The sequence below is a fragment of the Perognathus longimembris genome, chromosome 5 (genome assembly GCF_023159225.1).
Source record: "Perognathus longimembris pacificus isolate PPM17 chromosome 5, ASM2315922v1, whole genome shotgun sequence".
NCBI classification, from domain to species: domain Eukaryota; kingdom Metazoa; phylum Chordata; class Mammalia; order Rodentia; family Heteromyidae; genus Perognathus; species Perognathus longimembris.
Genome location: NC_063165.1, coordinates 45,553,416 through 45,625,504, shown reverse-complemented (window position 1 = coordinate 45,625,504; position 72,089 = coordinate 45,553,416). Strand labels below are relative to the sequence as shown.

The following is a 72,089-nucleotide window of genomic DNA, read 5'->3' as shown; positions in this document are numbered from 1 at the left end:
TGTTATTCAGTTTTAAATATTTCAATTATGCTTCTCCATTGGTATGGAAAATTGAGAGTTGGCTATAAAATGCTTATAAAAATAACCATACTTGGAGCAGTTTAATTACTTTAATGAAATGGAGACAAATATTTGTAAGTGAAGAGCATGCTCATAGATAATGCAAGGAGAACGCATGCATTATTCAGCAAATGACTTAATTAGTTTTTAATTAGTAGAAATTACAATAATTTTTCAGCATATCTTTTATTGGAGTGGTTTTTAATAATAAGAAGCAAGTGGGTATCCTTTGTAGAGAGCCATTTACTGTAAAGCGGATAACAGATTTGTTGTTTCAACTAGAAAAATTTCAGTTCTATTATAAGCTAATTATAGTTCAACTTATCTTAGCAATGTTCAGTGCAGTGGTCCCATGCTTCATCGTAGGATGCATGCAGCTATGTATGTGAAACAACTGGAAGGTGATTTGAGCCTGAATACTGTTACCCTTAAATATCTATACATTTCTATCCATCCACCCACCCATCCATGCATCCATCTATCCATTCATCTTCCTGGCTATCCATCATTCTTGCATGCATGCATCCATCCATCCACCCACCGGCCTGGCCATCCATTCATCCACCCACCTGTCCTCCTTTCTATCCACTTACCACACATTCAAGCAAACACTGAATATTTCTTTCCTGCCAGGAACAGTAGCAGGTATTAGAAACTTGAAGGTTTTTAAGATCTAGGGTCTTAGAAAAGTTCAAAATCCTATAGAAGAGTTAGACACAGAAATGAATAATTACAATTAATTTTGTCCTAAATCCAAGTTTCAAATGGGCTTAGAGCAACAGCAATGAAACAACCAATTCCTACTTGGGGCTTCAGAGAAGACTGCCTAGAATAACTGACTTTGCAGCTCTTATAAGATTGTGTCAGCATTTGGAACATTTGGAATAAAACGTTGGCTGTGTGGAAATTAAGGTTTGATATGTTTAGGAAACAGAGCTGTAAGGTAGTAGCTGGAATAGAGTTTTCAATACCATACTATGGGATATACCTTGGTTAATATTTCCCTGATTATTAAAGTAATATGTACTCATTAAGGAGAGACTGGATGAATAAAGTAAAAATTGCTTGAAACTGTATCTATTTTTTGTGTCTTGTTACTTTTCTTTGCTGCATACAAACTCACTAGAAGTAAAAAATTGATGAGGCATACTGCATAAACAGCTTATGTCCTGAATTTTTTCACTTAGTGCGTTACAAGCATTTTCATTGTATCATTCACAATTCCTGCTAAGTGTAATTCTAATGTCTATGTAATAGTCCACAATATGCATATATTTATGGCCTGTAATTTGTTAGAGTAGTCCTTTGTCATCAGACATTTTTATTATTTCCATTTATTATAATAATAAATAATTCCATCATGAACATATTTGCACATAATTTGCCCACAGTTTTGATGATTTCCTCAGGATAATTATCTAGAGTTGAAATTACAAGGTCATATAAAAATTACCAGGGGTGTAAAAATTTTAAGATTTTGGATGCACATTTTCATAGTATTTTCACAATGGGGAATATTAAATGAGATAAAGATATAAACATTACTGGACAACAGGGAATATTTACCATGTTTTCATCTTTTTATTGTTTGTCAGCTTACTGAGAAAAAAATCATACCTGTTGCTGGTGTAGATTAATTTCTTTAGATATAATGTTTATTTAACCGGTCACAGTTTAATTTATTTTTCTTGGAATTGCCTGTGTGCTTATCCTACTTTCCCATTGTGTTTTAGTATTTTCATTATTGTTTATTATTTTATTGACAGCTAAAATACAATCAAACATACCAAAAACTTCCCTGTGAGATTCCTTCCCTTCCTTAATGTTTCTGATGTCATTTGACCTAGTGTTCTCAAGATCGCTCAGGAAATCCTGCTGCTAGGTCTATATTACTCCACAGAGCGAGGCAACACACGCACACACACACACACATGCGTGCTTGCACGCACATGCATGTGTGGGCACACACACCCGCCAAAGGAAAAATGAAGGCGTTCTATAGCTACTCATTAAATTCACATTGTCAACAAGATGTTTACGTATTTGGCACTTGGTAGTATCTTTGTATGGAGGAAGCCTACTTCTTGAAAGTTCATGCGAATGAAGGAATTAGATGTGATGGCTGTGAATGAGTTGGAGAATAGCAGAAGTTGTGACTTGTTGCAGGACATATAGAGGGACCAAATCAGGCCCTAGGCATTTGACTGTGGTCATATGTGAGCCATGTGCTATGTATGTCCACACATGTGTGCATATTGTGTTTATACTCTCATGGTTCTCCTATTTCACTCAGGCCTTTGAAACAGTTCAACGATAAGTGAGACCTGATGATTTCTTTATGCTATCTTAAGTGGAAAATAAAGGGATTTGGATGGGCAAAAACGTCTGATTGATATCTAGGCCTTTCACTCACTGCCTTTAAAAAGAACCTATTAATTAATTTGGGGCCAAAGAAAGAGAAACACATATTGATCTTTAGCTAGAAATTCTCCGGAATGTGCCTATTCTAGTAGTCTATGTAATATAACCTCATCCTCAAAAATTAAAACGTGAATAATAAAGAAATATACTTGAAATAACCATAGAATATTCTGAAGAGAAAAGGCCCTGTTCTTTTAAGGGAATTAAAACAGATTCTTCTATGTTAACTTTTCCAAATAGGATTTTCATATCTCAACATGCTCTAGGATTTCCCCTTTCAAATTATATCTGATAGAAAATAGTTAGAAGTGAAAAGATAAATATAGAGTTATTGATAGTGTGTTTATTTACAGGATTGAGGCATTAGCATTAGAGATCAATAGATTAATACTGAACCAACCTTCAAATGTCTCATGGTATGTAAAATTGGGAGTCTTCCAGTTGGATAGGTGAGCACTCATCCTTGATACAGGTGCTACACAAAGCTTAGTCTGAGAAAATTGGGTCATAGTCCTAATAGGAAGATGACAAGTAGGATTATTGTCTGACAAATGGGGCTCCTTGGCTTGGTTATGTCCTTGGGGTATGTGAACAGGAGACAGCCTAAGAAACAACAGACTTTGAACCTGGAGGACAAGGAAACCTGTCCAGTTAGGGCAGTGTCATTGCTTCAACTGTGCTGTGGGAAGACCAGCCTTACATAAGCATTCTTTCCCTTATGAACCTCAGTCATGTGGCCTGGTGCTGCCCAGTGTCCTGATTAGCCTGGCTGCCTGTTTCAGTCATTCATTCTTGTGGTTCTTTTTAAACTTGTGGAAGGTACCTTGTTGCTGAAAAATCAACTTGTTGGAAGTCATTTCAGTGTCTGAAACATTATTAGACTAACTACTGATCTTCATTCTGGGGCTTTAAAAAGACAGTTCTCATCTTGTCAATATTTTTACAGTACCTGACAAGGCTTACAAATGTCTTGGCTATCTCTGGAAGCTTCACAATGAACTTGGCAACCAACATAAACAAGCCTCACTGTGCTTGTCCTATAAAATGGAACAACAGTGTGTGCTTAACTCACAATATGAACTAAGAGAACAAGAAAAAATATGAGCGTGAAAGTGGTACACACGTGAGAGATTACTATCCCAATAGCATGCTTGGTCACACATCAATAAAGATACTATAGTTTTTTTGGTGTTTTTTTTTTTTTTTTTTTTTTTGCCAGTCCTGGGCCTTGGACTCGGGGCCTGAGCACTGTCCCTGGCTTCTTTTTGCTCAAGGCTAGCACTCTGCCACTTGAGCCACAGAGCCACTTCTGGCCATTTTCTATATATGTGGTGCTGGGGAGTCAAACCCTAGGCTCCGTGTATACAAGGTGAGCACTCTTGCCACTAGGCCATATTCCTGCCCAAGATACTATAGATTTTTATACAAGGATATCAATCTGACTTCCTTCTGCATTTTATACTCTGTTGGATAAATTAAGCTCTTCCCAAATCAGGATATTTGGTCAAAATATCTATTGTTACTTAATGGAAATTGTAGAGCTGGGAGATTTTCTCTTTAGGCCAGCAGGCTTTAGGAATACCCAGAAATGGGAAACCTTATGAATTACTTCTCCTTACCACAAGGTGGTGCTAGTATACCCAGTAAGACACCACTCAGCCAGGCAATCACAAATACTCTTCAACCTTAATTTATGAACAGGATTTACAACGCAGTGTCATAACTTTACCTTTCCTAAGCCATCAATTCTCTGTTTCTTCTTTTTTAAAAAAATTCTCTTCCTACAAAATTACTTTTTCTTTAAGATTAAGTTTGCTTTGTGACAAATCCACACTTTGTGAATTAATGACTTTGGACTTCCTTGGGGGTCAGTGCTGGCCTTGCTTCAGTGGAATTCTTTCAGAGTTGCTTTTAGCCTCATTTGCAGCAGAACACTGTTAGGTCTGATTTCAAAGGTGCTTTGTTGAATGGCCAAGTGGGAAGAGGGTATGAAAGCATTTTCTGCATTGATAAAATATTGCATTGTGGAATGAGCTTTGGGCTTCAGGTGTGACCATGGGCAAACATCCTGGATCTCTGAGCCTCAGTTTATAATCTTTTATGCAGTAGTAATGATAAGAGCAATCTCTTTGGATTATTACCAAAATTAAAGGCTGATAACAATGTAGTTGGTGTTTTTTAAATTTAAATTTTATTGTAAAGGTGATTGATGTACAGAGGGATTACAGTTACAAAAGTAAGGTAATGAGTACATTTCTTTAAAAAGTTTTATTGTAAAGGAGATGAACAGAGGGCTACATAAGTAAGGTAATGAGTACATTTCTTTATAATCACGGTTACCCCCCTCCCTAATTTTCTCCTGTACATTTCTTTTTGAATAGTTACTCCCTCCCTTATTTTCTCCAACTCCCCCTGCCCCAATTCCCCTATCTTCAAGTTGTAAAGTTCATTTCCAACATAATGTCTAGTGTGTATCACTGTTGAATTGGTTCACCCTTTGTTTCACCATTTCTGTGACCCCCCCTCCCCCAATTAGGCTTGTTCATGTGCCAGTACCAAGCTGTTTTTATAACTACAGCTTTATAATAGAGTTTCGTGTTTGGTATTGATATTCCTTCAGCACTGTTTTTTTCTGCTATGCATTGTTTTTGCTACTTGGGGTCTTCTATTATTCCTTATGAATTTTTGAATTGCTTTGTCTGTAATCACTGAAGAGTGCTATTGGGATTTTGATGGGTATTGCATTGAATTTGTAGACAGTTTGGGGCAGTGTTGACATTTTCACAACGTACAAGGCAAGCACTCTTGCCACTAGGCTATATCCCCAGCCCGATATTTTCGCAATGTTAATTCTCCAATTCGGGAGAATGGGAGGGTTTTTATACTTCTTTAAATCTGCGTTAATTTCCTTTTTCAGTTTTTGCCAGTCCTGGGTCTTGAACTTAGGGCCTGAGTACTGTTCCTGGCTTACTTTAATGCTCAAGGCTAGCACTCTACCACTTGAGCCACAGCTCCACTTCTGGCTTTTCTGTTTATGTGGTGCTGAGGAATTGAACCCAGGGCTTCATGCATGCTAGGCAAGCACTCTACCGCTAAGCCACAATCCAGATTCCCCTTTTTCAGGTTTTTAAAGTTTCATCATAGCTGTCCTTCATATCTTTGGTTTATTCCTAGGTATTTTATTTTATTTTTTGAGGATATTACAAAAGGAGTAGCTTTCCTGATTTTAACTTCACTCTTCTCATTTTAGGCATATAGAAACTCTATTGATTTTTGTAGTTAATTTTATACCATGCTAATTTGCCAGTGTTGGATCAGCTCAATAACTTGGGAGAGGAATCTATGGGATTCTGTAAATACAGGATCGTGTCATCTGCAAAGAGGGAGAGTTTTACTTCTTTCCCTTTTTGGATCCCCTTTATGTTTGTCTCTTGCCTTACTGCTCTCGCTTAAGAATGTAGTAGTTTTGGGGCTGGGGATATAGCCTAGTGGCAAGAGTGCCTGCCTCGGATACACGAGGGCCTAGGTTCGATTCCCCAGCACCACATATACAGAAAACGGCCAGAAGTGGCGCTGTGGCTCAAGTGGCGGAGCGCTAGCCTTGAGCGGGAAGAAGCCAGGGACAGTGCTCAGGCCCGGAGTCCAAGGCCCAGGACTGGCCAAAAAAAAAAATAAATAAATAAATAAATAAGAATGTAGTAGTTTTGACTTCTTGGTAAAATAGAATGATAGTAATAGTTATCTGTTAAGGTTATAGGCTAGGTAAACAGGAGAAAACATATGCAACCTGCAAATATAATATTTGATACCTAGAGAATTCTCAGTAAGTACTACATTACTTATTATCTTTAGGGAGTCTCTGCCTGTCACCCCCTCAGGATCATGAGGCCCTGCTCTTAGATTCTTGGTATTCTATGATGAAAGATGATCTTCCCTTCCTTAGGCACAAAGCTGTTTGTAGAATTGCATTCAAAGTTGTAGGAGGCTTAGTCCCTTTCTCCCTGTTTCTTTTTTTCTCTTTTCACTTAATGGAAAAATATAAATTATTTCCATTTAATCTTTTCCTCTTTTTCATTATACAGATTCCTCTTTCTGTAAAAACATTTGAGTAAGACTATGGGAGGGAGGGGGGGCTAGTTTTCCTTCCTAGCAACACTGTCAAGGAGCCTGGTGAAGCTGGAGAGAGCTGGCTCAGAAACTAGCCCACTCCACATCTAGAGGCTTGGAAATAAAATTCCTTATAAATTTAATGACTGACATTTTCTCATTTGATGGTTCTTTAAATTTTTAATGGTAATTTTTTTCTTCCTCTCTGACCAGGTTGTTATAAAGGTTAAAATGAACATATAAGATGTGAATGATAATAGAGGCACCAGATGCCAGTATTACAAATACTAAGTATTTGATTGTGTGTGTGTGTGCGTGTGTGTGTGTGTGTGTTTGAGAGAGAGAGAGAGAGAGAGAGAGAGAGAGAGAGAGAGAGAGAGAGAGGTCATACTATGAAAATGCTGAATTCAATGAAATATGATTGATCTACAAATTTCAACTGTAAAATGAGGAAGCAAGGCTATTATATTCTCTCTCTTTTCCTTCCCTCCTTCCCTTTGTCCCTTCCTTCCTACCTTCTTTCCTTCCTGTGTCTGTCTCTCTGTCTCTTTCTCTTTCTGCCTTTCTCTGTCCCCCACCCTTCATACTCTGATTCCAGTTTAAAATATAGGACAATTATTTGTCCCAATAGAGTAAAAAATGGAACAAACAGTAAAATATGGGTCATTCCTAACTGTGTTTGGGGTACTTAGCAATTTTGCCCTCAGGGGAAAATGAACCTTATTTTCAGCTCTTTGCCTCTCCTGAAGAAACCTAGTGCTACAAAACTCTCCTAGACACGAATGGGCACATGGCACAGGGCAGGGAGTGGAGGAAAGAGCAGATCATAGAAGAGGGGAGGATGCAGGAATAAGGCAAGAGGAGGAAGGCCGACAAAGAAGATAAGAAGAGTTGTGCATTGGTGGAGCAAAGACAAATATTGGCTGTGTGTTCAGATGTGGGTAGAGGCAGGGTGGGAAGTATGGGAGTCAGGAAAATCAGAAGAGCTGGAACTGCAAGTGTGTGGCCTGCTGACCTGAGAAAACTTGTGCAACCACATTTATTCTCACTTTTCCTTAATTCTGAAGTGGGGTTCATAATAAATATCTTCACAGTGTTATAGTTACATTAGCAGGACAGTCTCCATGAGTGTGTGTGTGTGTGTGTGTGTGTGTGTGTGTGTGTGTGTGTGTGTGTGTGTATTGTGTTTTTACTCAGAGACTTAGAAGGTTAGGCTGACCAAGCTGGAGGCATGTGCCTGTGCTGCCTAACCAACATCTTCGATTGATGCTTCTCTGAACTGTTCTGTGTAATTGTCATATGCAAAGACTGCCCTTGAGAGCCTCTGACCTTGTTCAAATGTACGGCAGGGCTCTGAGGACATTCTCTGCACACTTTCTCAGATAACTTTCAACATAAACCAATTCAGCCTGGGGACAGTCTGTCAGAGCTGTGACTATATCTAATCATATTGTTAGTCCCATGCTTCCATCTTAGCATAAGGGTATAGTGGAGGAAATGTTATATGTTTTGCTGAAATCAAACATACCATATTTGCAACATCCCTAAAGTATCCAACCTCATAAGTACTTGAATGAATAAATTCCATTGTAAATAGTTTGAAATCATTCCTTACATTTCCCAGTTTCCTGTGTATTAATAAGTACTGCATTGCTATGCAGTTTTCCCTGGGACCATTTCTTTTTTCTTTCAAAAAACATAGGAATTATGCTGAGTGGCTGATGCTTGTAATCCTAACTACTCGGGAGGTTGTGTTCTAAGGATTATGTTGAATGTCAACTTGGACAGTAAAGTCCATGAGACTCTTATCTCTGATGAACCAGCTAAAAGCTAGAAGTAGAGGTGTGGCACAAGTGGTAGAGCACAAGCCTTGAACAAAAAAAGCTAAGGGACAGTGCCCAGGACTTAAGTTCAAGCCTCAGTGCCAACATAAACACAAAAAGAATCATTCAGCTTTCAGGCTTAGGTATTTTTCTTTGCTTGTTGATTATATCATGTGAACATGGCACATGAACATGTAAATATGGAACTCTGAAGTACAGTTGCCAGGGCTCCTTTGACATCTGGAACATAATTTGACTGGATTTGGTTACAGGTTTTCTTTCTTTCTTTCTTTTCTTTTTTTCTTTTTTTTTTTTTTTTTGCCAGTCCTGGGCCTTAGACTCAGGGCCTGAGCACTGTCCCTGGCTTCTTTTTGCTCAAGGCTACCACTCTGCCACTTGAGCCACAGCGCCACTTCTGGCCGTTTTCTATATATGTGGTGCTCGGGAATCGAACCCAGGGCTTCATGTATATGATGCAAGCACTCTTGCCACTAGGCCATATTCCCAGCCCCAGGTTTTCTTTCTTAGAAATATTGATTTCTTTTTTTTAACACTGGGAACCAGTGACACACCTGCAATCCTGGCTGCCCAGGAGGTTGAGATTAGAGAATTGAAGTTTAAAGCCAGCCCTGGCAGAAACGTCTCTGAGACTCCATCTTCAGTTAAGCAGAAAACTTCAGACTAGAAGGATGGCTCTAGTGGTAGAGTCAGAGTGAGCATGTGAGCTCAAGCCCCACGAACCAGCTATAATATTGATTCCTTTTAGCGCTACTGGGAATCTGAAGTCAGGGCCTTGAGCTTTTGAGACAACCAAATTACTGCTAACCCCAACTTCCAACCCTTTTCTCTGTTGATTGTTTTTGAGAGAGGGCTGTGTTCTCTACCAATGCATGTGTCTGGACCCTTCATTTAAGCTTTCCATGATGACTGTAATGACCAAACTCATGATACTGCTCACTTTTATCTGCCTGGGCTGACCTTGAGGCATGATCCTCTTAATCTTAGCCTCCCAGGTAGCTAGGGTTATAGGTTTGAGCTGCCAGCAACTGGGTAAAATAGTGATTCTTTATTAGAACAGAAATAACAATGACCAATTGAGATTTTTGTCTTAAAACATTGAAAGTACTTCCACATACTCTACCCTGTTGGATCCTTCCTGCCTTTGATGGGGTTTAAACACTAGTGTTGTCATTCACAGGCTGAATGTTTCTGTGGACCAGAAGGGTTATGGATTTAGGACCTTTCAGGATTTTGTAATAGTTACATATTCAGAATGAGATATTTTGGGGAAAAGGACTCAGATGTAAATTATGTGTCCCATATACCCTAAACATAGAGCTGGGAGGAGGTAATTTTATACATATTTAAATTAATTTCTGGGAGTTTTCTGCCTGTGGTTCTCGAAAGGTTTTGGGTTTTGGAGCACTTCAGATTTGTTTTTTTTGGATGGGTGATACCTATGCTGCATTTCCATTTGAAAGACAAAGAAGCAGCCTTGGGAATTAAGTAGCACACAGTTCTACTGACAGTTGTTGGTAGTTAATTTTACAAAGTGTGGTTCTTTCACTTGATTTTTGAATTTCTTGTTATGATGTGTTATTTTTGGACAAAAGTAAGTTGCAAACAGGTAAGAGTACACACACACATACACACAGGAAGTGCTGTCTAACAGAACACTCTGCAATGATGGAAACATTGTAGGCATATGGAAGATTCAGTTGTGGTAGCCATTAGCTACATGTGGTGACAGAACACAGGAAATGTAGCTGGTGTGACAGAAGAAGTGGATTCTTATCCATTCCATTCAATAGAAATAACTGTATATCAAGAAGGCCATTGCTCAGGAGTGAATGGGACAGGACTCCTTATCTGAAAATTCCTTGCCAAGAGTTAAGACAGCAGATAAATTCAGGCCCTGGGAGGGCTGCAGGACAAAAATACAGGGGAGATTATTGCAGGCCCTGAGCATTTACCAAAAGTGACTGTGTTTTAAGTTGTAAGTGATTACTGAGTGTTTTTGTGGGGGAGAGAGATGAAAATGAGGAATCATGAACATGAGGGAATTAAGCTCCATTTCTGCACAACTTAGTCATCATGTATCAATTTTAAATTCACTCCATGAACAAACCTCAGGCCCTTTGAGGCTTTTCCCCTGCTGAATTATTCTTCAAGGGTCACACGGTCCTGTGTATGCGTCTTTGGTTATGTGCTCAGCTTTCTGATTGTGCATGTTTCAAAGAGTGGATCTCATCAGGGAGTTCTCTTATAGGTAATTGGTTTTGTCAGATCTTGCTTAAGAAAGAACAAGATGCTTCCTGATCCCCTCCTGTACAATCTTGCAACCAAAGGCTCCTCAGAGGCACTGAGGCCGGGTATAGACTTACTTCGGATCTGGGCTCCATGACCTTCGGCCAGCCTGCAAGTGCGCTGGGCCTACTTTTTTCTCAGCTTTGATATGGACACTATGCTAGTATTTCTGATCTCATAAGGTCGGTGAGAAGATTAAATGAATATTTTAACAGTGCTTATCATGCTTATTGTTGATTTCACAGGCTCAGCCCCTCGCTGGTCTCTAGGGCTGATTGTATTTCTAAGGGGCAAAGGAGGACTCTAGCTTTCCTTTGGTAGCTGGGCAGAAAGAGCTTTATTACTCACTCTCATCTAAATAACCAGTTCCTTCAGGTGAGCTCTGGCCCCATACAGAGAGCTCACAAGTTCCAGCTTCACTGGGGCTTTTCCAGGCCTGCCTTCATCTGCCAGACTTTTACTAACAATGCTCAAACGTACCTGCCTACATTTCTCCTCTGGAATTCCAGGAACGTCACAGTCTACCTGTCCATTATGATGGCTTGGTTCATTTTTCAGGTTCTTGCCCATTTTGTTGACTGAATATTTGGCCTTCTACTAGATTTCCTTTTTATTTCCAAAAGGGCATAATTTTGAAGTCAAATTAGACTTAAAACTTTTTTTGGAGGGAGGAGGGCTGAGAGAGTAGTCTAATGTATTATTTCTTTTCTTTTTTTTTTTTTTTTTGGCCAGTCCTGGGGCTTGGACTCAGGGCCTGAGCACTGTCCCTGGCTTCTTTTTGCTCAAGGCTAGCACTCTGCCACTTGAGCCACAGCACCACTTCTGGCCGTTTTCTGTATATGTGGTGCTGGGGAATTGAACCCAGGGCCTCATGTATACGAGGCAGGCACTCTTGCCACTAGGCCATATCCCCAGCTCTAATGTATTATTTCTTATGAATTGTATACCTTTTGGTGATATGATCAAAAGATACCCATTTCTTCTATTTTTGCCATCTGTTGATGTAAACTCTAATATTATTTCTGTTTTTTGATACTCTATGCCAAATCATTCATTTGACAAACTAGGTTTACCAAGTGTCTACAGTGCCATAGGCAATATAGCAGGTGGTGAAGAGGCAACGTGTCTTGTTGGGATGTCTCACAAATTCTTGCTGAATTATATTTTAAGTTTGAGTGTTACTACTACAACCATGGATAGCCACTTTACTTAGAGAAACACACCTCAGTACCCACAGGTGTGTGTGTGGGGAGGAGGGCTGAAATGAAAAGAGCTGAAGAAAACAATGGAACCATCACCAGGTCTTCTGCTCCTTAATTTGCTGTTGTCTATCCCCCTGGCTCTTTCCCATTGTCCATTTTAAAGGATGCTGTGGGGTGGAGGAGGGATGAATGGAATAGTGCTCTATGTAAAGCAATCTCCCAGTGATCTGGAACAAAGGGAGGGCTAGACATATCAGGAGTCTCCATTTTGAAGATGCATATATAACAACTAATTGAACGTACACTCCTAATCTTGTTTCATACTGAAGACTTAGCTTGTCCTTGGCTTAATCAATCATTCAGTAGGAACTTACAGAGCAAAGCACTGAGACATGTACACAACAAGCATGCCTTTTTAGTTTATTTGTTTTTCAAACACAAGCAGTTTAACCAGGGCTCTATTTACCAGGTATTGTCTTAGAGGAAAGAGATGTAAGTGCTGATATCAAGTTCATTGCCTCAAGAAGTCCAGTCCCTGCTGGAAGCACCTGGGAGGGGTCCCCTAGCAGTGGCCTCCATATTGAAAGGTGATGGATGGTAGGTGAAGGGAAAGGGCTTGATATAATTCTACTCAGACATGCTCAGTGCTTAGAACAAGGAACAGAAAGCAGGAAAAGAATGAAAACCCCCTGCTTGTTAACATGTATATTTCACATGGCATTTTTGAGATGGAGCTGCTATGTATACTATTTTAGTATTTTTTACTCCAAGTTGGTGAGTTTTATAAGAAGCCAAGGGGAGTTGTTCCAGTTTGAACAGGCTGAAAATGTCTAAAGGTGACAGAATAATGAGAATTTTTTTCTTTGTTTAATATTTTTGATCCAGATCAAGGAATTGGAGTTTCTGTAATTTCCCCTTTGTGTTTGGGGGATAATGTTTGTTTTAATTATTGGAAGGTTTAAAATGTGTTATACATACACACATACACATATATAATATGAACATACATTTATAAAACAAGCCCAAAGAAAAGTAATAATTTCAAATTATTAACAAATTTTTGAATTCCCTTCCCCCTCCTCCCCAGTTTTGGACTGCTATAGGTTCACCTCCTCAGCTTTTTAAGAAATGGTATGCTTATGTTGACTAGAATTAAAGGTAGTCATGAGTTTGATATTTTATATATTGATGATGGCAAAGGAGCAATTGCATTTCTCTAAAATATTGCCAGAGTCAAAGGATGCTGCCCTTACTGGTGTTGCCCTCAGCCCTTAGTGGACCTTGACAGAAGTGAGAAGCTCTCACAATCACCCCCAATGTGCCAGTGCCTAAATAAAAGCTCAAACAAGAAGCACCTTTAATTCTATATGTGCCAACTTGGCTAGTGTTTGAAATGTCTCTGGATAGTGAGGTGTCTCAAGGAATAAAGGCACCAACTCAAAAGGAACTCAGCAGGGCCAAATTACTTCTGCACAGGGAATGCTACTGGTGGGCAGCCATAGAAGCAGGTGCTTGGTTGGGTAGTCCACCCTGGTTTTATCCTTAATGCATTACTGTTCTTTGTTCTGATTGGTCAGAACCTAGGTGCGGAATCTCCCTGTGATTGGCTAGTTTGAAAGGGATTAAAAGGTTATTTAAGGTATCAAGCAAAGCCTGGACAGCTGGCCCACTTGTCAGAAAAACAATTCCTAGTTAGCTGGAGCTCTACCACTTGAGCCATGCCTTCAGCCCATAGAAAAACAATGCTTTTTATTTTTTTAAATGTACTTTATTGTTGTTTTAGAGGTGACATACAGCAGGGTTACCTTTAGGTATGTCAGTTAATAAGCACATTTTTTCACATAGTGCCCCATTTCCTCTAATTCTCTCCCAATTCCCTCTTTCTCATCTCTACCCATGAGTTGCATAGCTCACTTTTATCAACGTCCAGTGTAAGTGCTCCACAGTTGCATTTTTTCACTTTTCCATCTGATTCTGTGCCCTCCCCACTCTCCCACAAATGTGCACATGAATACACCATGTACAAGGTAAAGAATACAGAGTCATCAGAAAAAGAAAAAGAATTAAGAAAAAGTCCTTTGTTTCCATATCTTTGGACTTCATTTCAGTGTGTCTATTTTATATATATATATATACATATATGTATATATATATATATAGAGAGAGAGAGAGAGAGAGAGAGGTGCTTGGGTATTGTGCCTTTGTGACTTTCTCCTCTAACCATCTTCTTTTGGTCTCACTGTATGTGAGTATCTAGAATTCTGTGTAATTTATCATATCCCAGTTCTGGGGTAAGAAGGTATCACAGGATTGTTTTGATTTGCATTTCCTTTATGACTAGGGATTATCATTATGTTCTCATGTGATTTTTTTTCATTCTTACCCCAAACAATTCTTTTAACAGATGAGGTTTAACCTATGTATGTAATATCTTCTTGTAAGATGGTGGCTATCCTTAAAATGATGGTACTTATGTCAAGCTGCCACTTTGACATAAAAGATTCTAACACCTACATTATGAAGAAAGAAAAGCTAGGAGACAATGCTAACTCCAGAGGGAATTTTATTACCATTTTGTAAAAGTTCTGAAGAACAGAGCTGCATTTTTCACCTAGAGTTTAACAGAAAGAATGAACAATAAACCTTCCAGCAGTTATATATGTGTAAATTTGGCACTGAAATTCTATATAAAATTCCCACAATACTTCTTTGAGGTTACAATTTTGATTTAGATTTTTGTCACTCATTCTCTACTTCTCCTTTTTTTGTTTGGGAGAAAGTAGGAAAGCTTTATTATTTTTTAAGTGTTTGCTTTACAGGTTTTTACAATTTTTTCCTTGAATGAATTTCTGTAGTATAATCTTATGTCATCAAGTATATGAATTGGTGGACAGCTCACTTCCTTTTATTGAATAATGGTTTTTGAGAGAATTCCAAGAATAAAGGTTAAGGAGGGAAAATTCCAACCCCGTGAATAAATACATGGAAGAAATAAGTCTGAATAAGTGCATGAAATTTCATTTATTTGTTTATATTTTACCTTCTTCAAAAGTAATCTTCAGCCATTTTTAGTATCTCTGATAATACTGTACAGTGTGGGTACCTTCCAAATAGTCCTTACCAAGAGTGACATGCTCATGACAGAAAGAAATAAAACACTGCTTTAGAAAGACTGAGGAGGCCAGAATGATCAAAATTCATCCTCCTATTTGTAATACGTCGACCTAATCACAAGGCCTTCTAAATTACCTATCTTTGAACAAATTCAAGTGTCCAGTTATGTGTATCATTGATGACATGTGGCTTCCATCATTATCCCACAAATATCACTGCATAGCCTAGGGTCCCCTACACTTCAGTGTGAATGTGAGGAGTAAGTTATATCAAAAGAGGAGATAAAATTCCAAGGATGATCTTCTGAGTTACCTTGCAGTAAGGTACACATGAGAAATCTCAGGCAGATGTCTAAACAAAATCAAGCTTAAGAGTGTTTGAAGCAAATTATTTTATCTTTGGTTGAAATGTAAGCAAGGGAAAATAATTGCTCATTTTTCAGGATAGGTCACCTATTGCTTTGAATACATATAGTCTTTTGACTTAGGTATAAAATCTGGCTGTTCACTTTCTATCTTTCTTTTTTGAGTATGTTCAAGTGATTTTCACACCTTCTTGCATTAGAATTACTCAGAGAGTTAAATTTCAAACATCTAGGGTGCACCTGATGCTAATTAAATCAGAATCCCTGGAGATATGGGGGAAGCTAGGAACCAGTCCTAGGAGCAATCTGCATTGCTTCTGTTCCTTCCTGTTTCATAGGTGATTCTGATGTGCAGTCACCTTTGAGAATCAATGTCACAGACAAGTGGGTCTTAAACTTGAGTGCGTGTCAGAATCCTCCCAAGAACACATTACAACACAGTCTGTGTTTCATCTCTAAGGTTTTCTCAGTAAGGAGGTTTAAGAATGGGTATCAAGAATAGGTATTTCTTAAGTGATCTCAGGTAATGCCAACTGGCCCAGAGATTACATTTTGAGAGCCATTAGGATTCTAGAGTTTCAGGTTTGTTAATATGACCTGAATGAATAGGATGGAAATATTGAAGCTATAGCCCTGAATTTGAGTTAGTTTGGCCAAACTAGATGATGTACCAGGTATTAGAAAAGATTGGCAACCACACATTTATGCTCCTATTGCCATATTTAAATATGAAGGACATTTTGTTTCAGGTAGATTTAACCCACATCTTGGAATAATCCCCCGGCATCTAATTTCCATCGGCTGAAACTATGTCATAAATACAAATAAAGTAAAACCATATCCCACTGCATGTTACTTAGCACAGGTGTCATGAGATGTCAGGATATATTGGGAATGTTGCTTATTCCTGTAATTGTAAGAGTGGGCACAGTGGAAGCCTTCAGATGTGGGATAAATGTCCTTTCCCTGGGAAGACTACAGCTTTTTTAAATTTTTTTATTGGTCTTAACAGTTTCCACAGCCTGGCCACCTCTTGTTTCAGCATGGTACAGGCTTTTTTTCTCCCTCTTCTATTATAAATATCTGCACAACTCTCTTAGCTTTACCAGTCCCATTAAAGTGTCATTAGGTTTCCCATTAGCAGCTAGTGTTGATGGTTTCCTGCAGAGTCCTCAGCGTGAAGCCCCTTGCTAAGAATCCGAGCTGGGGGAGCACAAGAGAAAAGAAAGAACTGAGAAGACTCCACTAATATCTGCCTCCCAAACTGCAAACACACAAGTGAGGCGGGGACTAAAAGTTGTCCTTCTTCAGGCACATTGGCAGCAGGAACCGAAGTGTGTGGCTCTAGCCTCCAAAGAACAGCCTCTAATTTATTTGCTGCTGTTTGTTTGAGATGCTTTTTTGAATCCCCAGATTCTTCCAGTTGTCAGTACTTGAGAGTTCTCAGTTTGGTGTTAACCTACATCTTTGATGAACGAGCTGCCACAGGTATGAGTACTAGATAACCCACAGGTGAACATAAGCCAGTCCCAGTGACAATGGCATAGTTCCTTTCCATGTGGACTTTCTTAGAAAAGCAACCATCTGCCATACTAAAATTTCCAAGGAGAGACAGAGAGCAAAATGAGAGGAGATAGAGGAGAAACAGGAGAGAAGAGAGAAAGAAGAAAGAGAGGAGAGAGGGGAGAGGAAAAAAAGGGGAGGTGAGAGAGGGGAGAGAGAAGAGATGAGAGAAAAAGAAGGGAGAGAGAAGAGAGTAGAGAAAGAAGGGAGATACAGAGGAGAGGGGGAGAGAGGAGAGAGGAGAGAAATGGAAGAGAAAGAGGGGAGATGGGAGAAAGAGGGGAGAGAGAAAGGAGAGACGGGGAGAGAGAAGGGAGAGAGGAGAGAGGGGGAGTGATGGGAGGGGAAAGAGAGGAGAGAGAGGGGGAGAGGGAAGAAGGAGAGAAGAAAGAGAGGGGAGAGAGGGGAGGGAGGAGAGAGGAAGGAGAGAAAAGAGCTAAGGAACCAATATGCCAGTCACATCAGGTAACATAAGCCCCATAGGATAATTAGAGTGAAGCAATGTATAAAGGAGAGGGATGGGAGAAAGATGGGAAGGGTTGGAGCAGGTGACAGCTGCTCCCTCTGACAGTGGGCCTTGTGTCCTGATTAGATATGTATGCTGACTACACTGTGGTTTTATCTGGAGACTTGTCTATACTTATGGGTACTGTGGTTTCTCAAAAAACAAACCAACCAACCAACAAACAAAACCAATAAAAACCCAGAGGAGTTAGTAGTTGGATCTGAAAAATGTTCGGCAGGAACCTGCACAGAGTTAAGTTACTTAGGCCTGTTTGTGGCTTTACATCAAGCAGTTAGTTCTTTTGAAGTGAAGAGGCTTTAAGCAAGGGACTATTTGTGGACTAGTTAAAGTGACTAACACTTGGCTCAGGAAGCCAGAGTTGACTGTAGTGTGTGTGTGTGTGTGTGTGTGTGTGTGTGTGTGTGTGTGTGTGTGTGTGTAATATCTACAGTGCTGCCGGAACATCACCGTTACTATAACCATAGTATGGAAGAGTGAGGGAGCAGGAAAGAAAAGCCCCACCTCCTCTGCCCTACTATCTTCCAGCCCGATGCTAGTGTCTTTCCTTGGCTAAATTCAATATGAAGGCAAATTTCAATGAGCACAGAAGAAATGGTTTGCAAGTTCAGATTTGTAAAGCTCAGAGAATGGCAAGAAACAGAATCAGGTGGTTTTCACAGGCTGAAGAATAAGTACCAATATGCCATGTAGCCTAATTGTCCACCAAATTTTCATTCTACTGTCTTCAAGCACAAGATTCCACTTTGTATTTAGGCCACAATGAGGTCTATGCAGGCAAAGTGCAATGGAAAATACGATCCCCCCTACTTTTAAATAAAATTTAAGGAAATATAAAACTTGTACCCTTCTACAGTTAGAAATCTCACTTATTAAGTGCTTATAATGATTAATGTCAGTCCTCAAAAACCTGCATCCTTGAAGATAGAATACTATCAACTTCAAAATTTATGGCATAGCAAGTCCCTTTAAATGCATCCCCATTTCCAGGCTGCGGGTACCCTCAGGTCTTTGTTACCAAGGCAATTATCAAGCTTACCCTGTTCTCAATTAACTAAACAATGTCATCTTACAGAAAAATGTAACTTTCTTCTCCTTGGATGCCCACCTTTCCTTTCTTGCTGTTTGGAGGAAAAGAAAAAAAAGATCCTAATTACACCACTAGTTCCATTTTCCGGCTCCACTTCACCATGATTGTGCTTTTCTGATTAGAAGAAAATTTGCTTTCTCTGACTGCTGCTTAGATTTAGCTCTCTGCCCTTTCCAGCTGAAGAAGAGAGTCCTAATTTACACTGAATACATACGTTTAGTCATTACCACTAAATGTTACCACGTCTTGGTGAGAGTCTCCTGTAGCTCTATTGTCTGGCTTTGGTGCAGCATGGCTTCTTTTCAGGGCCTTCACTAAAGTTTGAATCCATTCAAAGCCTGTCCATGGTATAATCATTCAGTTACAAGTGGTAATGATTTCTTTTAAAAATTATTTTATTTTATTTTTATTGTCAAGGTGATGTACAGAGGGGTTACAGTTTTATATATATATAAGGTACTGAGTATGTTTCTTGTCAATCTTGTTACTGCCTCCCTCATTTTTTCCCACTTTCCCTCCTCCCTAATCCCCCCCCGCAAGTTGTACAGTTGGTTTACAACATATTGTCTTTTAAGTATTGCTGTTGCATTGGTTCAACTTTTACCCTTTGTCTCACCATTTTGATGTTCCCCTTCCCTTCCTAATTCAGATAAACGTTTATACAATACCCAGGGTACTAAAGTCAAATGCAGTGACAACAGGGGTTCCAGAATCACAATAAATCAAAGAATGGTGATTTCTTTTTCTTATGAAGAAAGTATGTCCTTTGGACCAGGACCACCCCTCTGAATGAAGTCTCAGCACCCTGGAGAGCGTCTGGGAATGTGACAGTGAGGCGCATGCTCAAGGATGGATGCACTACTTAGAATGCACTTCGCCTGGGCAAGTTGCTCAGTTTCAGGAAAATGACGTGATGACACAATGGAAGCTATTAAAATGGATCTCTACTTACAGAGCTCTCTGCAGTGAGAATGGAATGGTGGGCATCCATATGGCACTTCTTTCCCACAGGTGGCGTTTGCATCTTCCAGAGTTGATGGCCTTTGCTGCATCAGCCTCATTTATGCTGGTTTTATTGGCTATCATAATTACATAATTTCATTTGACAATACATAAAGAGAGTGGCATTAATGCAAGAAGAAAACATCTCTGTCAAAGATTTGGTAAAGCAGGTTGCTAAGAAGTTTCCAATACAGGATGGTCAAAGCATTTGCAAAAAAAAAAAAAAAATGTTTTTAATGTAAGTCGGCAGTGTTCTGCATTTAGATTGTTTTGTCTACAGAAATTAGATGCTGTGTCTTTTAGATGTGGTGTAGGCGAAGAAGACAATGGAGGACTCCTCTCAGCAGGCGCATGCTAAAAGCAGCAGCCTTAACTCCACATGAATACATGGCTGGATAAATGTACATTTGTAGGCGTAAGTTTGAATAAAATTCTCAAGTAACTTGAATTGCCTTTTCTGATCACCAATTGCCTGTCAGTCCCTACTGCATTCTCTGTTTCTTCAATCCATGTGTGCTCTGGGGTTTCCTATTCTCTGAGAATCATGGGAGACTCGCCTAAGCTCTACTCCTGGCCCTGTAGATTTAGAGAATTCTTGGAGGGCTTACACATTTGTCATCATCTGTGGCTCTAAACTTTTTGTTCCCCATATTACAGCTTTTACAATCATTTGTGTTCTGTGTGTTCTCTTTGTTCTCTGTCTCTTATTCCTAGCTATGAAGTTCAGATTCCTTGATTTCTCTATCAAAGTATTACATGAAACATTGAAATGTACAGTAGATTTGTCTGAAGGGGGGAAGGGAGGGCAGGACAAGGTTTTACACTTTGGGAACAAAGGCATTTTCCTAACTGGAGGGAATACATTCTTCTTGTTAAGTCCTTTGGCAATTTTGTTGTAGGAAGAGATTTTGGTTGTGCGCCTCATACAGAGCTCCATTTGCACATCACCTGCCCAGCATCTTCTAATTTCATTTCTCTCTCTACTACTGCTAAGTCAACATGAATGCAACTTGGCATTATTCTTCCTTTTTTGCTAAATCTTGCTTTTGGGTTTCACCTTCACACTTGCTTCAAGTAGCTTATGGGTGGGATACACATATACATACATACACACAAACACACAGACACATACCCACATACCCACACACTTACACACAATCATCCAAATAACCACATCCTTAGTATGCAAATGCTTTTGAAACCAAAAGTGAGTAACCTTAATTATTCCTCTGGGATAAAAGGTAGTTTTTTTCAATTGTTCTGGGTAAACACGAATCTGCTATTTATTAGCATATGTTTCCTAATCACAGACATTTTCTCCTTCAAAAGAATTCTGGGGTTAGCTGATAAAACTCTTTTCATCCATTACATACACTTCCAAATTTGGTCACACTCAAATAGTCAGTTCTTTCCCTGGTTAAGGAGATATGTCATTAATTGAAACACAATATGCTACTTCCCTGGCCATCACCATGAACTGTCTTTACCCTATCCAAGATCAGTTTTTCCATCTATGGAATAGAGAATATTATCACCTGCTTACTTCCTCAAGTTAAAAAGAGAAACCAATAAGGTATTTGAGAGAGGACTGAATTACAGACTTGTAAGGCTTGTTGTGATATGTTGTTTCTTTATTTTTGAGATGATATATTAAGAGTCAGAAGTCACAGGGATGCTGCAAATGACATGAAGCTTCATTAGCCTTGGTCATTAGCCTTGGTCATTTTTCCTGAATTTTAAGCTTCTTAGCATCTTATTTTGTGCCATTTTATTCTTGCTTCCCAATCTAAACCTGGTGCTTTGAAATAATTCTTCCAGTATAATCCTGAATCCTGACCTTTTAGCCTCCTTGATATTTCTGTCTTGGACCTCTACCTGGAACATTCATCCAATCACCTTGAATTGTATGTCATTGAGTCAGGTTATTGTGATGCTGATAAATGAGAACTAAATTGAAGCCATTGGTCTCATTTTCCTTACTCCCCTTATTTCCAGATATGGAAGTTAATGGGCTTGGATTGGCTGCTAACACCGAGCCTCATCAAAGACCATTTTCTTTAAGGGCATTAGCTGCAATTTGTTGATTGGGTGGAGGCCTGAAGCATTTTGGGTGGGGAATTGTATTATGGCCTACAAAATCAGTTACAGCTGAAATTCAAACTCCTGCCCCCACGTTTGTCAAATTGAACAATAACTCTGTGACTTTAGACTCAAAAGCCAGGTAGGTTGACAAGATAAGCAGTTAAAAATATCTCAAGCTATTAGGATGTAGTAAGCAGCTCTTCCTTTCCTCTGAGAGTAGGCATACAGGGAACCTTTTCTTTGTGCCGAGTTCTGCTTGAATGGGGATCTTATCTATTCAGTTCATCCTTAGCAGTCAGTGAAGTCTACTTGGATTGCTTATACTTGCTCTCTCTTTCTATTTCTCTCTCTCTCTTTCTCTCTGATTGGTTTTTTAACCTCTTGTACTTCAATCAAACTGCTGCTCTCATGACCACCGATACCCTCTCTATGGCTAAAGATAGAGTTTATTTCACATTTCTCATTTTTATTGTTCCATTTCAGCAACAACATGTTGGGTTATAATGCTTTACTTGAAATAATTTTTCCACTAGGCTTCCAGAACATTATGCTCTTCTGATTTTCTCACCCCTAGAGAGCTGCTTCATCTCCAGCTTTTTGGCTGATGCCTCCTGGTGTTCCTGATATCGAAATATTGGGTTTCCCATGGTTCATTCCTCACACATTTTCTTTATTCTGTCCACATTTATGCTCATCCTTTGTCAAAGATTGAGACATCATGTGTCCTTTGTTCTCATAAACTGATATGGTGAATTGAAACCCTTTTGTACAACTACTTAAAGATAATGTAAAAATTTAAGAAAATGTATATGAAACAACTCAAAAATAAACACCACAAACCAAGCTGAAGATTTCCAAATGTCTATGTCTGACTTGAAACATTACTACAGACTTGCAATTCACATGGGTGTGTGCTTGTTTAACTCCTAGTGTTAATTACAATAGATGTTGAAATGTTAGCCTGTCTCATGGTAACTTATGTTCTTCCACACACAGGATCTTCCTGTCTCTCCTTAGAAGTAAATGGCAACTATTCCAGTTGCTCCGTTACAAACTCTTGAAGTCAATCTTATACTTATGATTCACATATTACTTTCACTGCACTAGCATGGTTTATTAGTTTTAGGTTTAATATAACTGTATATTCATAATCTGATCATCTTAATACTTTCCTTGCTATTACTCTGATCCAAGCCAGCATTCTTATTCATGTGGTTTATTGTGAACAACCTCAATTTATTGCAATTCCTTGCTTCAGCTCTGGTACCCTAAAAGTACAGTTCAACATGGCAGTTATAGTCAAGGATCTTCTAAGAACTAAAAGTAGATTATATTATGTCTGTTCTCAAAGACTTACATGGATCTGCATTTTACTCACAGTAATAGTCTGAGTTTTTCAAAGGCCTATGAAGTTTCTTAAATGTGTTTCTGAGCTGATATCCTAACAGTTTCCCATTAGATGGTCATGAGTGACCGTTCTTGGTTTCAGCACTCCAGCCATATTCCGCCACCAGGAGATTTTCACTTATTTTTCCTTTTTGCCTGTAACTTTCTCCAGACTTATACTTAAGGAGCTCTCTCATAGGGTATGTGTACAAGTGCCACCTTCTCAGGGATGTTTCCTCCATTATCTTACTTAAAATCAGAAGATACACTTAACTCAGAACTTTCTATTCCTCTTCTTGCTATATTTTAGAATGTATTATAAATGAACCAATAAAAAGCAATGGCCTTATAAGCAGAATTATTTGGTCATGTGCCACTAAGAAGTAACAGGTGAGATTTTTCTTGAAGGTAATACTGTCTCCAATTTCCAAATGCTTCTTAAAATCAAGAATGCAGTAATCACACCTTAAAGTCCTGTTTAAATGTTTTGTTGCAAATTACAGTGCATGATAGATAATATCTCCTATCCAAATCTACTTGAGGAATTGACTTTTTGTGATGTTGGAGATTGAACCCAGGACCTTGTGCATTGTTGGGCTACCACTGGGCTACGTTCTTAGTGAGAAGAACTGATTTTGGTTGCTGTACTTGTAATACTTTTCACTCTATCCAACTTTCTTTATTAAAAACTATAGTTTTGTCTCAATATATTTTCAAGCCCTTTGTATTTTGAACATTTTTTTTTTTTTTTGCCAGTCCTGGGCCTTGGACTCAGGGCCTGAGCACTGTCCCTGGCTTCTTCCTGCTCAAGGCTAGCACTCTGCCACTTGAGCCACAGCGCCGCTTCTGGCCGTTTTCTATATATGTGGTGCTGGGGAATCGAACCTAGGGCCTCGTGTATCCGAGGCAGGCACTCTTGCCACTAGGCTATATCCCCAGCCCATATTTTGAACATATTTTAAATATCCTAATATTATGAAATCTTTTAATATATAGATAACCTGATATAGAAGTAGATATAACAGATATAGATAACCTGAGTCTTCAGTTATTGGAAACCTTGGGTGTGAACAACCTCAGCCAACATAATTAGGATCTTGGAAGGCAAGCCAAGGCAAACTTGAAACTATAAAATCTTTCGAATGGGATTTGCCTCTAGATACCAGATTGAAGGGAAAGACTCAAGGCCTATCCCTTCTCTGTTTTCCTAGCTATGCAAGTAACCAGCTTTTTTGCAACATTGCAAACCACTCCTGACCCTATTAAAAAGTAATAAATTATTTAAATATAGCTTAGCCTGCTTTCAAATGTGACACATTTAAAATACATTTGAAATATAAGTGAATTATTCATTTACCAAAGAGCAGGCTTTTGCTAAAATAGTTCAGGATGAAAAAGCAGCATATGCAATTATCTAATTGTCACCTACTTGCATTCTAACAACCATATGTACTCTCCCATTCACTTTTCTTATTTCAGTCCTTGGGCTGAGAAGATCTCAAACAGAATTTGAGAATTCTGAGGCCTTTGATTAGATCCATGCCCACTGGTGATCCAACTGCTTATGGCTCTACATCAGGAAACTCTAGGAGAAGAGCTGCACGTATTTGGAGAGAACCAATGCTTTCTGAACTTTTGGTTAAGTACAAATCCAATTACATAGAAACTGCAAACTAAAATTTAAGATATGTATTTTAATGGAATTCTGTCTTCCCCTCTCTTTCTGTCTCTCATTTCCTATCCTTCTATTTAGGAGAGGCCACATTTTTTTCACCTATGTTAGAGAAAATCTTATGAGTTAGGCAGCAAAATTGGGATGTTTTCAATGAAACCTTCGATTCCTCCAGACAAAGAATGATAGAGACTTAAATTTGGAAGAAACCTTTAAGTTTAATTGAGACTAGTGTTTCTCCACCAAATTGTACATTAGGCTCATCTGGAAAGCTTTAAAAACCACTAATGTTCTAGGTGAATTGAAATCAGCTTTGGGGAGATTATGCGTAGGAATCTGTATTAAAAACCAAGACAAACAACCGTACTGTTTTCATTGTGTAGCCAGGAATGGGAACCATGATCTTTATAAATCTCTCTGAGGCCTAAATCTCTTCTGTACCACTGTCACTTGGCACAGATTTATCTGGTCTTAGACCTTCAAGGAAGAAGTGTTCTCTCTCCTTAAAGTGTTTACTCTCTGCAGAAAAGCTTTATAGATAATTCTACCTTATACTCACACAAAAGCTTTCTTTTGTCTTCTATCCATTGTTTCTGATTCTGTTATTTGGGACCACAAAATCCAAATCTTATCTTTCCATGTGGAAGTTGCTTTAAAAATGAAGGTAGTTTTCATTCATTCATGCATTGTTTAAATTTAGTTTTATTGTCAAGGTGATGTACAGAGGCGTTATAGTTACATATGTAATGTAGTGAGTACACTTCAAACTTGTTACCTCCTCTTTCATTTTTCTCCCACCTTCCCTCCTCTCCGTTCCCCTCCCCTGCCCTGAGTTGTACAGTTAATTTCCAAGATATTGTCTTGTGAGTATTGCTACTGCATTAGTTCATCTTTTATCCTTTGTATCACCATTTTGATGTTTCCCTAATGCCTGTTAAAGGTGCAGACCTGTGATGGGATCCCCATATATAAGCAAAGAAATGGTCCTTGCACTCATGATGGCTCATGGTCTAGTGAGGAAGATGGGAAAACCAATGCTATTGGGACAGCTCAACAGTGTATTGTTGCCTCCCTATCTCTCTATTTCCTCATCCTAACTCCTCCATTGCGCCTTACTCCAGTGCATCCCTGTCTCTTGAGGTGTGCACTTGAATCAGATTCTCTCTATCATAAGAATGTACATCTCTCAGCATGGACTACATGTGTCAGATGTGATATGAATGTGCTGAGGGCAGGGGTAGCATCTATTCTTTCTTCTAGACACACTCCTGGCACATCATGAGATAACAGATAATTAAAGCCATTAGGACTTCTTTGAGTATCCAAGGTATTTTGTATTAAGAAGACCTAACTTTCGGCTATGCATGGGAATAAGGAAGGTGAGGCTGATGTCAATGGCAGGTGTTAGAGTAATTTAAATTCCCTGATCCTTAGGTACCTTCCTTCAGATTAGAGCTCCTCAGGTCACATGTGAATATTTTAGGGGCTCATCCAGGGTGGAATGCATTTGCCAAGTGCAAAGTACCCTAAAAAGTCATGGTGGTACATGGGAAACATTTCATTGAGAATGGAAACAGCAGTTTGGTAAAACATTTATTATTATTATTTTGTGTTTGCCAGTATTGGGGGTTAAACTCAGGGTCTAGGCACTGTCCTTGAGCTTTTTGTGCTTAAGGCTATTACTCTACCACTTGATCCATAGCTCTACTTCTGGCTTCTTTGGAAGTTAATTGGAGCTAAGAGTCTCACAGACTCTCATGCCTGGTCTGACTTGAAAGTGAAATCCTCAGATTTCAGTCTCTTGAGTATCTAGGATTACAGGTGTGAACCACCAGCAACCAGCTGGTAAAACATTTTTATAGCCATAATGTCATCTGTCTGCTCATCAGTCCTGGAAGAAAGTAGCTACTCTAGTGGCTACTTCTGGATGCAAACTGGCTAATGTCATCTCATTTTTTCCAGTTGTTTTGGCTTTGTTGTATGCTCAATGGTGGAGTGTATGTACTGATTTTCATCATTACTTATGACTGGGTGGGAAGTTTGATATCAGTGGCATCCTTAAGCTTTATAAGGTGCCAGTGTTAAGTAGGAACCCCTGTCCCCTGATGTTTTTCAACGCTGTTCCCAATCCACTCTCCCTTTACATTTTCCAGTTACGATTTCAATAATGGATGCCATTGTACACTTGGATTTTTGCATTCACATTTCATGAAATTGTTCACATATTTATAACAAAGTAAATTCTGCTTTATCAAAATAACAAAGAGTATAGCAATCCCAGATTAAGGATCAGAGTACTACCATCAGAATTGGTAAGCATTCATTGAGTAGCTGGGATTGAACTGGAAACCAATTTGCAGCCTAATAGAAGAGATTTAGGCCAGGCTGCTTCCTGCTGGTGCTTTTCTCTGTCCTTCTCCAGGAAGAACAAGGAAAGCACAATGAATAACTGTATCTGCACATGTGCTGTGTGTTTTAGCTCAGCAAGCACACTCGGGAGAGTCTGAGATCTTGCTAAATGAAGGGAAAGTGGGGCTCAAGGGTCTGAGTGGGAGCAGAAGAACAAAGAGGGAGGAACTTTGCGTTTTATGGCAACTGAGAGACTTCACTCCACCTGCCACTGGGCACACTGGCTGCCTCAAGCTGGTGGGATTACATTTGTAGATACATGTGTGGGTGGTGTTTGAAAACAGGCTTTTATCTCTCTGCCCAACTTTATCAACTCATCCTTCATATTTGAGTTTCAAATAGTTAAGTACGCAGGGGCAAACTTGTGTCAATGCCAGTAGCCTGTTCACTTCTGCCAACCTATTCTTCTCTGAGGCATTTGACTTCACTGGCAACTGTAGCTGGGGGATCCCTCCCTTGTACTATTTTACTCTGCCCTTTCACTTAATTTTTCCCTTCCTGGGTATCTTTCTCTCATTTTGTCCTACCTACCCGTCAGCCACAGGAATAGTTGGAAATTCAGTATTTGGTTCTCTGACACTATAACCTCTCTGTATGTTTTTCGTTTGGATGTCTCAGGATTTAACTACCACTTAAATGATTATATGTTTCAAATAATTATTTTCAGCGCTAGAATACAACACATATTACCAATTACCCATTAAAGTTGGATGTCATTGTAATTATTATTATTATTCTCTCTTCTTATAGCCACCTGCATTTAGTGCTGTTAGCTCATTGTTAATCCTTGATATCAAGTACTTCAAGTTCTCTATTTTTCCCCTCTTCTCCTGGATTCTCTGTTTCTTCACTGGCATTTTTTTTTTTTTTTGAGTGGGGGCTGTACTTAGGGTTTGAACTCAGGGCCTCACACATGCTTGCTAGGCAAGTGCTCTACTACTTGAACTATGCTGCAAGAGCCTTTTGTTTTAGTTTATTTTACAGATTAGAGAGAGAGAGAGAGAGAGAGAGTGTGTGTGTGTGTGTGTGTGTGTGTGTGTTGTTGTTGTTGTTGTTTTAATGATCCTCCTTCTTGGGCCTCCTATTTAGCTGAGATTAGAAATGTGAAACCTGATATTCATTTTGTTTGTTGAAATGAGTCTTGCCTTTTTTTTTTTTTAGGCTGGCCTTGAACCTTAATCCTCCTGTGTCTGCTTCTGTAGTAATTGAGATTACATACATGTTTTACCACATCTGATTTTTAGTGGTATTCTTATTCTCTTAGATATCCAGGTATAATTGATTTTTGTTTGTTTCTGATCAACAATTGTAAGTATTTCAGATACTGTGGTAGATGTTAAGTAGCCTATGAAGCAAAATATATGCACTCTAGGAAGGAAGAGTTTACATTCCAATGGGAGAATTAGACTAGAAGCATATAATCATAAAAGTGCAGTTTGTTACATGGCTGAGAAAAGCGTGAAGGAAGCACAGTGAGAACCCAGGTGTGTATAACTAGGAACGGACCTAGCCTAGATGTGAAGGACAGCCAGGGTTTGTGTAATTAGGGGCTTGGCGAAGCCTGGGGCTGATGGGAAGCATCTCTGAAGAGATGATGTTTGACATGAGATCTAACTGATGAATCAGGGATGGACATTGCAGCTATAAAAGAAAGGTCCAAGAAATGTATCCAATGCTTAACGTATGAAACTGTAACCTCTCTGTACATCAGTTTTATAATAAAAACTAAAACATAAAATAAAAAAAAGGTCCAGCATTTCTGAGCTTTTTGGGGTAGGTGGCTGTCACAGTGGCAAATAATATAATGTAAGTAGCAAAAGGAAATAGAATCTGAAAGGATAGATATAAGGACACTGGTCTAGAGGCTCTTGCAAAGATGCAGAGAAGGACAAGAGTGTTGCTTATACGGGTGTAGAGAAGAAGCTATCTCTGGCACCAAATTCAAACTTCAGCAAGTCTGATCATACTTAATATTCAGCTGTTCAACTCAGGCCATTTTCTGTATCTGCTGGCATTTTATATTTTTCTTTTTACTCTTGATCCTGCTAATTCATCCAGAGTGATGGGTACATGCTTAGATTGGAGTCCTTGTTAGGGTTTGCTCATGGAAAAGTGCTATTCCTCTGCCTCCTGATTCCCCACCTTAATTAGGGGCCATATGTCCTTGTGCCTTGTACTCATGCCAGAATCTGGGTCAGCACTATTGAAACTAACATCTACTAGGTTGATGCGACATGTATTTGTGTGTGGTATGAGGGCATAGCTCCAGATATAAATAAGCTATGACACTTGGTATTCTTTGAAAATATTCAGATTTCTAGACTCAGTGACAAAAGGTTATGACCAAGTGATTTTGGGATGAGGCCCAATGTGTTAGTCAGCTTTCTATCAGTAAAGCAAAAAGAATATCAACTGATAAAGAGTAAAGGTTCAGTTTGGCTCAGTCTTGGGCTTCTACTCCATGATCCATTCTTTCCATGGCTTTGGGTCTGTGGTGAGGTGATGTATCATGTCAGGAAGACTTGGCAAGGCAAACCTTCTCACCTCATAGCCAGGAAACAAAGGAAAGGAAGAGATCTGGGTCCCATAATCTCTTCAACCATAACCTAATGAACCTAAAGACTTCCTTCAAGGGCTACCTCCCAAAGCTTCCATCATCTCCCAAGAGCCACCAAACCATGGGTCTTAAGGAAATCGCTTGAGGACCAAATGATAGCATCCTGGAAGCTGTATTTGATGTCATTTCAGTTTCAAAGGAACAGGCAAATTTGGCTTGCTTGAAGGCCTTACTTACCAGTATTTCACTGCTCTGAAGAGCCACGATTGTTTTCTGAGTCTAGTCTCTGTCTTCTCTGTGCTACCTACCTTCCTGAAGTTCCTTTCTTCCCTAACTAAAACAACTTTTCTCACTTCAGTCTTTATTTGACTCCAGACCTTCTGTTTTGTGGGTTTTTTTTTCCCTTCGGGGCTGGGATTCTCTGATGTCTTCTCTGCAGGCGTAGCCACCTGTGAAGAGATGTGTCATGCCACTGAGGACTACTCCTGGCTGGCTGGGTGACAGGGAGAATTTCCTGAGATTCTTTATCAAGCAAACCCCATATTTGCAAAGATGAGTTGCTGGATAGAGCAAGGTAGAAATGGCAGCTGTAAGAAAACAGTCTATTTGGGAATGCAGCCCTGTTTCATGTATCCACCAATCGATTTGCTCCCTTTTGGTCTTTAGATTAAAAAAAAAATAAAACCTCAAATAAACATGACTGTGGTGCATCTGTTTTAATGCTTCTAATCTTCTGACTACTAGAGCAAAAAATTAATATCTTCCTTCCTTGGTAAGAGTAAAAACTTAGATCCAGTAGAAGTAAAGAACAGACACAGTTTATCTCTGGGAAGGGGTGTGTGTGTGTGTGTGTGTGTGTGTGTGTGTGTGTATTCACATATCTTTGTGATTAGCATCAATTTAATATTTTTATGGAGCTGTAGCAATAGATAATGTTAGATATGTGAAAAATATCAAAATTGGATCCCTGACCTAATATACTTTATAGGCATAAGTTCATTATCAGATATCCAGGAGCCAAAGAAATAGCACGAAGGGAAGTTTACTTGGTGTCCAAATACAGATTCATTACTTGTTAATATTCTCTGATGTCTATTCTTAGAATCACAGGTCTTTTAAAATGTCCTTTAATTTCAGCTATTGTCAGCGTACTGACAAGTGATCATTGAGCTAGGGCAGACAGCAAGAGAACACATATTTGCATTCTCTAACATTGTCACCAAGACCTGAGTGAAGAGGAACACAGATGAATTATAAATTTAAATTGTAGTGTGTGTGTGTGTGTGTGTGTGTGTGTGTGTGTATGTGTGTGTGTGTGTATGTGTGTGGCTGAAATGGGGGAGGAAATAGAGCTGGGAGGAGGAGGGAGAATAACTTGCTTCTACTCATAGCACAGAAGATAAATCAACACAGAAGATTAAAAAATGTAAAAAGCTTTTCTCATTCGCTTCGCTTCCTTGTGGTGCCTTTGAATGTGCTTGGCAGCAGCGGGCCATGTCAGGCCACCTGTGCAGTTAGCAAATTGCTCATGGTATTTAAAGGGCTCCTTTATTAATCTCCTCAAGCAGCCCTTTGGGAAACAGAGGCTCGCTTTGGAATGTGTTCTGCATTTTTGCTTTCCTTGAGGCACTATTTTATTATGTTTGGTTTGGGTAGTAGGTGTTTTGCTCATCCCCCACACCGACCAGAAGGAAAAAGCTTTCTTCCTTACATTTACATTTACCTCATTTAGCAGGATTTGGGCCAAAGTTGATGGTCTGTGATTTCTGCAGTTCCAGTCAGTGGTATGGAGGCAGAAGGAGTGTTACTATATTGCTACATTATGAATGACACCCTTGGGGGTTGAATCACATGGTAATGTTCAATAAATAAATGAGAAGCAATGGATAAACAACTAGGGGATGGAATAAGTGGTTTTCTTTTCTTTTCTGTTTTTCAGATGATTTTTAGAGTTTAGATTCAGTCCAAATGTGTCTGTCTGTCTGTCCATCCATCTGTCCATCTGGATCCTGGATTACAAACTTGTGTTTAATTCTGGTCCTCTCACTTGCTGTTCTGGGGGTCGGACAAACCACCTCATTTCTTTGATTTTAATTTGCTTATCTATAAAACAAGTTGAGCAATACCTCCAGCTGTGTTATACATAGATAAAACACAACCCACACATTTTCTGCCTAAGTATGCACACATTTATGTTCAGTGTCTAGATAAACATACCATCAGTATTAACTTGCTATAGGGTAACTCTCAATATTAAATATTAACAACAGCATAATTAATAGTTATTAATAATATTAATATCATGTGTTAATAACAAATATGAGTGCTCATTAATATTAATATCCAACATTAATAATTATAATCATTCTCTGATGTCTTTCAATCCAGCGTTGGTTTTACTAGGAGCAGCAACTGAACAAGTGAAAGCATGAATAGAAGCCTGTGTCTGGCAAAGGTGGAGAGCTTGTGCCTCTTCATTCTATGTGTAGCTCCCAGTAGGTGCCTGTACATCACAAGGATAAAACTATTTTGAATGCCTAAGTTAGCATGTAAATTACTAGTGCTTGTCTGCAATATTTTTTTTTTTATCATTGTCAAATGCATAAGAAACTGGCTGAGCGTTCACTGATTCTATGTTGTGCAATGTGAAGGATGTGTGCTTAATCGGTATTCACTTTGGCCCATGGCTACAGAATCAACTAGAAAGACTGCACAATGGGGTCTCCTGCACAAAGATGACAGAGCAAACAAGCCTGCTCCAACTGCCCTGGATTCCTCTTCTAGGTTCTGTTGATCCTCTCCAGGATGCACTCCCCCCCCCCCCGCCCCCCGCCGCCCCCCACGGTAACAAATTACTCACCGAGCCTGCAGCCTGTCCTGAAGAATTTATCAAATTTGTCCCCTGGCATGAGGATTGCTTCCTCCTTACTGCTCTTTTCATTATTTGTGCCTGTGCTCTTTCCATGCATTTATTAACAGAATTAGCACATTTCCAATGTTTGCATACACTTAATGAGGTATTGGTATTTTGATGGCAGAAATGAAAAGTGGGTGAGAATTTTTATTGAATTTCAATATATTTTAGTTTCCAAGATGTGTTACTTATAAAGTCATTATCTATTGTGTGGTGCAAACTCCTACATGGCCTAACAGCCTCTGATATCATTGTGGATAAAAGTGTAAGATAACCAAGGCAAATTTATTAGACAAACTAGCTCTATCCTTAAAATTTCAAATTTATTTAAAAGAAATCAGTCTTAGCACCCACAAAAACCTTCAAATATATGAAATCTGTTCGGTGGTATGCAAATATATACAAATATATTAACTGAAATATGGTAGATTCAAGGGAGAACTCAAATAGTGCACAGTAGTTCCTAGAAAAGCAAAGTCCAAGTTCAACAAAACAAACACCGCAAGACAAGAGACTCAAAAGGGGAGAGGGGTAGATGAATGAAGAAGACAATGCAGTCAAGAATCCGATAGCCTACAACATTAAGAAGAAAGAGTAAGGGAAAAGGTGGGGAGGGGAGGGATGGGTGAGATTGTTGGAAGGGTAACATTGATCAAGATATATTGCATCTGTTTTGTTAAATGGAAACTCTTTTGTTCAACTACTTGAAGATTTAAAAAAAACACTTAAAATACAGTGTCAAGTTGTAAATTACTCTGGATGAGTTTAATTATGTCATTGTAGTCAAGGTTCTCTTGGTGGAAAATAATAGAAACCTATCCAACCTGGCTCCAGCAGAAAATGGAAGTTTACTAATCCAGATCCTTGGGTGACTGAGTTCCTAAGGAGAGGAAATGGAAATGAAGCCTGGACCTAGCACACCATCACTAGCTAGTGATAGATTTTTTTTCAACTTTAAACTCTCTACCTTTTCTTTTCTCTCTGCTGTCATTACTTACACTTCATTCCGCTCAGTTAAAGATAGCTCTCTCTGTTTGGTGAACTCAATTATTGGGTTTAAGATAAAAGCTCAAACTAACCATCACCTCTAAATGCCAAGTATAGATGCCCAGGAGAAAGATTTCCTTAAGACATAGGAGACCAAAGTGAACACATGTTTATTGGAGACCTGAATTGGTATGGGATGGGATAGTGTGGGAAAGAGACAATTCAAGGAAACAAGTTCATGGGATCAACATTGTCTACTATATCCTTTGTCCTATGTGATTCCTTTGCAGCAACTCTGAAAAAGGCCAGTTTAATGTGGGCATAGAACAACTGAAGCTGCATTGTTTTATGACTTGTGCTTACTATTAAAGTCCAAATCTACATATTCACACCAAAGTCACTGCTTAAGGAAACTTTCTGAAGAACTTAAACCCTAACAATTTGTATATGAAATCACTAAGAAATTATGTAGAGTTTGCATGTATTAACTTTCTTTTTTTTTCTCATTTATTGTCAAAGTGATGTACAGAGAAGTTAGTTTCATACATTAGGCCTTGGGTACATTTCTTGTACTGCTTGTTACCTCCTCCCTCCCCCCATGAGTTGTTCAGTTGGTTTACACCAAATGGTTTTGCAAGTATTGCTTTTGGAGTCGTTTGTCTTTTTATCCTTTGTCTCTCGATATTGATATTCCCTTTTACTTCCCTAGTTCGAATACCAGTATATACAGTATCCAGTGTACTCAGATGAGATACAGTGATAGTGCAGGTACAACCACAGGAAGAGGATACAAGAGGATCATCAACAATAGACTCTATGGCCTCCCTTATAGGGAATAATTAGCACAGGTTTGGGCTAGTCACAGCAGAGGATCACAAGAGCCTAATAGCTATGCCCCTATGAAAGCATAAGATGATGCTAAGTGAAATGAACTCCATGTTATGGAAATGACTGTTATATCACTGTTGTAATCACTTTCAACATGCCATGTGAAACTGTAGCTTCTATTGTTGATGCATGTATTAATTTTCATATTTATTTTGTTTTCTTTGGAGGTGAGATTGTGCCTTACTCTTAGTACAAAACTCATAACAATGGTGTTTTCTTATTTGGTTGTTCAAATGATTATTTCTTTCCTTTTCTCATCTTTATTCACTACTTTTTATCTTCTTTATTTCATTCTTATCTTATTCTTCTCTCTCTCTCTTTTTTCTCCCCAGGAATGAAAGATGTGCGTGGGTTTTATAGCAAGGATGAGAGAGGAAAAATTGAGCAATGACAAGTATGAAAGTAGCAAAATTATTTTAGTAACTCAGTCTCTTTGGAGGATACATATTGATGTATAATTTATACACAAATGCAAATAGTCATGTAAATTGGTGTGTATTTTAGCTCTAAGAAAAATGACTGCCCACATGTTCTGAGCAGTCCTTTCTTATTCTTTGAAGCTGAAAAATCAAGGAGGGCCTGGAATAATTCAGGATGTAGTATATGGCCTTTATGTTCATATACAATGACCGACACAGATGAAAGCAACGGAAACAGAATAGGGAGAAGAATAAATGGAAGAGAAAGATAGACAAGAATTCAGCTGTGGTGATGTGGAAAGCAGATGAACAGAGCAACTAGAGGTTCTGGGCAAATGGAAGCATGCTGCACTACGTGTATGGTCACTGTCTGGAGTGCATTTATTTGGTTAAAAGGAAGATCACGGTGTCTTCATGCAATACCTTTGTAGTTATCTAGCTGTAGAGAAGCACATTCCTTCACTTGGACTGTGCACATTCATGTGGAACAAACAGACATGATGTTTTGCAGCATCCTTCTGAGAGAAAAATATGAATTGAGAAGTCAGGATGCAAAGGTCAAGCTTGCAAAGAGCCTCTCCCTGGCTCAGGACCCCTAGGTGAGCACTGGCCATGTGTCAGATGCTGTGTGCCTCAGAATCCTACTTTAGGAAATGACTGTGTGGACACTCTAGGGCTGGGAGAGTCAATGGGGGATGATTCAGAACAGAACAGAGTGAGCCATCTCTCCGAGTGACTGTGGTTTAGGAGTACATACACCAGATGGCTGGGAGGTCTTGGGATGAGAGTGGCCAAGGGTATTTATTTTGTGGATCTGTTAGGTACTATTTGGTTGACCAACTACTATGCAAGGAGTACTCTAGTCATAGTTCACTCCCAGGTAGAGAAAGAAAAGGATCTAGCTGCTGGAATAGATAGTCACCAAACTTGTAAGTAGCAAAGATGGAATGTGAAATCAGGTCTGTCTGACTTCAAACCTTGTCCACCACTTCTCCAGTCTCACTCCTCTTACTCAACCTTAGAACAATTCTGATAGCCCAGTTTTCAGCTAGCATGCTGCACAGCTCTGATAAACAAGCAGTGCCTACCCCTGCTATAGCAGCCTAGGAGAAGGTGGGTTGCTGCGACAAATGTTTGGATACATGAATTATCATAAGAGACCAGACCAAGAATCTAGTCTTTAGATTTTCTGAAACAAAAATTGTGACACATGGAGTAAAAGGATAACTTTGTGCTGCCTAGTGCTGTGAGATCAGACCAGGAAATATAGAAGATGAAATAGTCTTACTTTAGGGACATTGAAAGCCTAAGGAAGAGCAGAATTTGTAATATAAATTGCTCCAGGAAATCTGAAGGCACTTGTTTGCTATTTTTGGAAACTTACCAGTCAGTATAACATTCCTAAAAGGACTGCAGGTCTTTGAAACAGGAGTCCACCTGTAGTCACTGGCTCTCCAATAAAGACTCCCAATTCGACCTCTCCAAAAACAACAACAATAACAACAACAAAAATGGTTCCACAGGAGCATGTAAGGAAGTTGGAAGGGGTAGCACATCTTTGTAGTACTACAGACATACTCTGGAACTACCTAGAATATTAATGATAAATCCGTTGTTCAAGAGTATATAGAAAGGACTTGGCAGTTGAAAGAATTAATAAATAGATCCTTGAGGGACCGGTTAGGGCAAAGCAATGTAAGGGATTTAGGTACATCTCCATGACAGGGATAAGTAAAATCATGAAGAGAAAAAGCAAGATGGAGAACCACACATGAAGGAAATCAGTTCTTTTTCCTCATGGGGATGTGAAAGAGGTTCTTTGTGAGTGGTGTGTGCAGACTTGACATTGCTGCTGGGCAGAGAGCCTTCTTGCATTTCTGAACTGAGCAGCTATCTTCTCTGAACCTCAAACTCTTAGCTTCTTCTGCACAAAAGGCCATTTCATCCACTCTGCCTATTTCCCTTAAAGGCCCAGGCTATGTTTCCTCTCCTCCCTGAATCGTAAATGATTGGTGATTTTGACTCCCACTCTCCACTGTACTCAGCCATTGGTTGAAATGGAGTCCCAGGAACTTTTTGTTGTTGTTGTTAATAACTGGACTTTCCTTAAACTACAGTCTCCTATTTCTGCTTTTTAAGTAGCTAGACCCACAGGCTTGAACTACTGTAGTCCATTAACAATAACAAATATTTATTTTGCATCTGATGGTGTGATAGGAGATGTGTGTGTGTGTGTGTGTGTGTGTGTGTGTGTGTGTGTGTATGTGTAAACATGTTCAACACAATCTCATTGTAATACATAAAACTGTTATCCCGGTATAAAAGGTAATCTTTTCTATTTGTGGCATCTGCTCTGTGATTGCAATTGTAAATCCTGTAAATTGTAAATGTAATCTTATTGTAAAGGAGTTAATTATCAAGTATGCTGCTTGTTAAAGGAAAACATCTTTATCAAGGAAAAAGGAATGAGACTCAGCTGTGCTCCTAACCAGCTGAGATGCTTTGCCCCAACCAGCTGTGATAAAAGGGTACTAATACAGGTAACAAACAAAGCCGACTCAATGTCTGCTCTGGTGAGGCTTTCTCCACTTGGTGCCACTACTGAGCTTTTTGATTTTTTTTTGTAAAGTACATTCTATTATTCATAATACTTACATATTGTTTGAAAATTATTTATTTATGTGCTTCTGTGTCCTGTTAAGACTTAATCCTTGAGGACAAGCACTATATCTTAATCAAGTTTTTATTTTCAGTACCCAGTAGTGTGTCTGGAAAATAACAGTAACTAAGCACTCATAGATATAATAAAAGATTTTTTTTTCATTTTTGCCTTTAAAATTTGTGAGCTCATTCTTATTCATCCATCATCTTCCTACACTCTCATTTTTCATAGAGGCGAGCCTCCAAGGGGAATCATTTGGTATCTACTACAGGCATTTTTTCATGTCTAATATCTATCTTAAGGTGATCAACCAAAACTGTGGCAGTATGACTGTGGTATGTGACATTAAAATGTGTTTGCTTTATTCTGTATAGCCAGTAACTGAAACTTCTGATATACCAAATGTACATTGTTGGGAATTGTTTTAATTTTTCATTATAGGATTCTTTTATCTGGCAAGCTCTTCTAGTACATTTGAAATATGATTCACTTTACAGAACATTGATTTACAAATAGCTTTATCAGCAGTGTATCTATTGTTTGAATTATACAACAGTCCTGTATGGAAGCAGGATGAATGATAAGTTAATTAAAAACAGGGAACATAAAGCTTTAATCAATAGACATACAAATCAAATGTACTTCAGACTAATATTATGGCCAGGTAAGTGGTAGGGAGAGGGACAGATGAAAATGGATGTGCATATGTGGTGAGGGGTGGAGGAAGGGTCCCCACGGGGAAGGGAAGGATGCAGAAAAGGGAGACTGGGGATAAATGCTTGAAGGATAGGAGGGCTGACAGCAGCAAGGCAGGGTATCCAGAGCCCATGAATTACAATCCATCAGACTTGAGAGCAAGCAGTGGCGATTCAGGTGTGCACTAGACCTAGACAATTGCCTGTTAGGGCCAGTGAAGGAGTGTGAGTTGAGGAATGTAGTCAATAGCCAGAGAAGCATGGGCAGAGGAGGGCCAGAGAGGCAGAGAGGTGACCTTTGTCCCTCATCCAAGCCTGCCCTAATAGAAACTGTGCAGATGAAGTAATTGCTCAGAGCTGCAGCTTGGTAAGGAACATTAAAAATAGTGCCTTTGTGCTTATACTCCTTTAAACATTTGGCAAGTAACCATTTTAATTTTCCATAAGGAACAAAGCAGTGAACTCATCACTACTGGAAACATACAGACAAGTGGTCAGAGTTTATGGTACAAGATTAATATATAAACAACTATATTAGGATCAACTATACTTGTCAAGAACTCTCCATGATATCTCAAAAGGTTGCTTAATCCTTATTCTACGGTTAATGTATTATTAAAACTGCCATAATGAAAATGTTTAGACCACACAGAAAGCCTACCCACTCATTCCATTTATGTAATGACTTTTTTTTATAATTAATAAACTCTGTGTGTGTGTGTGTGTGTGTGTGTGTGTGTGTGTGTGTGTGTGTGTGTGTGTGTGAATCCTGAGGGTTGAACCCAGGGCCCTGGATCTTGTCTTTAACTTTTCACGTTCAAGGCTAGCACTCTACCACTTGAGCCACAGCTTCACTTCTGCTTTTTGCTAGTTAATTGGAGACGAGTCTCACAGATTCTCCTGCCTCTGTTGGTTTTGAACCACAATCCTCAGATTTTAGCCTCCTATAATCCTACTAGGATTACAGGCGTGAGCCACCAGAACCTAGCTTTGAATAGACATTTATTTTTAAAGAGCAGTTTTATAATTATAGAAAAATTGAACTAAATATGGGGTGTTTTCTGCAAACCCCTAGCAGCTAATCTTTTTGGGTATTCATCATTATAATCCTAAATAATCATTTCCTTGATTTTTTTTAATGCTAGATAGTATTTGTTGATTTTCTGCCACGAAGGATGAGCTATTTATCCCCATTTTGTTCTTGCATCAATTTTTCTTACCATATTAGTGTATTTCATTTGCATCTGTACTTTGTCCTAACAAATTTCCTTGCTTTGACTATAGATTTATTAAAAAAAAACACTAAACTTCTGAACAGATTTCCATTGTTATATGACAGGAAGATGATCATTGCTGCCTCAGGCTTCGTGCCTGGCCTTGAGGAGACCTTGTCCTGAGTTGGTAAATCATTGATGCTCAAAAAGAGAATGAGTCAAGGTCCAATGGATTGTTGTTTCATTTCTTTTCACTACAAGTTTTTATATCCCATAGAATTTTTTGTATGTCTTTTTTTTATTTTGTTGTATTAACTTCCAGTGTACTTTTTTTTCTATACAGAACAGGTAAGGATTTTCCAAGTCCTACATGGAAAGAGAGAGAAAAGGGAGTAGAGAAAAGCTTTTATTTTGCCCATAAATTTGACCAATGATTTAAATATATACTCATTTTAAGGATTAAAATAAATTTCTTTACAACCTTAAAAACATTATTTGGTTTTTTTGTACTACTGAAGATTGCTTCTGAGAATGTGTGTGTTGCATTAATTCACTAAATAAGATGTTCTTTTGTAAATACCTCTTTTGGTACCTTTGATGTTATTGTTGTTGTTCATGAGGCTTGAATTCAGGGCCTGGGTGCTGTTCCTGAGCTTTTTTGATCAAGGCTAATGGCTAGTGGTCTACCACATTGATCCATAGCTCTGCTTCTGGTTTTTAGGTAGTTAGTTGGAGATAAAGCATCTCATGTACTTTCCTGCCCAGGCTGGCTTTGAACCGTGATCCTTAGATCTCAGCCTCCTGAGCAGTTAGGATTACAGGCATCAGCCATCAGCACTCAGCTTTTAGTACCTTTTTAAAGTACCTTTTTAAAGTAAATCTTTTAGGATTATTTTCTTTAGTGCTTTAAAATTTGAAATTCTATCAAATTACATTGCGAATTCTACTTGGGCTTTTAAGTGGGAAATTTTATTCTGAAGATTGTCTAAATTTTGGGAGATTTTACTTTATGTTTTAATTGCATGTACATAATAAATGCATATATGGAGTGAATGTATACATTTATATGTAGGCATGTCAATATATACACAATACAATTATATGCATGCATATACATATATGTAAACATATATGCATTACACAAATAGACATATATATGCAATTACATGTCTATGTAAATATATGTGCATATAATTACCCATCAGTACTATATATGTTTTCTGCTTCTGGAGCTCTTACCAAATAGGTGTTGGAGACCAAGTGTGATGATTCACACCTGTAATCCCAACTACTTGAGAGGCAGAACTAGGAGGACTCTGGTAGAGGCTTTCTAGGTAAATGCCTAAGACCCTATCTGAAAAACAAACTAAGAAAACTCCAAAAGACTAGCAAGTAGAAGGCCCTGAATTCACTCCCCAGTACCACCAAAAAACAAAATTAGAAATACATATTGTATTTTTGACTATTTTCCCTATCACTTAGTGTTTTGCTTTTCCAATTTTTTATCAGTTTGCTTCAATTTCGCATCAACGTATCTTGTTTTATAGAAATGAAGCTCTTTCTGATAGTTCAAAATACATTAACTAGATTATTCAAATGGTTATATGTGTTCTCTGTGATCCCTGTTCTTTTTTTTTTTCTTTTTGAGCTAGGTATTTGGTTCAGTCATTGTATTGGATTTGCTCTCTAGTTTGCTCTCTAGATTTGCTCTCTAGTTCTGGTGATTGGTAGATGCAAGTCTGCATGAATTAGTAGAGGTTTCTGATGTAGTTTCCTTTATCCAAGTGTGTGTGTCCACAGTATTTTCTTCTCAGGTTAGAGAAAGTCTGTGAGTGTGTAGATTGGTTGAAGGGCACCTAGAGTTGAAGTAGTCCTTGTGTCTACATCCATATCAGTGGCTGATGTTGGAAGGGTTTTGCTGATGGAAAGCCTTCTCCTCTCTTCTACTCTCCACCTCTTCCTCCTCTTCTTTCTTATCCCTTTTAGCATTTGAGACAGTATAGAAAAGGACATGGCTTTGTTCTCCTCCTTTCTTGGTCCTACTCTTACACACAGATTCTTATCCAGACAACTGTGTGGATAGTTGTGTTAGAGAGTAGTTAAGTTCGATCCCAGCATATGCAGGTTCTTCCATTTGTGTTCTCTATACCTTGGAGAAAAGTCACCATTTTTTTTTGTCTTAGGTGATTTAAAAAGAGTTCTTCAACAAGCTCATTCCATTTCCACAGAGCCTGTTTCTGCTTTATGAATTTGTCAACATCCAGTTGCTTGTTTTATCTCCAGTGTCTCCTTTGCCAGCACCTTTTAACCCTTTGCTTTGGGGTGGCATCCTCCTCTTGCAATTGCTCCTTCCCTCTGTCTTCCAGAATGTCTTCAAATTTCTGAGATCTGTCTTTCCTGTGTGAAATCATGGTTTGAATTTCACTTCCTTCAGGCATTTGGGGAATATCCAGCCCACTGGCCAGGTATAGCCCATGTAATCATTTGGTACAGGATGTGATAGACATGTGTACTTCTTATTGACTTTTGTTGGCTGACTGAAGCCCACCTGCCTGTATTGATAATTTTATATGGCCAGTGAATGATGTTATAAATATCCAAATGGCCCTTGGCAGATAAAGAAAGGCTCACCATCCTGTGGTATACTTTAGGTGTTTCATTGAGAATACGGCTGGATAGAGGCAATTGGGGATTGGCATTAGGCCTTTTGAACCAGTAGCTTCCTTTTTGAAGGACTATTATAACAGCAAAAAGAAGGTTCACTGTGGCTCCTCATTTAACCATAATGGGAAATGGGGTTCCTTGGATTCCCAAGACTTGCTCAGGCATTACTTGATGATAAATTTGAATTGTGGCTAAATGTGTGAAGAAAAGAAAAGCTTTATTTTCAGAGGCCTTGCAAACCCAAACATCTATCTGGGCATAGTGACCATAACTGTCCCTTGCTATCATCAACAGTTTCCTCACCACGATAGAAAGTACATCACAATTTGTCTGCCAGCTTGACTGTTGCTGGCTTTGGAATATAAGAGACTCTAAGGGCTGTGGATCTTCATCTCCAAGGAGGAGATGCCTCATGAAAATTTGAGGATATAGCGTCCTTTGAGTTTTCCTGAAATGCTCTCTTTTCTTGTGACTTAGAGTAACTTATCCCCCCTTCCCCCAGTATTTACCTAGTGGGTGATGAAGAGCAGGGATGCTCTTAAAATTCAGGGGTATTTCCACACAGCAAACACTATTTCCAGTCTTTCTGAAAACCTTTTGATTACCAACTTGTGCTTGGAGCTATCCCTGAAAAAAATCCAATTTGGTATGTTTTATGGATTTTATTATAGTGCTATTTATTCTCCATCCCGGATAGCTAAAGCCAGTGTTAAATAATGCAGGCTCTGTAGCTCTGAAGCGCCAATACAGTCTGGGTCTGTGTGCTTTGCTTTCAGAGAATCAGAGGCTGGGGGAGGAGGAGGCTGCCTGAGCAGCCCCAGCCCTCCGCTGTGCTGCAAGGAGCTTGGCCTGCAAGATACTACAAGGAGCCACTGGAGTCAGGACACCTGGGGCTTCTCACTCAGCTCCAGGGCTGTAATTGGCACACAGTCCTGGGCAAGTCATGAACCCCTCTAGACTCTGATTTCTTCCTTCATGAAATGTTTAGGGTTTACTACCATCACCTCAGGCAACTTCATATAATACAATCTCCAATAAGAGTGCCTTTAGCAACATAGCAGGCACTTCTGTAAACAAAAGACATACACAGAAACAGGAAGCAGCATTAGTTGCCACATCATCCGTTTGTTTAGCCTGGGAAAGCAGGAAATGTCCTTTGATGGTAAATGGCTTAAATGAGGTAAGATTTCAAGTAATGACTCTGAATATAGGTGAACTATGGAGGGATTCTAGAACGATGTACACTGTAAGAAATACCTCCTGTATCCTGGGTTGTTTTAAGTAGGTAATATGAGGTTTCCTCTTTGGCTTTAAAGGGGACATAGGTAAAGAGAAATGTGTATAAAACACTGGGAATGAGGAAAACTCTGTGTGTGTGTGTGTGTGTGCATGTGTGCACACAGGTGTGTGCACTTATACCTGCTTGCAGAAAAGGGAGAGGGAGCAAGGAGGAAGGAAGATAGGGGAGGAGGAAATGCATGAAGAAAGCACAGCACAGAAGATAAATGCGATAGGTACCCACAGCAAGATACATACATTACCTTGTAGAAATCTCATGGTTGATAAAATACTCAAGGAACAAAATGAGATAGTACACAACACTGTTGAAATTAAATAAAAATATATGCACCACAATGATAATATGTATTTCATACCAACACATACAAATATACTTATAAGGCAATTTTAACCGAAGAAAAGCCAGAGGGCCTGGGGTTGTTTAACTTGATGAATTGAAAGGTTTGAGTGGGATGTGGTATATATTTGTAGCATATAAACAATGTCTCGTGGATGAAATGTGATTTATTCTGGATCATCTTTGAGGACACTCACTTGAGGATCAGATTCTAACTTAAAACCAAGCACCTTTTATGTGTGAGTAAAAGCTTACATAGTAGCCCAATTGGACATGTGTATGGGAGAGTAAGAACTTGGCTGATCTGTGATTTCTCTACTTATTAGGCATATTTAATATAAAACATCGATGGACCATTTCATGGCTAGTATTGTACATTCTGGAACATAAACTGGACAACTTCCAAGTAACTCTGGAGCAGACAGGAAAGATAGTGGTAGGAATGTATATGTTGTTGAAGGGGCATGGCATGGAGCCGGTGGAAATTGGCAAGAACGTGTTTTAAAGGCACATAATGATTGAATAATGATCTGATCAGAAGACTGGAGAGCTCTACCCTGTCAGTATGCTACCAGCAGCAGGGTGAAACCATTATTCTCCACTACAGGGTGTAGAAAAGCATGGTGGACTTGCCTTCAACACTGGCAAAGGACTATCAGAATGGTTGTTTTGTTGTTTTCCAACTTTAAAGCACATACAAATCCCTTGGGGAAACAATATAATACATAGCTACTTATAATCAGAGACTTTATTTTGAATAAAACCCTCAAACATGACCTCGATTAACTTTTCTTTGAATAAGAACAAAGAGACCTGAGAAGTTCATAAAACACTGTGTGTTTCTTCTACTCTTTGCAGGGCATAAAAAGAAAACAAAACCCAAAACACATTTCTGCTTGATCTTGTCATCTCCCTGATAATATTAACCAAGGACAGCCACTAGGGATCAAAGGGGGAGCTCTTCACAGGTGAAGTGCTAGGTGGCAGCTCTAAGGGTCACATATAGGTATAAGTACAGAACATGGAAACTAAGCAGTCTAGAAAATGACTAAGTGTGACTTAGGAGGAAGAGCTGGAATTATGGTCCTGTGTCATAGTGGTGCCACAGAAACGACTTGATGGAGGAGGCAAAGGCTCCAGATGCCAGGTAGTTGCAGTTACATAGCACTCATGCTCCATCCTGGGCCCAGTAATAGGCACTCTCCTTGTTTACAGTGAACTCCCCATAGTCTCATTCTGGACTGCTTATTTTCTACCCCTCTAATTTGTTCTCCTAATATGCCCCACAGTCTTTCCCTTGCTTGGGAATGATATGGAGAGACAAAACCTGAGGAACAAGGGAATGTGCAGCTAGCTGGCCAGGGACACTAAGCGCTACAACTATCTTCTGCGTTCAAGAATGACCTTGTTGTACTGTTTCCATGATACCTGGAAAGTTGCTGACTTAGAGGTGAAAGTGTATGACTAACAAAGAATCTCAACTCTAATACTCACAGATTTCCCTATAGGCTCTCCTAGAAGGTCAAGGAGACCTGGCCAAGTCTAGACTGCTCTGCTGGTCTGGTGGGGGGAGGGGGTGTGCTAAACAAAGCCATGGAAGCCCAGCAAGCACAGATCTAACTTCTCAAAGGCCTACAGAACCAGGTCCAAGACAGAAAGAATGCCAATCAAGCTGCTGGTTCCTTTACACCTGGCTGTGCAAGAACTGGTGTTTTCCTGTGGCTAGCCCCTCATAGTATATGAACTGAGGCTTTTAAAAAAGACTCTCAGGCTGGGTTGGGTCCTCTGACAGCTGGAACCAGGCAAAGGGGAATGGAAACTTACCCCACTTCCAGCAGCTGCTGGACACACTCTAAGAAATACACAAAACCATGTGTATCCCTAGCTCTTGAGCCAGGAAGGTCAATGTCCTTTAGAGGACCATACTGAACTCTGACCTTTATATTATTGAGAGGAATGCAGGAAGGCAGTGGCTGTGGTCACAGTGACACCACTTGAATACTGGCACATAGGGAGGGACCCACTGTGAAGTAAATTGAATTCAGGAAACAACTCCTTTCCAAAGTGGATCTTGTATCTTTATAAGACCAATGTCCTCCATCCTGGGGGTCACATGCTTACTCACGTGCTGCTATGGATTCTGGGCTCAGCTAGGGTCAGATCAACTTTACTTTGAAGAATAAAGATGGGCCTACAGAAGAAGATCCTATTCTGTATTGTCTCCTTACTCTCCAGGTCAATGCAGGAAGCACAGTGTGACTTTATTTACACAAGCCAATTCACTTCCTCACAGTGTCTTCCATGCTTTTCTCTTGGCACTCTAGCCAGTGGCCAAACAGATGATGCTGGAGAGCAGAGGGCACCTGGGGGCCTCTTGCAGTCTGGATATTCTGAGGCAGGGTGGGCAGGAAGCATATATTACATTTAAAGTAAAATAACTAGACAGTAAAATACTCCCATGCTAATAGAACTTACTTTTAGAAAGGTCTCTCTTATCACACACACACACACACACACACACACACACGTGCCTTTTTTTTGTATAATTGTACAACCTTTGAAATTACCTACATTTAAAATTTTAATGATCGACTATTCATAGCCATTCAGAAACAAACGTTCCCTTTTCCCCAACAATCATCCAGGGGGATTTAAAAGTCCTGAAAAACAGACCCGTTTGATATGACTTCTATGCTGGTTAAGAACCTACCAGCAAAAAGGTGAGGAAACAAACAGACTAAGAGATGTGTTACCAGTGTCTCTCAGGAGCGTGGCCCTGGCTGCCTGTGGGTTGTGAAGACAGAGCCTGTTGCATGCAGTATGGCACCAGCTGACTCTTCTTCACCCTGTCATGTCATGTCCACCTTAGGTATCCAGGAAATCCTCCAGGGGGGTTGCTCTTCCATTGCTCTTCTGTCCACATTTGGCTCCCCATGTCCTCTCTGTCCCAGCTGTCTGCATGTTCCACTTTCCATGAGGGGCTTTCAATCTTCGTCTCCAGCAGAGCCTGCAGGAAGTCAAACAGCCTTTTCTGGGGGCCTGACTCCGTGTAGTACACATATGGGTAGGTGAACTGCAGGCTATATTGACTTTTGGCCAAGAACTTGGCAGCATCCTGTAAGTACTTCCAGTCATTCCAAGTTCCCAGTTGGTTCACGATCTTTTCCTGAAGCTTCTCCCGAACCTGCTGGTTTGTCCGTGGCTCTAGTTGCAAGCTTCTACTGTGGTTTTTTTCCCACCTCTTGAAGTGGAACATGTACTTGTTGAGAGTTTCTCTGGCTTGGGCTTTCTGGCTCTGGCTGCTCACATGCAGATGCTCCTTGTACTGACTGCAAATTCTGGGGGTTTCGGAGGTATCTCTTTCAATCCCCTAGGCACACCCAGCTGAAGTCCTGTCTGCATTTGAAGCAGCACATGTTATTGCAGCCTCTGTTCTTCTCAATGCACACGTTACACTTGGGACACATTTTGGGGTGGGTACTTAAGTAGTTGGCTGCCCAGGGGTCTATACACTTCGTCAGCCTCTTGCAGAGAGTAGCACAGTCTGTGGGTGAGTGGTACAACTGATGACACTTGTAACAGAAGACCTTCTGGCATCGATTGCACTGCACTCGATGGGCTCTGGGCTTCTGGACTGGGATAACCATGGGGCAGTCTGTCCTCTGGCACATTTGGAGCTGGTAATGACTCTCCACATAGTCCCTGAAGAGGTTGCATCTATATTTGTGTCTCAACTCTTCATCGGGAAGTAAGGGAAATACAAAGTCCTCTGGGGTACGGAGGGGACAATCCTGAGCCATACAAGAGAGTCCTATACCCCTGCCGTCCCTGACAAGTGCCAAGAAATGCTGCTGCCAGCAGCTGTGGCAAAACTGGTACTGATAACCAGAGAGAGGAGGTTTTCCTTCTGCACAGACTGCCTGCACACAGGGCAGTGGTGAGGGGGCAGCGCTGTGATGCCAGATTTTGATGGATCAGGCTGAACTCCAGCCTCCACGAGCAGCTGAGCAAAGTTGGACTTGCATCCCTCCAGTATCTCCGAGACTTGCCAGTGGCAACTAATTAATAGAAGTTTTGCCACCGAATGAGATACCTTTAGGACAGAGGCTAAGCCTGTGTGTGGAGGGCGCTCTCAGACTCCTTGTAGACTAAACAGGTGAATGGGTACTCCTCAGGGTCAGAGGCATCGGCCTCCCATTGCTCCACATTGTGGGTTGCTCCCACATCTGCCCTGTTCTCAGAGGTCATTGTCCTCCTCCTCTTCTCTTCTCCTCATTGTTTGGGTGGTAATCCTTTTCACTGCTGTCAGACATTTGGCTGTTCATGTCTGCAGACATGTTAGCATTCAGCTGGGTTGCAGATCAGGAAAGCAGTTTTTTTCCCCTCTCCCTCCTAAATCTTTATGGCTTTCTCAGATACATGAGTGATTCTGTCTTCTGTTATCTTGGATGTCCTTTCAGATGGACAGAGGTGGTTGATGGATGCTGAATGGGCGATGCTGCTTCCTCTTCTGGGGCAACTTATTTTTCCAAGTATCATCTGAAAGTGATAGTGGTGATCTGGAAACTTGGGCTAGGATTTGGATGTGCTGAAGTTTAAGGGCCAAAGCCCGGGTGACTTATATGCAGGTAGTTTTCACAATAAACTGTGAAGAAACTTGGTATAAAAACAGCTGCTGTAAGCAAAGTTTTGTTCTGTAAAACAGCTTTAAATCTTGATATCTGAGGAGCTCTAACCCTGAGCTCCTGAGGTTCTTCACTAGCAGCGAATCTCAGGTTCCTCACTTCCCGAATCTTCTAGGCAGGTCCAGAGAGTTTCTCTCTGTTAGCATGGACATCTGGCAAGGCTTTAGGATGGATGAGTGACAAGGGCCATTATTTCTGGAGATAAAATGTTGACTTAGAAACATACACATATTTAGTATAGAAGTCTTGCTTTTAGGTTACAAATAATTCTTTGAGACATTCTAGACTTTTATTAACAAAATATAGTCTAGTGATCTTCACTATAAATTCTGTATTTTCACAGTGGCTTGATTAGGTGGCTCCTGTGTGCTCAGGAGCCCAACAGGAAGCCATGGGAAGAGGTACAAAGCTGAGCTTCCAAACCTGGGCGAGCATCTACTTGGAAGTATTTTCAAGCAGTGGTTCATAACTGATTTGAAGTTTTGATGTCTGAGTCTTAACCACAGCAATTCTGGCTTAATTGATGAAATGTAGCCTAGGCACTAGGATGCTTTTATATTAGTATCAATTTTGTTCTGATGTGTCCATACATACTCTCCCTCAACCATCCTTTCCCCTGCCTCTTCCCAAACCCATTTCTACAAGCTTCATTACTCAATTTTCACACATGTACATCAAGCATTTTGCATGGAACTTGTTATGGAGCTCCCAGGTGGTGCCACTTCATACCCAAGTTTGGGAACCAGTGGTTTTAAAACATATAGACATTCAAACCCCAATCTAGAGATTTTGACTTTTCTATGTCTGGATCAGTACCAAACCCAGGAATCTGCATCCAATGATCTCTCCAGACATTTCTTCTTATCTCTTATATTTAGAATCTATCCATGTCAAGGAAAACACCTTAGATCTAGAACTGGACAGATTTTGTCATTCCTGATTTATGGCACATAAACTGGGAACTTATGGCCTTGGGCAGTCTATAGATTTGTCAAAACTATTTCTACATCTGTAAATTGAAGATAATAAGGGTTTGATTTCTCAGCCCTCCAGTGGAGTGTAATGATGACTATTGTTCCTCTAATCAGACCAACAGGTTCAATCTCAAGTCCTCTGCTGTCACCTGTCAATCATTGAGAACATTGTTCATTATTATTATTAATTATTAGTAGTATCATCATTTGAGCAGTACTAGGGATTGGACTCAGGGCTAGGTATTCTGTAACTTGGGTCATGTACCCAGTCCCTTTTTGCATTGGTTCGTGTGTGTGTGTTTGTGTGTGTGTGTATGTGCTGGTCCTGGGGTTTGAATTCAGGACCTGGGCCTCTTTGTCTGTAAGCCTTTTTGCTAATGGCTAGTGCTCTACTACTTAAATCACTTTTGGCTTTTTGGTAGTTAATGGGATATAAGAGTCTCACAGACTTTTCCTGCCCAGGTTGGCTTCAAATTGCGATCCTAAGATCTCAGTCTCCTGAGTAGCTAGGATTACAGGCATGCACCACTGCACTATACTTATTTCATTTCTTGATGCATATACTGTCTGCAAGATTCTCTATCTTTGGGTTCATAGACCTGAAAGAGTATGGAAGGATCTGGGGGCTTAAGCGCTGTGGTTTATCCTGTATTTAATCTGTATCATCTTAGGCCCAGGTGGCTGGTTAACACTGGCTCGTGAGGGCTCCTTGGTGGTGTGTGTTTCTTAGCATGCTATGTGGTGTCCTTCCTGTGTTCAGATCACACGTGGTTTCTGAGGACTGGCAGCACTCTTGTTGACCTAGCACTTGGTTTGAACCTCCCTGGTTTCTCACCACCATGGAGTCAGTGTTGAGGAGGCTATGCTGGCTCTATGCCAACGGTCACCACAAATATAAGATGCAAATAAGATGTAAATATAAATGCTGCCCACAGCTCCTTTTCTGCTGTGCATGTCCCTGTCCCTTTGGAATTCATTTCACAACACAGGCTGAAAGATGAAATGATAATAGAGTCCATGTTTCTTTGGGTCTGGCTCACTTCACTTAGTATAATTTTTTCCAAGTCCTTCCATTTCCTTAGAAATGGGGCAATGTCATTCTTTCTGATAGAGGCATAAAAATTCCATTGTGTATATGTACCACATTTTCCTGATCCATTCGTCTACTGAGGTGCATCTGGGTGGGTCTCCCTCATAGGGAATAATTAGCACAGGTTTAGGCTAGTCACAGCACAGGATCACAAGAGCCTAATAGCTATGCCCCTATGAATGCATAAGATGATGCTAAGTGAAATGAACTCTAGTTATGGAAATGACTGTTATATCACTGTTGTAATTACTTTCAACATGCCATGTGAAACCATAGCTTCTGGGGCTGGGGATATGGCCTAGTGGCGAGAGAGCTTGCCTCGTATACATGAGGCCCTGGGTTCGATTCCCCAGCACCACATATACAGAAAACGGCCAGAAGTGGCGCTGTGGCTCAAGTGGCAGAGTGCTAGCCTTGAACAAAAAGGAAGCCAGGGACAGTGCTCAGGCCCTGAGTCCAAGGCCCAGGACTGGCCAAAAACAAAAACAAAAAAAACCCCCATAGCTTCTATTGTTGATGATCCTCTTGTATCCCCTTCCTGTGGTTGTACCTGCACTATCACTGTATCTCATCTGAGTACACTGGATACTGTATATACTGGTATTAGAACTAGGGAAGTGAAAGGGAATAACAAAATCAAGAGACAAAGGATAAAAAGACAAACGACTCCAAAAGCAATACCTGCAAAACTGTTTGGTGTAAACCAACTGAACAACTCATGGGGGGAGAGAGGAATGAAGGAGGAGGTAACAAACAGTACAAGAAATGTACCCAAGGCCTAATGTATGATACTGTGACCTCTCTGTACATCATTTTGACAATAAATAAGAAAAAAAAAAGAACAGAGAGAAGAAAAAAAATTTAAAGTTTAAAAAAGGAAACTGTAAAAAAAAAAGATGAAATGATTAAGAATTTACAGATAACAGAGCACTATATCAAGAGTTTCTCTCCTGAGTGAAAGGCTCTATGAGACTGTATGGGTCACACTTCAAGGAAGCCACTCTGGCTGTTGTTTGAGTAGCATACATCAAATCTCTCCTGGATTATAATAAAATAAGGACAGGAATACAGTACCTACCAGAGAGGCAGAGATGGGTATAACAGGAGTCAGAAAGCTTCATCCCTTCACTTTCTTATCTCCCTACTTCTCTCCTCTGAAGAAACAATGGTTCTATAGCAAATCTTTTGGGTGCTCAGATGAAGAAGACTGACCACATAGGGGATAATGAGAAGCACTATTCAGTTTGATGAAAGCCAGGGGTGATGTAGGGCTGGACTGGACTTGGTCCCCACTACAGGGAAAGGTCTTGGGACTCACTGTGGCTAAGTGTGGCCAAGGCTGAGGAGCTCACTCAGTGTGAACAGCAGAGCAGGGAGGGAAGAGGAGTTTCTCAATCACTGAGTGGGAGGATTGTCGTGTTTGCCTCTGTTTGTCCCTTGTATTCCTGCTGCTTTTGTTCTCTGAGCTAATTCCTGTTTGAAGAGCTGATATTTAATTCAACAGCCCCCCATGGAGCCATGTGCCTGTGATAGAAGTTTCTAAAAATCTCTCAGTCAACAAAATGATAACAGCTGGTCTTTGAAACTCTGGGAGCTCTAGACCAGGGAGGTGCTGGGAGGGAGAACTGAGGGAACCAGGCACAGGGACTGGGGAATGCACTATTTGTTAAAGATAATGAGGCAAAAATGTGACAGAGGTTTTTATTACAAATAATAGACAGAAGTCTTCAAACAACAGCAGAGAGTCATTAAAAAAAGAAACAGAGTTAAATAATTGTCTAATTAGCAGGCACCAAGAAAGCAAAATTTATTCCATTAGAACTTCTTAAGGGAGAGTCAATAAATTCACAGCTGGGTGTTCACTTTCTCAGAATTACAGAGAATGTGGATTTCTTCCCAGTGCCAAATTATTCTTTAATCCCTGTGCCAAACTTCCTTTCTGATTAACTCAAGGTGAGCCTTACCTCAGAGAACTTCTAGGCTCAGTTGCTTTCCTCAACCATGTCATTAAGTTCTGGCCCAAAGTAGTGAGCTTTCCAGAAATCAGGAGCTGCGAGGACTGCTACTATTAACAAGACAGCGAGATCCCAGGCATATAGTTATAAGACATGTTCACAGCTTGTGAGGCGTGTTGATACATATTCTTTCATCAGCTTCTTGCAGCCATTCAGCAAAGGAAGCTGAGCCTGAAGATTTGAGTGTTTATGAGCATGGGTACCACACATCTGCTGAGAAGTGGGACTAGCTGTAGCCCCACAAACCACTGCCTGCAGGACTTCATCCCAGGGAACTTGTCCAGGAATATAGGATTGCAAATTTTTGTTATTTGGTGAGAGAGCTTCGTGACCAATCCAATTATTTGAATAAGTGATCCAACCATTCCTTGTTCGAGTAAATAGCTTCCTTCCAAGGCACTACATTACTTGAGACCCATGAGGCATTGTTTTCCCTATATAGGACCATTTTCTCACTGTGTCCATCAGTCTTAAACTACTGTTTCAGAAACTTGGCCCAATTTGTGTCCAGCTTCTGCATTTAAGTGTCTGCTTTAAGCTGTACCCCAAAGCCTCATAAATCTCCTGTAGGAAATAAGACTCTATTGAAGGAGTGTTCTTCCTTAATTCAATAAGCAAGGAAGCTCACTTTAGTGACTGGTTTTAGCTGGCAGTCAGCAATCAACACAGCTTTGAGCCCTGGTTGGCTTCAACTCTTCCAAGTTGTGCGATATTGGGAAATTAAAAAAAAAATTTTTTTTTACTTTATTGTCAAAGTGAAGTACAGAGGGGTTACAGTTTCATATGTAGGGCAGTGAGTAAATTTCTTATCTAACCTAAAATTTTAAACCTCTCACGGCTTCATTTTCCTCATTTGTAAAGTGAGTACCAAGCACAGAAGGTTATAAGGCTTAACTGGGCTAATGCAGGTGGAAAAGCATCTTAACATGGGAGATATTGGTCAAAGGGTAAGAATTATGATGAATCAGTTTTGGGGATCTATGAACAATATGGTGATTACAGTTAGTAATACTGTATTGCTTGCTTGAAATTTGATTAGTGATTTTAAATGTCATTATCACATATATACTCTGTGTGTGCATATGCACAGATATGGCAAATATGGGTTGTGATGGATGGGTGTGTTAATCAGTTTAATCATGGTAGTATTTATGCAATATACTCATATCTAATATATACACACATATGTATGTATCTTGAACATCTACAAACCTGTCAATTAAATATTATAAATGAAATATAAATATAAAGTTAGGTATCTATCTATATCTAAGTTGGATGCTGGGGACTCACACTTGTAATCTTAGCTACTCAGGATGATTGAAGTGCAAAGACAGCCTGGGCAGAAAAGTTCATGAAACTTTTCTCTCCAATTAACCAGCAAAAATCTAGAGTGCAGGTGTGGCTCAAATGATAGAGCACCAGATGAGCAAAAAGCCAAGGGAATGCTAGGCTGAGTTCAATCCTTATTACTGACACCATGAAAAAACAATCTGTCAAGCCGAGATCGTAGTAGCGGGTGGTTGACTGGATTTCGTGGGTTTTTCCTGGAGACTTCGAGTCGTGGCTTATAGAAGAGATGAAATGTGGTCTGACGGGGCTGTATGACTATGAAAGGCTCCCAAGAGAAAGAGGGCCTCCTCGGAATCAGAACAATGATGCCTACAATAGAGTAGTTAATATTGTGCCAAAGAAATCACCACTGCTAGAAAAGAGACCACCACTGCTAGAAAAGAGACCTCCACTGCTAGAAAAAAGACCACCACTACTAGAAAAGAGACCTCCACTGCTAGAAAAAACAATCTGTCAAGTATGCTGATGTACCATCATCTAATTTTATAATGGAAACAAGCCTTCCCTAAAACAAGCCTGCCTAAGGAAAATGAAATATCATATACTTTTCATATATGATAGAACTACATATCTAATTTCTTTCATTCTGAAAATAGTGTTAAGTAGAAAATACTAATAGCAACAGTGGATGGCAAATGCTGGAAGGTTGCCATATGAAGTATATACATTGATTATAACATGAACACCATTTTTCAGAATTATTAAAATGTAGAAAAATTTATTTCAAGGAGCAAGTCAACTTAGTTCTCTTCTGAAAGCGTCAGAACATCTTTTGGGGGGAGGGGAACAGAGATTTTTTTTCTTGAGGAAGGGCAAGTAAAGCCAGCTTGGAGTGAAAGGCAGTGGACCTAAAACAACACCATGAATTTGAGTTCTTCACAGATATGGTCATGGACCCTGTTTGTAGACACTTGAAGAGTGTTTGCTAAAGGCCAAAGCTGATGTTTGCTTAGGGGCTGCCTGGGAGAAGAGAGAGACCTTCTTCTATTGAGCAGGAGGGCCGTGAGGACAAGAAATGTTGGTTTGGTTATCACTTCCTCTCTCAAAGGTAACTTTGTGTGTTTACTCTCTAGTCTTTCTTAGTCTGAGGTTATGCCCACTAAATGTGATTCTGACTACGAAGGCCCATCTTCTTTGCAGTGATGGGATTTTTCATCCTCCTCCTACCTCTGCCTTCTGAGTAGAGCTGAGATTGGATATGTATCACCATACCCAGCCCTGGATGTTGATTTTTATCCATGCATAACTACTATTTGAGTCTAAGACATTGTTCAAATGGGGCCCATATATTAATATCAGTCAGTAGGGGAATGTGTTACCAAGACTTTCCAGAGGAAGTTACTTTACAGGATGCAATGGTAATAGTTGCAGCAGACTTACTACAGGCCAGTTCAGATATTAACGCTTTTTTCATTCATCAGTTTTTTTCAGGTTTATGATTCAGAATCGGTACCCTCAAAAGCATTTTTGAAGTATTTTTGCAGATGTGACTTTAAACTGAGACACCTTAGAGTAGCATGTTTGAGGGGGAGTGTTAAGTGCTTTGATATCTTTATGTGTGATTGAGTTGCTTTATTTACCATATTTTACACTGTTTTATATTTATTTTATACCATATTTTTCTTCCTGAATCTTGTCACAGGATTATAAGATTATTTGTTTAATATTTGTCTGGTAACACTGTGAGCTCATCGAGGACATGGTGGTCTGTCTTTTGTTCTTTCAGTAGTCAATAAGTATTGATTGAAAAATACATCATTTATCTATCACACTTTTTTCTTCTTTTTACTATTTTCATGTGACTTTTGAACAGATGTATAAAAAACTGTCCACTGGTGTATGTGAATTTTGCATTATCACTGGTTTACTCTGATCCCAGATGATTTTAGGCTCAGACTCCAAAGCCCAGGTTTCCTATGTCTAATCCATCCACTCTGACCAAGCGGTCAAATAAAAGATGAGCAATGGTAAAGGGCAGAGAAAGGAAGTTTATTGTAAGATATAGACATCCATAGAAAAAAAGAGAAGGTATTATTTCAACCATCTCCCTCCATCTTCCCCAAACAGAAATTTACTTTAGGCTTAAATAGGAAGAAGAACTGGGGGCAGGAGATGACAGGTATGCATAGCTAAACAGTCCCAGTCATAGGTGTGGTATGGTGGCCACAGGTGGTCAGGAAATTCCTCTTCTCTCAAGATTAGTGAGGTGGAGCCTGTTACAAGTTGTTGACTCCTGGCAGGTATCCTTCCTCCTGTCTGGTCCTTCCTATATTTAAGGAGGACTTCAAAGTGAAGTACCCATGAGACTGGCTCAGAGCAAAGCAGACAGAGATAAGCAAAAATGGAAGCTAAATTGCTAGGTTTATCTTTAGTTAATTCTTTATGGACCCAAGTAAGGAATCAGAGATCCTCAGCAAAAGCAGGTTTTGAGCACCCGTTACAAAAGTCTCTCAATTCATTTCAGTTGATTGAAATACATCTGAGCTGTTATGGGATATAAGGAACAGTTTCATGCAAGTAGGATGAATCAGCATAGATGAAGGGTTAAATTCAAATTATGCAGAAGAAAAGCCCTCAGCTATGTACTATGGCATTGAGTGAGGAAAATAAGAAAAACATGGTCATATTCAATCCTTTCTTTTCTGTCCTTTATCTCCTCTACCTCCTTTGCCTTCTGACTCCCAGGTTATTATATTAGCTTTACCTAGACTACGAGTCTATGGAAACCTAGGATCATAACAGCTATCTTATTCTTATTCTAAATATAACTAATATTCATTGAAGCTACTTGTATAAGTTACTTTTTTTCCCCTGTGACAAAAGACCTAACATAAACGCCCTAAGGGAGGAAAGATATGTTTTGGCTCATGCTTTCAGAGGTTTCAGACCTTGATGGACTGTTTCCATTGCTGCCAGCCTGTGATGAGGAAGAACAATATGGCAGTAGGAAGGCACAAAAAAAACAAAGCTGCTAACATCTCAGGGACTTGGAAGCAAAGGGCGACAGGAAAAGGCCAGAACAAAATATACCCTTCAAAGTCAACAACACAGTGACCTAACTCCTATAACCTATTCTGTGTAAACTCATCAATGGATCAACCCATTGATGAAGTTAGCATTTTAAGAATTTAATAATCACTTGCAAATAATAGATATTTTAAATAAATGATTTGAGCTTTCAAATATTTTGGTAATTTTAGAGTGACTTGGAACCAGATACCAAGGGATGATGGGCAGGTATTATTCTAAATGCTTATACTTTATAATTCTTAATTTACTTAAGGTAGATCAGAGATAAAAAGCACAGGTTGGGCATTAGTGTTAATTGCTAACCTCTTCTTCTAGCTTTGCGTGCTTGTCCTTTTACTTCTACATTCTCTTCCCAGAGCTGAACACTGCTCCATGCCAAGTTGGGCAGTGTGATAGGCAGCATAATTGATTGTGCTCTTTGCAGAAATCTCTTGCTCCTTATGGAACTGCTTGACATCCACTTGCGCCAATACTGGGAGCTCAAGCCCAGTGCAGCTCACATTCCCTCTGATCTTTCATTCTGTGGAGTGTAATCACATTAGAACTTACAGCTCCTTACTGTGCACCTTCTCCTTTTAGGAATGAAAAGGCCCTGCCTGTCTGTAGTGTTTTGTGAGTTTTAATTTCTAGAAAGCCAAAAAAGCCCCTTTCAGCTAAGTGCTGCATGAATACTATTTTTTTCTACATCTCTAAAGCCTTTTTCTACTGGACATTTCTCAGCTTTCACTAGCAGCACTTATTTGGGGAATACTCATTTTGGTAACTCTTGTGATTGGCTGAGGCAAAACTTTGCTTTTGAGCTTATTCTCTCTGTCCTGGTAAACATCAACTTTCTGTCACTCTGTAAGTTAAACTCCCTTCAGCTCTCTATCACAGATATCTCTATCTATCTATCTATCTATCTATCTATCTATCTATCTATCTATCTATCTATCTATCTATCTACACATATACAAATATACATACATATATATGCCACCTAAGTAAATTCTACCAAATATTTACATTTCAAGGCAAAACAATCCTGAGTTTGTTTCCCTTTCTCTTGTGTGATCCAAGAGAGAGAATTAAAGAAAAGGAGGTGGCAGTGGAGCAGATACAACATACAGAGCCATAACTCACAAAATACTCACCTAGGTCTTCAACTATATCACCAGGAGGTATGGTGATTTTTTTTATAGTGTGTCAACCTCACTAGGCCATAGAATGGCCAGACATTTAGTTCAAGTCTTCTGAGGGTGCCTGCAGGGATGTTTGCAGATGAGACTGACATTTGAATCAGTAGTCTGAGGAAAGTGGACTGTTCTCTCCAATGTACATGATCTTTTTTGAATTCATTGAACCCTTCCACAGGAAGAGAAGGACAATAGCTCTTTGGCTACTATGAAGCTAGGACATGAGCTTGGTTCCAATTTTGGACATGGATTTAGACTGGAACTTACACCATCAGCTCTTACGGTTCTTAGGCCTTTGGACACAGGCTGGCAGAGTGCCCCTGCATCCTGGGCTGTAGACCTGGGGACTTCTTAGCCTTTATAATCGTATGCCTCAATTCCTTATAGTCATTCTATCTACATCTACACTTACATCTATACCTATATTTATATCTACCTATGAACAGAACATTTGTTTTAATGCTCTGGAGAGTGCTGACTAATATAGGAAATGTGCTTTAGAAAGTTACAGAGACTATTATTTTGATGAGTCAATCTAGTTCATCAGCTATTTATTAAACATCTGTGAAATTCAAAGCAATAAAATGAAGACTATAAAGATAAAGAAGTGTCCGGGCTTTTATAGCAAGTTCTTAAACTTGCTCTTAAATTATCATAAGGCAAAGGATTTTCAGAGCCTTGAGAGAAGTGCAGCCTAAATGTTTTGATGTTTTGGTGGAAGGCAAGGTGACTTTGACTATGAAGTTTGGAGGAAGGCTTTCAAAAGGAAGCAGGTCCTATTCAGTGTCAGTTCTACAATGTTGCTCAATTTCACAAAGATCATTCTGTTGTGTATAACAGCCTTGAACTCCTCTGATTGATATTGTAAGATAATACGTGAAAATCATGAAAATTTAGCAATGACGTGTTTTAATTCAATCAAATAACCCTAAGTAGAGAAACAATTATCAATGAAGAACAGATCGAAACGCATTAGAACAGGTCAACTTTAATAACTCTTTTCCCTTTCCTTAGTTTATTGGCAAATGTATAAGACCAATGAATAAGTAAAGATATAGAAGATCTAGAAAACATAATTAACAAGATAGAGCTAACCAACATTGTGCAATAACATGGGATGAGTCCCACCTTGAAAGCAGAAAGTACCTTCTTAGCAACTGGAATATTTACAAAAGTGGAATTATACTAGGGCTTAGGGAAGATTCAAAAAATTTCAAAAATCATGAATACCAGTCCCAAGATTCAACATAATAACACTGAAATGAATTACCAAACAAGGAAACAAAGATTTCAGTCACCTGTATGCTAAAATCTCTTTCTCAACTCACTACTAAGTTAAAAGTCAAACTGGAATTAAAACATATCTAGAAAATTGAAGTGATAAAAATATGGACTATTATAATATGAAAGATACAATTAAAGCTAATCTCCCCAAATAAAAAAATTATCTTAAGTATTTGTGGTATTGGGAAAAAAGACCCCCATCCAAAAAAAATCCCACATGCTTCTATGAAAGTAGAGAATGAACTAAACCACTTAAAATTCTTAAGTAAATTAAGAATTAATATAAATAAATTTCATGAAGAAGAAAATGATTGAACTAATCAAAGACTCAATTATAAATAAACATTAAAATAAACATCTAACCTACTTTCGGTATGTAATACAAAAAAGTAACACTCTTAGGCATTTCTCTACATACAAAAGTTGGTCCTACTCAGTGGCGCTATAGACTCAAGTTTCTTGGCTGTTTGTTAAGATATTCTTTCCCTTTGTCTTTGTTTTCCCTTGTAACACTTGGTGATCTTCCCTTCCTCCCTTTCTCCCTCCCTCCCTCCCCTCTTTATGCAATATGCAAGTCCTGAGTCTTGAACTCAAGGCAACTTGAGCCATAACTTCATTTCTGGCCCTTTGGTAATTAATTGAAAATAAGATTCTCATGGACTTTCCTGCTCAGGCTGGCTTTGAAATTTGATCCTCAGATCTCAGCCTTTTGAATCACTAGAATTATAGGTATGAACTACTGGCTTTTAATAGACATATATTTTTTTAAAGAACAGTTTTACAATTACAGGGAAACTGAACAAAATACAGGATATTTTCTGCAAACCCCTAGCAGCTATTTTAAAAGCATCTGCTAGTTATCTGCTCAGATATTTATTATAATCTTATATAATCATTTTCCTTGATTTTTAACATTAGATAGTATTTGTTGACTTTCTACCATGAAAGATCAAGTTGTTTATTCCCTTGCATAATTTTTTTGCCATAGTAGTATTTTTATTTGCATTTATACTTTTTTCTGACAAATTATCTTGCTTTGGTTATAGATGGAGTAGAAAAATCAAACCTCCAAACTCATTTCCAGTGCTACATTATGGGAAGATTACTAGATTACCTTGCCACTTCAAGCTTTTTGGTGGTTAATCAGAGATAAAAGATTCATGGACCTTCCTGCCTGGGTTAACTTCGAACCTCAGTCTTTGGGTCACATCCATTTGAGAAGTTAGGCTTATATGCATGTCCTACCAGCACTTGCCCTTTTCCTTTGTTTTAAACAGTGTCTATCATTTGCCTTTGGAATGAAGACACTGGATACTAGCTCATGTCAAGGATTGGATTGTGGGCCTCCATCCCAGGGGCATCAGGCCGTAGCCACATCTATATTCTCCTTTTTGCCTTTTGCTTTTCTCTGTTCTTTGAGGATGAGGTGTGAAGCAGTAAGAGGGCCCTGCACTGGGGTGCTGCTGCTTGACTTCTATTTTCATTGCTGCTACTGACTTTAGAATCCTCAGATCAAAGAGTTGGAACCTTCACTTCCTCTTCTACAAAAAGAGAGTGTGTGAGGTATTTTCAGAGACTTCTTACTGAGGCCATGTTTTGGATGCAGTATGTGGTGTCCTGTTCTTCATAATGATACCAGTTAGCAATTACTTGGTTGCACTCCCTTCTCCACTCTTAGGATATTGTTGTGACATCATGACCTCAGATTTCTTTGGAGTCTGCTAAAATGTGTACTAAAAACTAAAAACATAAATTTCTTCTCTGAGCATTTGATGAAAATGTTCTTGACTGGTTACTACACTGTGATTTTTAACAAGAAATGAGCCAATTTTTTTTTTTAATGTTTGCAAACTAGGTAATGGATGATCATTTTTCTCCTTTTTAAGTCCTGCTATTTGTCTGCCCATTTACATTTAAGTTCACAACTACTAGGATTGGTCAGAATGGCAATCCACTCCAGATTGTGTTTCTGCCATATCTACAAAAAAGTATTAAATATTTCTCTGTTGGTAGCTTTCTCAGAGTTAGTCCGAAGATACTAAGTTCTGCTACCAAAAAGTAGGAAGATTACTACAACAAAAACACTTCCCTCCCACATCCATGAAAAAGTGGGGTAGTTTCTGGAGAAGGCCCATTTTGCAGACCCTGATCTATAAAGGGAACACTCCTTTATGAGAACAGAATATTGTGATGGAGCAGCCCATAACTGCTGATTTGGATACTTAGGTCAGTCTGTCTAGCTAAGTGGATGGCATCCAAGGCCTGTTGTCATTACTGATGTGAGTCACTTTCCACAGAACCCTGGTCCGGTCCAGGAAAGAATGGGGGATCCATTCTGCAGGGCATCACCTTTTGTGGATCCTTAATAAGGGCTCATGAAAGGAAGGCAGAGTACTCAATTTACATGAATGAGCTGGTTGTTACAAGAGAGAAGAGAATACACTTAGGAGGAGAAGGGCAGTACAAAATTAATTCCTACTTAAATGCTGAAACAATTTCTTTTTCTCCTGACCTTGAGTGGGTGTCAAGGAGTGAGTGATGAGCCGGGTCACAGGGTGAGGGAGTTGCTTTTACAGGGTGGTAGAATGCATTTCCTCTTTGTCTTTAAAAATTTTTTTTTATTGTAAAGGTGATGTAAAGAGGGGTTATCGTTCCATGGGTCAGGCATTGAGCACATTTCTTTTTGAATAGTGTCACCCCCCTCCCTCATTTTCCTTTTACTCCTTATGTAAGTGCACTAACAAAGCTTCGTAAGTGTGAGTGGGGAGGTGCTGGGCAGACGCTCCCATCAGGAATATCTGTGAGATTGTTGGTATTGATTTTTGCTCATGAGTGACACATTTAAGTGACTCTTAACAAGAGTTTTTTCTTCTTGATGACAATTGACTTCTGATTGCCTAGACATCTCTTTGCCATTGGCAGGCAAGGCAAGGCACTTTTTGTAAAGAGGAACACAGAATGTCTCTAGATCCCTTTCCGGCTCTTCTGACTGGGAAGCCCATGTTGCTTCCTAGAGGATCAAAGGGGCAGCAAGTGTCATCAAGGAGATAAGCCTGCCTGCTAGGCTTGCAGCCCTGCCCTTGTCAGCAGAATTGCCAAACTCTGCTAATGTCTGATATAGTCCACCTTTGGCTTTCAAGGATTCACCAGTGAGGAAAAACTGGATGTTCAGGGTGCGTACAATTCAGTACTGTACTGCTGATGCCTGATTCGATTTTCCCATAATGCCATCCAAATTCTGTTAACCACATGCCACCTTTCAACAAATCTAAACTCTGCCTTGTCAATTCAGTGAAGTATATGAACTTTGTCTTGCGTTTCTGGCACCATTTTCTTTCTGGGAGGCAGATTTTCATAACTTAAGGGCAGAGAAACTCACAGCAGATCACACAGGATTTCAATGCAACCGACAGTGGTGCATAAATGGCTGAGAGCTTTTCCAAATGGACTATGCTGCACAATGTGTATATGGAAATTAAAATTTTTGTTTTGGTAATGTCTCTATTTTGTTATTTTTTGACTGTGTCTGGTCAAAATAGAATGTAATATGTATGCAGTATATGCATACCAGTTTCTTTTCTCCTCTTGTTTATCCTCTTCCCCCTCCTGCTGCTCCTTCTTTCCTTCCTTCCTTCCTTCCTTCCTTCCTTCCTTCCTTCCTTCCTTCCTTCCTTCCTTCCTTCCTTCCTTCTTTCCTTCCTTCTTTCCTTCCTTCCCTCCCTCCTCCCCTCCCTCCCCAATTCTTCCCTCCCTCTCTCCCTCCTCCTCCTCTTTTCTCCTCCTCCTCTTCCTTGTCCTCCTCCTCGTCCTCCTCCTTGCCCTCCTCTTCCTCCTCCTCCAGCCTCAAGTGTATATAGATAGGAAGTAAAAATATATAAATATATTTTCTCTGAAGAGTTTTCCTACAGGTATTAAACATGAATATGACTGACAAATCTTGCTTCATTCTGTCCATTTCCATCCAGGTTTAGGGCTACCAGGTTTAATGAGAATAAAGGATTCAAATATCTGGGTGTTATGCAAAGAGAATTTATATACAGGTCTGTGGGCTAGTGTCTGTTCAGAAGTTTGATTTCACTGGCACCTCTTGGTTAGAATAAAAACAGGATTTAACCATTAGGGACTTTCATTAGAGATCTATTTTTTGGACAAGATAAAGAAGGTATTTATGTATGTGTGTTTTTTTGTGAGTATGTGTGTGTTATGATCAGGTGGCTTGAACTCATGGCCTTGTGTTCTCACTCAGCTTTCTGGCTCAGGCTTGAGCTCTACCACTGAGACATGCCTCTAGTTTGGCATTTGGACAGTTAGCTGGTGATAGAGTCTTGCAGACTTTCCTTCCTATATTGGCATTGAATTGCGATCCTTCAGGTGTGAGCCTCCTGAATAGCTAGGATTACAGGTATAAACTACTGGTGCCTGGTAGACACTTACACTTTTTTTTTTATACTAAGTGAAGTGAGCCAGACCCAAAGAAACATGGACTCTATGGTCTCCCTCATAGGGAATAATTAACACAGGTTTGGGCTAGTCACAGCAGAGGATCACAAGAGCCTAATAGCCCCAATTCTCTTTCTAAAGTCTTTCCTTATCCCCTTTCATGCCCTCTTCTACTTACTCTGACCATCAGTGAACATTCTGTAACAATTGACAATTCTTACTTTTGAAATCCCTTTCTTATCCAGAAGAAACCATTTTGTTTCCCCTACCCTTTCTCCACGGCTTTCTATACTAACTTTCCTCTTTACATTTCCTGGGGCTTCTTTGCTGCTAGAGTTTTAAACTGTCTACATTTTCTTTTCCCCTAGTTTGTGGAATCCGGTTTATTTCAACTACATCAAGGAAATTTACTGTGACTTCACCCACAGGCTGTTGGGGAAAACAAAGATGGGGCAAGGGTCAGTCCGATGGGACTGCTGCTCCTAAGAAACCAGACCAGAGCCAACTATCATGAGTTACTATTTTAGAGTGGATTTCTCCAGTTTCCAGTGCCTCTAAGTGCCTAAGGTTGGTCAGTAGCATCTGTAAGATCCACCCCCAGGAGGGCTCCATGAAGATGCCCCCAGCAGTTTAACTCTCTGTCCAGTTACCTTGGTAACTGGCACACCTGATGGCAGTTACTTCCCTCCCTTCTCTGAAGTCACACCCTAATCCATCTGGACACACTCTAATACACTTGGACACACCTCCCACCCCAGGCATTGCCTGGAAGTGACCCTCCAGCCTGTCATACATGCTTTGGATTTAGCAGCAGGCCATCAGTTCCATGGAATTGTCTACTTGAGAAAATGTAGTTTCAGCACATCCAAAGCACTTTCCAGCAGAAATCAGCTGTGTGTGATAGAGTCCCATCTGTTTTTACTATGGTAGGTGTGCTCAGGTTGAAGATGTAGATTCTTCCAGATGACTGTTGTTAGGCTGTCCTTGATCCTCACTCAAAGGAAATGGGCAGAGGCCATGGTGGTGTCAGGCAGCAGTGGCTCCCAGTGGCTCCAGTAGAATGTCACACCTTCTGCTGGGTTTCCTGCAACTTTCTCCATAGACTGGTTAGAGAAGCTTAACCTAAGTTAACCTAAAGCCTGACTTTAGTGAAATCTCCTAGTATTTTCCTGGTTTTTAGATTAGAAAAAGGAAGCTTAAAATTAGAGCTTATGAGTAAAGTTGATATGCAATCAAATTGGCTATAATATACATAGGGTCAGAATTGGGGCTTCGGTGTGAAGCTATGTTTATCTGTACCTGCATCTGCAGTGCTAAGGGACTTGTGTGATGTCATCTAAATGTAAACCAGAAAGATCTCATGTGAATATCTGTAACTGCTTGATTCCCCTGCTGAGATGGTCTTGCAAAGTAGGTGAAGCATGGATTTGCTCTTCATTTGTAGCCTTAGGAAAAGGGTGCTGTTTTAATGCCAATCAATCAGGAATCATTAGGGAAAGCTTGGCATCTGGTAAAAATGTAACAGAAAGCAAAAAGGAGAGAACTGGTATCAGCCACTGTTTTCTGGTCACCGTGGGCAACTCTCCTGATAGCTGTGTTGAAAGGTCCTTTGGTTCTACTACTTTGGGCCCTAACTATTGGCCCATGCCTTATCTCAATACCAGCCCCTAGACATGCAAGCCATTGAAATGGACAGAAGGGAGCCATGATTGGCTCCCAAGGTACCTAAGAGAAGGGGGAAAAATGAAGAGCCAGAGTGAAGGACCAGAGTAACTCCATATTGTACTAAGACCCCATTCTGTACCTAACTGACCTTACTGTAAGCCCTACCCCCTACCCCTTGCTTTCCAGTAAAGACCATGAACCGCCCTGGGACAGAGAATTCTCAGGAAAACCATAAACACTCATAAGAGTGACTGGCAGAGAAGAACAACAAGTTTTGGAGTTACCCCAGAACTCCCCCACCCAGGTGTGGTTTCCAGTATCTAATTAAAACCCTGCAGCTGTGCACGAATCCCCCTTGCTACACCCCTATGGCTTAACCAATCAATTTTAAATGCGTCAGTCCCTTGATCTGACCAATGACCCTTTCCAGATTCCTTCCTGCCACCAAATGCACCAAACAAGCTTTAGAAGAATTATTTTACAATTTTCCCGCGGTGTGTTAATTTGTTAAAAGATGCTATGATGTATGCTAAGTCCCTGCCTTCCCCAAAGAATGTATAAAATAGCTGGAAGCCCTAGGCTCAGGGTCTCTTAGTGTCACCAGTTTACTGAGTGCACGGAGGACCGAGCTAGCCCAAAATAAACATCCATTTTGCTGCTTGCAAAAAAAAAAAAAAAAAGAGCCTAATAGCTATGCCCTTATGAATGCATAAGATGATGCTAGGTGAAATGAACTCCATGTTATGGAAACAAGTGATATATCACTGTTGTAATTATTTTGAACATGCCATGTGAAACCATAGCTTCTATTGTTGATGATCCTCTTGTATCCCCTTCCTGTGGTTGTACCTGCACTATCACTGTACCTCATCTGAGTATATTGGAAACTGTATATACTGGTATTAGAACTAGGAAAGTGAAAGGGAATACCAAAATAGAAAGACACAGAGTAAAAAGACAACCGACTGCAAAAACAATACTTGCAAAACTGTTTGGTGTAAACCAACTGAACAACTCATGGGGGGAGAGGGAAAGGGGAAGGGGGAGGGGGAATGAGGGAGGAGGTAACAAACAGTACAAGAAATGTATCCAATGCCTAATATATGAAACTGTAACCTCTCTGTACATCACTTTGACAATAAATAAAAAAAAATAAAAAAATAAAAAGAAAAAAATAACACTTACTTTTAATGTCTACTTTCAAAGAAAACCTGAGGCAGCTCAAATAGGAATCACAAAACAAAGGGGTTCAAATGTAGGTAAACATAGAGGACTCAATTCTAGATGAAGGCCAAGAGGAATTGTTCTAGAATATAGTTTAAAGCAATTGAAAACCAAGCTTGTCTCTGAGTGAAAGTCAAAAACAAGCAATTATTTATAAGGATAATACTTTATCTGAGTATATTGGAAACCATGTATACTGGTATTAGAACTAGGAAATTGAAAGGCAATACCAAAATTGAGAGACACAGGGTAAAAAAAGACAAACAACTACAAAAGGAATATTTGCAAAACTGTTTGGTGTAAGTGAACTGAACAACTCATGGGGGGAAAGGGAAAGGGGGAGGAGGGAGGGGGGTATGAGGGACAAGGTAACAAACAGTACAAGAAATGTATCCAATGCCTAATGTATGAAACTGTAACCTCTCTGTACATCAGTTTGATAATAAAAATTTGAAAAAAAGGATAATACTAATGGTTTCTGTGACTTTGTACAAAGTGGTTTTCATATGTTATTTCTAATCTTTGTGACAGTTTCACAGGCACCAGCAAACATAGACCCTGAGATTCAGAAAAAGACAAATGATTTGACAAGATGCACAGACTCAGGAGAGGATGGAACCAAGATTCAGATGCAGAACTCTCTGAGTCCAAGGGTCCTATGTGATTGCATGCATGTGTTTTTCAGGACACGTTCCCAGGCCACAGGGCAAGATCTTGAGATAGAAGATGTCTGATAGTCATAGTAAAGATCCAGTGTTGTAAAGAATGATCCAGATCTATAGTTGTTCACCAGTGAGTTGCCTTGGGATATTGACTGAGCATGGGTGATAGGAGGATTTCTGGTATCTATGTTCCTTCAGTGCCTGAAAAAAAGCTTGGGAAACTGTCTTCCAGAGTCTCTATGACCACTGTAGAGATGGTGATAACAGAGCTATGTACAATACTACCTGTATTTTACCAGCTCTATAGTTGCTGTCTGCTAAGATGGGTGGAACAACTCATAGCTCATCTCTGGCACAAGGTTGTGAGCACTAGGAAGCTGACCTTGGCCCAGGCTACCTGATGCTACCATCCAGATGGTACTACAGACTCAAGCTCTCCATGCCAGAAACTAGGATTATGCTTAACTAGGTGTCTGGGCCTCATGGAAGCAATGGCTTTTTTTTGACAAAAATATCCATAAATGGTAAGTACATTTGTAGCTATAAGAGTCTCTGCTCTGTAATAACCATGTTAATGTTCTCATAAAAAGATATGGGGCAAGAGCAAAGTGACAGAAAGGCTGATTAGCATTTTATGACAGAATTAAGCTGCATGACAAATAACTCACTGGTTCTATAACCCAGGAAATTCTACTTCCAAATGCTGGAGGTACTAAGATGTTTTTGTTCATTTATTTATTTATGTTGAATATTTTACCACAAAGGTGTCCAGAGCATTTTGTAGAAAAATGGAACGGAAATGTAGTAGTGACTGTAATGATTAGTAATCTATTGGCTCCAAAGTTTCTTTAAAACTTCTTTAACTTTATTTATTCATTTTGCTCTTGGATTGGGCTTCTGAGCATATGTGAGTTTAAAGATAGAGGAAACTATTTAGACCACTTATCATCCATGTCCTAATTTGTACAATTTAGTCCATCCCCAACCCTAACCGTAAGGAAAGCTTGTTGAGGCCATAGTTTTGTGTTACAAGGGTAATGACTCTCACTCTCTTTAAGTATCCAGATTCTCAGTTATGAACTCTCACTATATTTGCAGGTTTGTCACAAGTAAGAAATGGGAACAGGTGGAAAGAGGCAGGGGTGTTACCTTGCTTAATTCAGGAAAAGATCAGTTATCATTGTTGAGAAATGATTCAGCAGCTGTTTTTCTCACTCACAGGTACAGAAACCACCCTAAGTTTCCTTAATTGCTGGGGGTAGATGAGGACATTAGTTCTCATGTACTTCCAGAGGAGTATGCTGTTAATATGTCAAAATTACCCACATTAATCAAGTTTTAAAAAAAAAACTTGAGGTTTTACTCCCCTCATGAACACTGATAATATGCCACACCAAACATTTAAATATAAAGGGCATGAAAATACATCTCTTCTAACATATAATACATTAGACAATTTTGGGAGTTTACGTTACATTTAGCGCCAGACCAATCAGTTAGGGGAACAGGATGACAATGTAGTCCATGACCTCCAAGAATTCAATCCATTTGGGAAGCCAAGATGATTGAATGCCACAATTAATAAGCAATGCAGAGTGATCTAATGAAGTGCTACAGGTTGTGGATAAAAATGATGTAGTCACTGTTGTCTCAATTGCATGTCTAATTTAGATGGATAACACTTTATATATTCCAACTGTTCACAAACTGGTACAGTCTAGTTGACACTTCAAACAAAACCAAACATATGTATATGTGTATGTATATGTATATATATTTATATACATATGTATATGTATACATATATGTGTGTATATGTATATATATGTATATTCCAGAGAAAACAAGGAAGATGGAGTTACCTGAACTCCAAAAAACTCTATTTTGGAATTTCACTGGTTTGGCCTCTGACTACGATCGCTAGAAGAATTTCACTCATTTCCACAAAGCACAGGAGGTAGAGACACTGGTAAAGCATTTCCTCGTGGAGGGTACAATGTCAGTTGATCTGTTTTGATATTATCACGGAATTCTGGGACTTCAGTCCCCAGGGATGCATAGCCTGTCTTGGATAAAGGAAGCACTGGGATTACTAGGCTGTAGAGTGTGCAAGATGATGTATCAGAAGGCCTCATCATGGGATCATGGGAATGAAAATTCTAGGAGTCTGGTCAGCCAAAGGGTCAGTTTACAGAGGCTAGACAAGGCTAGAAGGGCAAAGATACAGTCATCAGAGAGAAGGGAACCAAAATAAAGTCAGAAACAAATCTGTAGGAGATGATCTGAATTCAGGAAAATAACCACAGGGTAATCAGGGGAAACTGAAACTTTAAAGACAGATGGCCAAGACTGACAGTGTGGCAGTCATTCATCACATAGATAAGACTTTGACCTGCAATGGTAAGCTCTGTGCAATCAAGGTTTTCTGGCCCTATCCTTTCAATGACCTTGAAATGGTCAGCTAGGGCTTAGGCATATAGTTCATACTGAAAGTGTGATGATTTCTCAACATTCTGCTTCATATCTATTGTACCTTGATCCCTCTTTGTTCCTATCATAGTGAGTTTTCTACAATATACAGTCTCAATATAGTATCTCTTGCTTCAGAGACCTCAAACATTCCTGAGAACTTCAATAGCTATGTTTGTTGAACCTGAAATTTTAAGGACTACAAAAATGATTTGGCTTTTTTCAACTATAATCAACCATTTTTTTTACCATATCCACACATTACTTTCTATCAATATATCTCTTTAATGTTTCTCAGGCTTTTATAACTACTGTACATTCATGCTGGCCACCTCTCTTCTAATGTCTTTTTCCTTGTCAAAACTCAACCTAGATCTAATCCAATCTTACTTTTCTACTGGAACCACTTCAGAGCCCTTCTATCAGGTATTATCTTCATCTTTTGAACTTCTGTAGTCAATCTTGTCCCCTTGGAATTGACCATTTATGACATATATTTTATTTATTTCTCCAGTTGTCTTTTCTGTCTGGTGAGATCATGGCTTGTTTGGGGGGGAATCATGAGTTTGAAGTGCTCATACAGTATTGGCTGTGTGAATTCTTCTTAATTGTTTGTTGAAATACTGTCCCAGACTGAAAAAAAATGGGCAAACACACAAGAAAAAAGAACAAAAGTTTATCATGTGAAATCAGAAATCTAGAAATGTTTTTATCCTCCGTTTTAGATGAGAGAGAGAAAGAGAGAAAGAGAGAGAGAGAGAGAGAGAGAGAGAGAGAGAGAGAGAGAGAGAGAGAGAGAGAGTATGTGTGTGCCAGTACTGGTGCTTGAGCCTCTAGCACCTGGAGTTTTTTCATTTTTTGGTGCACATTTTCTCAACTCACAAATATGTTCTTGCCTATAAAATATAAAGCACTGTAGGCAAATGAATTTTTTTATTTTTCACAACCACTAAATATCTGCAAACAAGTGCAAGCCTAGATTGAATTGTTAATTCCTTAATTGGAATAATTCATTTGCTACCCAAGTGATTTTGCCAAAATCTGTGTCCATTTCAAGTAAATTGCTGGAATACAAAGGTTTCATCTGACTAGAGATACAGTCCATTATTTTCTCCCATCTCTTTCTTCTCCAGGGCCTACTCAATTATTTTCTAACATCAACAAGTTGATATTCTTAAAGTTCACATAGGAACTCTTATTTTCTGGAATTCATCTCCATGGCTCTTCTTTTTGGCCCTGATCTTCATGAGCTTGTTAATCTCTCTCCACTCCCTTTTTTCATCTGTTTGTTGTTGAACAATTGAGGTCAGGTCTACAAGGCCCTTAGCATAAGACCAGGTGTGTAATTAGTATTAGCTGTACGAACTCTTATTTATTATGAAGTTTAGGAATGTATTAGCCCCTGGGGACTGTTAAATTCTAGTGTCACAAGACACTGGTCAAACGGTAATCCATGCTCTCTCTAGACTCTTTCCCAGTTGCTGCTACTTCTCCAATGTGTATCTGTGGCAAGGTTTTGTTTTGTTTCTGCATTCCCTGATGTACCACTATCCCCTTGTTCATATGGAAACTTCCTTAGACTCTGATGGGTAGTTCCCTGCAATAGTAATGGCTAAAATCCCATGCTACACTTTGGGTAGAGGCTAAGAGGGATGTTTCCACTATAAATGGTGCAGTGCTATTGGTTAGAGACTTGGTGAGACTTTTTACATTTCCCTACAGCATTTGGAGAGAAGAGGCAGGGCCTGTTGGAGGAGCAGTTTGATTTGAAAGAACAAACTAACAACAGAAGAGAGACTGGGGGAAGAGCTGTTAGGCAGCCTTCCAAACATACCATGCTGTTGATGCTGACAGTAAAGGGGCTCTCTTACTTATCACTTACTGTATTTCTGAGCCCTCTGGACAAAGGCAGTTGAAAATGAAGACTATTGTTGCAGATGGGGCTTGTGTGCTAGAGCCACCAGTTGGTAAACTCCTGAGAGTCAAAGTAAATTAGGAAGGTTTGTCTGTGATTTGTGCTTCTTGGGAAGCTTTTCCTTTCTGTCAAGGGGTAAAATAATAAAATGAATGCATGCTCTTTCCTTTGATGCTACTCAAGAGTGAAGTCAAGCTAGATTGTACTGTTGACCCAGCACAGAGCTGGGCCCATTGTGGGCACTGAACGAATATTAATTGAACATCCTAGGCAGAACAGTTTTTATTCTTTTATATATTAATAGTTCCCAATTTGCCTAAAATGCAATGGGCGTTCTTATGTACTAT

The 72,089-nt window shown here is 39.6% G+C and overlaps 1 pseudogene; it reads right to left on the bottom strand.

Annotated features, from left to right (window-relative positions):
* Positions 1–46,626: 46,626 nt before the first annotated feature.
* Positions 46,627–48,098, bottom strand: LOC125351295 (annotated as a pseudogene).
* Between the last annotated feature and the right edge of the window lie 23,991 nt (positions 48,099–72,089).